Genomic DNA, 72089 nt, shown 5'->3' on the forward strand with positions numbered 1-72089 from the left:
TAAACAATTCAAACACCAACTCAACCATCACCTGAGAAACTTGAGAAACTAAATTAACCTGTCTAAAACTCAGGGAGTCATGCTTCCAAATTCATAAGTGATCAGTTAAACACAAGGGCTTAACAAATGGAACCAAATTAGAATAGGGAAAAAACTGAAAACCCAAGAACGATTTGGAGAAAAACTAGAAAATCTTCATCAGTCACAAAGCACACATAATAATCTTACCTATACCAAAATAATCTTGCCTCATCCCCACTCTAGACGTATTACTTCATTTCCTGTAGCCTTCATAATTTTTCAGATTCTGGAGACTCCAATAGATTACTACACTATAAACACTCGCCATTTGGGTTGCACTTTGGGCTAGGTCATTGAACAGCTACATTTTTAGTGCCCTCATCTCTCCCCAATGAATCAAGATGAAGCAAGCTAAGCGAGGTGCAGGAAGGGAAAATGGGGCAGTGGTCAGGCATTCAATCTCACAGAGGAAGCAGCTGGGACCTCTCATAGCAGTGGTCCCTTCTGAAAAGTCACTTGCTGAAAAAGTAATACCTCTCAGCTGACAGTCCTGATGTTTGTGCTTCTGCCTTCCAGTTCTCCACATGGGGCATACTGTCCCCACAAATTTAATTCAAGCATATTTATTAAGTTTTGGCACTCATCACCTCCCACCCTCACATCAGTTGTTTCGGGAAAATTTGTTTCATAGCCATCATATCACAAACCATTCACTTTTCAGGAACACATTCTGGGGAGATTGGTACTGCTACATGCCTTTTTTTCTTATCAGACACAGCATGTATTGCAGCACATTCCACAGCTGAAAGAAATTTGCTGTTCAGCTGACTGAAAGGATTTTGAGTTGAAAGAACTCTTATTCTCCCTGTTGTCTAGACTGCTATCTGAGGTCCAGAGTTAGTATTATAAACAGTATTTTGAGATTTTTAATTTAAATTAACTTACACACGCAAATGGATTTTTTTCATAATAAATACTGTCATCCAGCTTTGTTACAGCTCTTTCCTACAAGAAAGTAAAAAAAATCCCACCAAAAGAATTCCATCTCTTCAATACCAAGAAACTCATATTTAGACCAATGCATGTTTTGTATCGGGCCCTTTAGCATTTGCCCAATTGTTTTCTGGGGGGACTGCTTGAAAACTAATCAGGGAGATGCTTAGGAAAGACACTAGCTATATTGTCCCAAAGTCCTTGTTTACCACTCAAAAGGATACTATAACAGAGTGCTGAAGGGTCAGATAACACTGATTTCTGCTTCCCTCATTACAGCTTTGATTCCTTAATTCAAATCAAACATGCACCAAAATTTTATTTTGAAGCTGAGAAGTGCAAAAGGCATAGTCTATTATAATGCACTAATTATAGTGTACATAAACTAAAATATTTGACAACACATTCCTTTCACACCTCCAATGTCTTACTTTTTTCTCTTCCAATGAACAACTTAAAATCAGAGCTTCTTTTAAACTTTACCCAGCACATCAACTCTGAAGAACAGAACCTTCATGAAACATGGGTGGAATTGAGAGGTTAAGAATGAAGTCAAGAATGAAGTGCAAGCCCAAATAAAGAACTTCTGTCATATTGTTATTGTTTTACTGAAAAGCATTAAAATAGATTATTCTTGTGTGTAATCTAGCCCCAACACTAAAACGGGTTCGATCCAGATTCTCGCTCCAAAGACTCTAGATAATATAAATATAAAAGTAACGAGATTTTACATTCTTTTAAATAAATCTATTAACCTAAATGAGAGTTATAGGTGTCTTTTTCAGACATCTACCTCAGCGCAATTTATTAACTCAAATAACGAGATTTAGAAGGTAACTCAGACCAGAAAGAAGCACTGTTGTCTCACTTCTTGCAGGCACTCCAACACTTATTTTGCCCAATCACTGCAGTTCTCCCAAGGGCACTTAGGTACATTCTTTACAGCACATGCAATTTTTTTCTAAAGGTTGCAGCACAAAATGAATAGGGCATCAGGGCATTCACATATTACTCCCTGACTGCTGTCTGCAGCAATCAGCAAGCATTTTGAAAAGACTATCATTAGTCACTATCAACACGGAGCCACCAGAGCCTCTTTCAAGATCAGAGTAAATTAGTGGTGCTGCATCCATTTCCATTCTCACACTGGCAACCTCAGACTCCTGAAGCCTTGCAGATACACCTTTACAACCATGCTCCCCACTAGTGAAGGGCTAACAAGACTCAGGCAAGTCAAATGAATACTGGCCAGTACAGGCTTTATTTTCTATAACATTGAAGAACCATGGCACAGCTAAGTCCAGCACCACTTTGACCTTCTCTGTGAGTTTTAAGTAGCTCTTGAACACACCAAAGCTAAAAACAGCTTTTAAAGCAAGTTACCATTGCATATTTCCATTCTAAATGCCAGGAAAATTAATCCACAAGCACCAGAGGTTTATGTCCAAAAAGGAGACAGAGGAGTCCTGTTACTTTATTCGAATAAAGGGAGAGGCCATGGGCATGTCTCATGGGGTCTCTCAAGTTGTTGGAGGATGCAGCCTCCTTTTTATCCTAATTTCCCGGCCACATTTCCCTCTCCCTTTCCCCATTGTCTGAGGTACTTGAAAGACACATACCTCCCGAATTGCCTGTTCAAGACGCCTTTCTAATGGGTACCCCCCCTCCCCTTTTTTTTTTTCTTTTTCCTTGTGTGTCTGTACTTTTTCTCTAAGTTCAGGGATTTAACGCAGTCTTGAGTGAGTAACAGTCTGTGTCAATTAGTGGAATTCCTATGGAATTTATGGTTCCTCCCATTGCTTCTTTCACCTCTCAGTATCTGGCTTTATCTACAGCATGCCCATAGTCTGTTTGTGAAGACATCTCCTTCTCATTCCTTTCATAAAGAAACAATAAATTGCTCTTAGAAAATTCAGCTCAGTGATTATTAAATAGAGATCTACATATTCGCAAGAATCTGTAACCTTTTATCCAGCAAAGTGACTACATCTGTTAGTAGAAACAAAGTATTTTCAAACTCACAAGTTGATATGTTACAATTTTAAATTCACATTCAATTTATTATAGTTACTGGTATTTTAAACAAAGGGTGCTAGGTCGTTTTTGCAAGGACGCACTGGAAGATGGCACAAATTACACCACAAGTACTTAAAATCATGCAATTGGGAACTGCTGACATAGTGTCAGGACACGCAGAGTATATCCTACCATCAGCAGGCTATAAAACCTGCTTCCTTGTATTATTTATTCCTGTTCACACATTACTAAACTTCTGCAATACTCTTGATTCAAAAATGACTCTGCCCTTGAGTAACAGGTTATGGAGACATATACATATACCTCTCTATATACGTATTTATATATATACATGTATGTATCTCGAGCTAAAGCTCTGTTGCTAAAACAGAAACTTGAGGGAGCTTCTGAGGGCCACATTTAAAAACGAGCTCACAACTAATGATTTTATTATTCGAATATAGTGGTGAATACCTCAAATAAAACATTAAAACAAAGATTTGTATGAGTTAGTTATTCATGTTTAATACAAATGCAAGTGGGAAAACCAGTAACGTAGTACTGATGAAAGAACTGGATTTAGCTTAACCTTTGCATTCCAACTTCAGGCAATTGGAATAACTGCAATCTGTTTTGCAGGATTATCCTGCACCGTACAAAACTTTTATTTTGACTTTTCAAAACTACTCTTTTTTCTTTCTTTTTTTTTTTTTGTTTCCGTTTTTTTTTTTTTTTTTTTAGCACTCTAGGATAACAGTTCCATGTTCGCTTCTATAGGACTGGTATAGCCTCGATTTTCCAATGCTTTTCTTAGTGATAGGAAGGCTAATGTCTTTACGAACAATTTGATGGGTGAAGGTATGGGTGTTAACATCTTTGAAACGGGTGTCAACGCCTCTATTAACTTTGGGCAGCACGTTCGTTACAGAGCCCACACAGCTTGGCTCCTGAAACAGACAGGGGTCAGCACAAGCCTCAATTTCTGAATTTTAGGGTAAAACGACAGGTTCGGGGGGGGGGGGGGGGGGGGGAGGGCGGGACGCGGGCATGTGACAGGCGGTGCCGGAAGGCTGTATCCTCCTAGTACCTCAGCAGTGGGGAAAGGTAGAGGGCAACATGCGGCCGGGAGTTTAGGATAAAGGGGAGGCTGCGCCCTCCGAAACCTCGAGAGAGAAAACCCCACGGGTGCGTGCCCCGGTGGCCTCTCCCCCTTTATTCGAATAAAGTTGAAGGACTCCTCCGTCTCCTTTTTGAACATAAACCCCTGGTGTTTGTGGAATTCTCCTGACATTAGGCAGGACACGCTTCTGGCTCATAAATCATTCCGATTTCCCCGCTAGCTCTTCTCCCCTGCCACGTCGTGCCACTTGCTCCACCTTTCTCACAACTACTTCCGCATTCTGTTGCCACCGACGCTTGCCTTCTGCTAGCGCGGTGAAGCACTGCTGAAAACCAACCGGACAGCTTCCCCATAACCACGGAGATTCCTGCCTGGCCGACAGGCACGTTTGCCCTTTAACCTATTCAGCGCCCCGGCCCGGCCGGCAGCGGCGCTCAGGGGAGCAGCCGATGATTCCATCCCCGCAGACTCTCGGGCCCGGCCCCCGCCTCAGCAGCGAGGCGGGGCAATCGCGCTCGGCCCCGCTCGGCCTCTCTCGGGCTCGCGCCCGGGCGGTGCTTCCCCTGCAGCGCTACCGGGCGCGGCGGGAGCGCGCACGGGGCCTGGCGGCCCGCGGCGGCCGCGCACGGGGACGGGGCTTCGCTGTTGAGGCCGGATCGCGGCCCTGGGGCAGAGAACGGAGCGGGTGCTGAGGGAGTAGGAGCTGTCGCTGTTTGGCGCAGCGGTCCCAGCGGCAGTGTGTGTGTGTCTCTGCGTGTCTGTGTCTCTGTGTGTGCGTTCGGTCCTAGAAACCGCCACGTATTTTTCACACTCAGAAGAATCTTCATCTCCATAGTGAAATCTTTTGGTGCTTAAGCCTCTTTAAAACTGGATTTGATTGTTAAGGTAAAGTTTCACTGTGTTTGGAGATGGGTGGGACAAAGATTCGGTTTGGAATAACCAAATCACACCAATCACAAGAATTTGTTGTGTCGTATTTTCGGTGATAATATTGATTGTCTGTACAGCATTAAAGTTCGGTCTTTTACTGAAATCGTTTTAGTAGTGGTGGGTATGCCCTCAGGCATTTTTATTTTCTTTTTTTAAAACTTAGTTGGCACAATGACTGACTTCGAAAAGAACCTGCATCAGGACATGGTTTCTCAGCTGCATGACTTCGCTGCTGCTGGAGACGCAGCCGGGCTGAAGGTGCTGCTCAGGCGCTCCCCGTCACTGGTAAATGCGGCCGCACGGAATGGCTGGACAGCCCTCATGTACGGTGCCAGAAATGGACACCTCGAGGTTGTGCAGGTTCTTCTTCAAGAAGGGTAAGCTGTTTAGTAGACCCCATTCAAGAGTTTTATTTTGCACCCCCCTTTTTGCCCCTATCAGCTTTGTTTCAGAGAAGTAAATTTACCAGATAGTGGTAGAATTTTAAGGGCTAAAACTCAGGAAAATGTATTCTCTGTCAGTTTATAATTGGGTTCTGCTCTTGCATCCTGCTTTTCATATTTGCTAAGAAAGTCTAAGTTACGAGCGTCTCTAAAGTTACTCCTTTGATATTCAAGGATATGCTGTCACTCCTCACAGAGGCCAACAGAATAGACGTAAGTTTGCACCCCATTCCAACCACTGTATTGAATATAAATTTGGTGTATTTGATTGTTCCACTTAAAATTTTTTCTCTGAACTTGATTTGTAATCCACTTGAATCTTTTTTTAGTCTAGAATGTTTGTTGACTCTTCAGTAGGACATGACAGACTCTCCCCTTCCAAAGTTACTGATTGATACGTTTCAGTTGAATCTTAGGTTTTGGACAATACACTTCCTACTTCTTCCTTGACCATGTCAACATTATTTTCTTCAGTTGGCATGGCACCAAGTATGTTCATTGCTTGTCAAAAACCTCCTATTTTCAAGTCATCTGTGTTAGTTCTAGTGTTTCAAGACACTCAGAAATGCAAAGAATGCTGTTCTTCTTGAGACCCCAAAGAAGATGCATGTCAAGCCTGAATAAAGTCGAGATAGAAATACTTCAAATGGAAAATATTTCAAAACTAAGGTAGAATCAAATGTGGCTCAACTGAGTTTAATCAAGCTCAGGCTGTTCCTTTCTGCACTCCAAATTACAGAAACAAGCAAGTTTAGTTCATTCGGTAGTTAATGAGTAACTTCAGGCATAGCATTCTGCAGCTTCCAGTAATCATCCCACCCATTTTTGTTATTTTTTTCAGTTCTGCCCAAGTCTGGTGGCTTCTTCTGGGGCTCAGAATGGGGCATTAGATGAACCACTGGTTTGTACTATAAATCAGTACATTCTAGTATGTAGAGGAGTATGTCAGTGCCAGATTTTGTGTATTGAGGAATCCTTTGATTTATCAATTGGTAAATAGGATAACAGTTTTTGAAGTTTCGCTTTTCATTAAAAAAAAGTGAATATCACTTTTAAATGTCCTCTTCATGTTTGCTCTCTTAGGCAACTGAATCTTGAGATGTTGCTGTGGCCTCACTGGCCTCATTTTAGTTAATCCTTAGAATAATTATTTTGACAATTACAGTTGCTGGTTATATAAACATGAATGTCTATGAAGATAATATTTCATAATATTACAGAGAATAGTCCTGGAAATCTAGTCAGTTGTTTTTTTTATTACAGAATTATAGAATCATAGAATATCCTAAGTTGAAAGGGACCCACAAGGATCAAGTCCACCTCATAGTCCTGCACATCACAGCCCCAAGAGTCACACCATGTGCCTGAGAGTGTTGTTCAAATACTTCTTGGACTCTGTCACCCTTGGTGCTCTGAGCACTTCCCTGGGGAGCCTGTTCCAGTGCCCAACCACCCTCTCGGTAAAGAACATTTTCCTGATAGCCAACCTAAACCTCCTCTGAGAGAGCTTCATGCCATTCCCTTGAGTCCTGTGACTGGTCATGAAAGAAGTTTCTTTAGCACCAAAAACTTGTAATTAAGTTTTGAGTAGTTGTCTAAACTATACTCAAATTCCCTCAAAAACTACCGAGTTTAATATAAAATCTCAAAATGGTCTTGCTTGTGGTATAGCTACCTGTGTATCAGCAATATTAATATTTACTGGCATCTTCTTGTTTTAAAAACTGATGAGTCTAGTACATATTGCATAATTTGTAGCTTACAGTGACATTTCTGTTTTACCTACCAATTTAAGATTAGCAAAAAATGAAAGTGTGTTATTTTGAGCTCCCAATCAACCTCAATTTATTTCAGGTTTGGGTTTCTTTTTGTCTTTAGTATTTACAATACATATCATGAGGCAATGTTCCCTCATCTGTTTCACTTTACACACATGAGGCTGTATTCTTGATTCTAATTTTATGGTAAATCATCGAATATCCTGAGTTAGAAGGGACCCATGAGGATCAACTCCTGCAACTGTGCAGGACATCCCAAGAATCCCACTAAGTGCCCGCCTATGTGCCTGAGAGTGTGGTCTAAACACTCCTTGAACTCTGGCTTCATGTCCTCTCACTGGTCAGCAGAGTGAATTGATCGGTACCTGCCCCTCTACTTTCCCTCATGAAGGTGTTGGAGACCCCAGTGAGGTCTCTCCTCAGTCTTCTTTTCTCCAGACTGAACAAGCCAATTAACCTCAATAAAATATTTTATTGTGAATGTTTTGTTGCTGCTTCCAGTAGCTTGTAGAAAGTGATATTTGTTAGGCTGCCTTTTTTTTTTTTTTTTCCATTTTGATTACTGGTTATGAGGAACAGAACTGTAGCCTGACTTTCAAAGCTCTATTTTTGAGCCTTTTCTTAAATTATACAGTGTGTGGAATTTTAATTAATTCATTGCTTTTGGGCTACTGCATGAATTTTGGTGAATGATAATCTGGAAAGGATCAACAAAAATGTGAACTACAGCCTTAGCAAAAGAAGTACAATTGTATTTCATTACCACGGGGCCCAAAGATTACCCAGTTTAGACAGTGTCTAGAAGTTCTTGTACCTTAATAGTGTCAGATGTATATGCTGTAATTAAGAATAATACAGCATCAGGAGCTTTCCTAAACTTATTTACTCTGGTAACCTCAGCTCTTTCCTGTTTCTTTAGGTGTGACAGGTCCATTGTTAATAAATCAAGGCAGACAGCTCTGGACATCGCTAAATTTTGGGGGTACAAACACATAGCTAATTTGTTGGCTAATGTGAAAGGTGATCAGAAGCCTAGTTTTTTGTCAAATGATGTGAAAGAATATGAAAATTATTTCGGAATGACGCTTCTGGACAGAAGGAGTGATAAAAGAACAGATTCCAAGTGGCTAAGTAAAAAACAGTGCCATCCAGCTACAGTATACATCCTCTTCTCAAACCTAAGTCCCTTGGTTACTTTGGGTGGGGGAAGAGAGAGCTCGCAGCAACCAGAAGTAAAGCTTTGCAGGCTGTACTGGAAGGATGTGGAACAGTGTATGAACCAAACTGAAGAATGTACCTTGATTTTTCTTGGAGTTGAACTTCAATTTGACATGACCCTGATGGCTGCTTGCAATGGAAAAGTTCTGCAAGAAGATGAAGATGGGTTAGTTGCTTGGTTTGCTCTTAGCATAGATTCTGCTTCTGCTGAAAAATTTAAACAGAAGCATGAGGCCTATTACTTTCTTCACCCGCCAATGCCAGCACTACTGCAGCTACCTGAAAAAGAAGCTGGTAAGATGCATAAAATGCAGCAAGTACAAAATGTGTAATCAGAAAGATACACTTCGATATTCCTTGAGGTATAATTCAAAGAAAAGACAAACCACTGCAAAGAAATTGTGTATTTTCAGTGGCTTTAGAAATATTTTGATTTTTAAAAGCCTTTTAGTGGCTCCGTGAAGAATTTTGTATGTAAGAACATGTGCATTTGCAAAGGACTAATTTCTGCAATGACAATATTAGACTTTAAAATGTATTGGTCATCATGGGTTTTAAATAGTACTATTTAAATATTCATGCATGAACATTATTAACATGAAAAAAAGGAAAAAAATCTGTGATTACTGAGTTTTCATTACAATAAATGAGAACCTAAGTCCTTTATAACAGTGCGTTGAATACTTATTTGACACGGAAGTGTTGAAAAGTCAGGATCACAAAGTGAATTAGTGTTAGTATGGACAACAGATGTTGGTAATGACTGCTGTTGTAGCAGTTTTGCTTTTAGATAAGGATAAAAGGAAAGCTTGACTTGCACCTTAAGTTTAAATGGAACAGTGCATTATTATGTCAATACCTGCAGTAGCCCTAAAATGATTATCTGGTAAAGACTTGATAACATATAATTTCGGCACTTTGCCTAGACAAAGTGATTTTTGTGAGAAACAGGGTATACTGATCTGGATGAATTTGTTTCTGAATGTGTAAATTGCCCTGTAGCTATTTAATACCATGTTCTATTGCATTTGCTGTGCTGCAAAGAAAAAGGTATGCATAACTCATATTGCTCAACTTCTCTTGTAGCCATGATTATGATTCAAACCACACTCTTACTTTGATTTTTTTATGTTAAACTTCACTATTTGCTTTTTCTATGCTGTTAAAAACTTAACATTAATTAGTATTTGATTTTGTGCATTTTCAATGTATTGTTTTAAAGGAGTAATAGCCCAGGCGAGATCTGTTCTAGCATGGCACAACCACTACCGATTCTGCCCAACATGTGGGAGTGCAACCAAGATTGAAGAAGGAGGTTACAAGAAAACTTGCTTAAAAGAAGATTGTCCCAGTCTCCAAGGAGTTTACAACACATCATATCCAAGAGTTGGTGAGAATACTCACTCAAAACGGGCCTGTTTGTATTCTTATTATATGCATGTAAATCAATTTATTTTCTAGTTATTTCAGCTGCTTACTTCTGTCCTAGGTCTTACATATTTTTTTCTCCACAGACTATCTGTGTCTCAGCTCTGTTTAGCACTAAGTAGTTCAGGCTTTCAGGCTTCTCTTTCTTGCACTAGTCTGTGACACAGAATTGCTGCAAACCTTATTGCAACAAGTAATATCAGTTAGGAATTCCAACAGTATAAATGAGATATCAGCAGTACAAAGGGTCATATTTAAAACTAGATACATACTTAAAACTAGATGACAATAAAAAGGGGAAAAGATGTCAAGTTGACAGGGTTGATTAGACCAATAGGAGAAAATATTAAGTTAGAAAAAGATACAATGACCAGAAGTGAGGAAGTTTGTCAAGGTGCAACATCATATGAGAAACTGATAGCAAGGTGGAAAGTAGTCGGTATTTAGTCAGTATTTGCATTGTCACCAAAGTGTCTACTTTTTTGGTGTTTAGTCAAAAATACATTCTTCAGACCTCTGTGGTGAAGAGAAGGTGATAATAAATTAGTTTGCTGCAGAAACTATTATGCTGGATGCATAGCTAGGTTGGTGCTGCTGAGACTCTTAGCCGATTGTGTGCTTTGGTTACAGGTAATTTCTGTCCTGCATTCCAAGCCTTGGTTAGTAAACTGCTGTTGCTAAGCATGTGTGTTGCACAACAAGATAAAGAGATACCTTGCATGGAGAGTAACCGCAAAGTGAAAAGAAATAACAGCTTACTCTAGGCATGCACACAATTATGATTTCAATATCATTTTTGTCTTTATGTGCATTGGTATGGAATAGACTGGAAGTTTTTACTGTCCCTCAAATGTCAAAATATATTGTTTTCATGTCCTTTGCAGATCCTGTCGTGATAATGCAAGTCATCCATCCAGATGGGAACCACTGCCTTTTAGGAAGGCAGAAGAGGTTTCCCCCAGGAATGTTTACTTGCCTTGCTGGATTTGTAGAACCTGGTGAGTAATTTCATTTTTCTTTACCAAATGTATTTTCTCAATAACAGTATTGTACCTTTACCGAGACATATATTTTGTGTTATGTCGAATTAAATTTGCTTCCTGATAGATGAGTTGTTGTAATAAATATGCTTATTCTGTATTTTGCAGCTTCTGATTTATTACAAAAAATTACATAAAATATTTTTTTAATTAAAATATTTACAGGGTTTCCATATCATGTCTTAAATCACTACTTACAAGGAAAAAAAATTTAAATCTTGTCACCTTGGCTGGTGATACTTAGCAAAGGATTTTAGCATAGGAAAAGTAGATGTTAAAGTGTAACTTAAAGTTAACATAAAATTAAGGATATGCTTATTTGTTTAGGGCCTGATTGATTATATGGAAGATGAGTAGAAATATAGGAGAAAGGTTCACGAAGGCTGGCTGCACTTCAGGCGGCTCTCTGGAAAGCTGTTTCTTGCATAGGCGAAGTTACAGCATTTCAGGGAGTGGGTATGCAGAGCCAGCCCTACAGCTGCCAGCTCCAGCAGTGGGCATACCTGAAGCCGCTTTCTGTTCAAGTTACTAAGCATTTTATACTTTTCTTTGCAGAGTATCTTAACACATAACAACCAATAAGCACCATACACAATACCTTTACATTTGCCTATAGCCTATCATAGCTACTACCATCACCATATTATAGTCATTATTATCCAATCACAAGAGTAAGTAAGTTACAATTTAAGCTTACAGTGGAAAATTCTCAGACCTTTCTTCTTCTTGCTACATTGACATTTCTTGTTTGCCTGCCGTATCTTTCTTTTTGGTAAAGACATGTTTTCTATTGACTTATGCTCTTCTTGAGACTTATTTACTTGGTGAAAAACATGTCTTTGTTTGTAGTCACATACCTTTGTCCTACTCCTAAAAATCTCCTTCCAACTCATCTCCAACCTTTGCCTTCTCAGTTATTCAGTGATCACTGTTTCAGCAAAACATCTTTTATTCTATACCAAAACTTGCTTTCATTTCTACCTCATCCCCAGTTTCTACATTCAGAGATCTTTCTGCCAAGCCTACATACCTGTGAAACTTTCTTACCAAACTTTCATCCTCTCCAACATAGAAATTATGTCATTCTGAAGGAAAGGTAGAGATATTTCAATAGCTATGTCAAGCAATAATAGTTGAAATTAATTATAAGTACCTGCAGAACAACTTGTAAAACATTCTTATATTGGGAATACGTCTTAATCACCAGTGAAATTATAGTGTATAAATATATTCAGTAAATGTGTGCAGGTTGACATACAGTGACAGCACGAACAAGTTTATTCAGGTATCATTTGAAAGAAGTCAAGATGTTTTTTTCTGATGGATGGACTGTGTCCTTTAATGACCCTTTAATCAGTGGTTACAGCACAGTACATGTGTGCATCTGTAGACCTGTGACCATCAGCATTCCACACACATACATCCACAGTTTCCTGTGGATATGGAAGCAAAGCTTTCTATTGCAGTTTCAATTTACAGTATTGTCTGCATCTGTTAAGACAATGAAGGATGAGTTAGGCAAAGGGAAGAATACACTGCAGAAATGGGAGCAAGAATTCTAAATATCTGTTTTCTTACTATTTTAAATACTGATTTTTCAAGTTGTAGTACATGCTGTTACAATTATACTGAAAATCCAGAAATTAACATAGTTACAAATGAACAGATCAATGTTTCAAGAATAATTATAGGAATTATGTATTTTCTACCTAATTTTTGACATTTTAGGTATAGTAATAATGGTTTGTGTGTATGATGAATTATCAATTCAGGAAATAAATATTATTATGGAGAAATTACTACACTTTATTTTCAAAGTTCCATTTTGCTTTGGTGGCTGGTTTTACCTTATTAGACTTTTGTGTCGTGTGCTGAGGTCTTTGCTCTGATCTGTGAACTAGATCTTTATGGATAATTGCCTTGGGCAGCTTCAAATCTTTTGAGTTGGTTCAAAGCACAGGATGTGATCATTGCTTGGAGTATTTTCATCAGCTGCTTGTTCTTTGCCCTTTTTTTTTTCGATCAGGTGAAACCATAGAAGATGCTGTTCGAAGAGAAGTAGAGGAGGAGGCTGGAGTCAAAGTTGGCCATGTTCAGTACGTCTCTTGTCAGCCATGGCCAATGCCCTCCTCCTTAATGATTGGCTGCTTAGCTGTTGCAGTGTCCACAGAAATTAAAGTTGACAAGAATGAAATAGAGGATGCCCGCTGGTTCACTAGAGAACAGGTAAAGTTCAATTTCATTTTCTTCTTCTGTTAATTAGTCTGTGACTGTATTGGTTCTGGCATACAACAGACACTTGCTTTTCCAGCAAGTCGAATGAGCATGTATACTCTTCATTTTATCATACTAAGTTGCATTATATTGTGGTTGTAGGTTAGACACAACCAGAGAAAAACAGATACTCACGGTAATGTCTGAGTTACTTGCAAGCTCATTTTATGACATTTTTGCCAGTTTGCTTTTCACCTTTCCCTTTTGGGAGATAGCCAAGTTATTTTAACCCATTTCCTTAGCAAGGCTGTGGTTTTCATCCCGAAGTAGTATTTAATAGCATTATTCATCACAGTTTCTACAAACAAGCATGCTACCAGATTTGCTGTGAGGGTGGAAGTTAAGGTAAGGACTCTGGGAATTCATTTGTTTGAACATCTTTTTTCATGTACTGTTTTAATACTCTGGTATTAAATCCAGCTTACTGTGCATTAATAGGAAATCCTACACACAGTAGTTAAAATATAGTCAAATAAAAGAGAGGCAGGAAAGACTTTCACAGAAAGAAGTATTTCAGTTCATGAGTAGAAGGAAAGATTGTTTTCACAACTTAGTTTTCATAGGTTTTCCCACAGGCGGCTTAGGAGCTAAGCTCTTAATAACACTGAACTTCTGCCTAGCAGTTTCAAGTGTTTTGACTGTAAGTCAGCTTGAATGCAAAGTTAGTCACCTACAATCTCAGTGTGTTTCTGTTAACACTGGGAGCATTATTTTAAATAATAAGAGTTCTGAATGCAGCTAGTCACATGCAAGTTGGTGTAGAGCTGGAAATAATATACCTTGGAAATGTACTGAAAGTGTATTGCCATGCTACTTGCAACTGCTTCAGAAAACCAAGAAAACACATCTCCTTTGGCACTACATGTAAAAATAAAAGAATTATTTTTGTCACAGTATAGAGCACCATCTGGTGGTCCTTGCCATAAACAGGCTTCACAAAAACCCTAAATAGTATACTAGCCCTCTCCACAATTCTGTTAGCAACAAGGTATGCTTTGGGGCACATTAAGCTCAAAAATGTCATAATTCACACTGTGTAGGACTTTCTCTGCATCTACCTTGGAGAATTTCTTAGTAGCTCTTTATTAGCAATATTAGACTGATGGATCATTATAGGAAAATAAGTTCTGCATTAATACAATGTTAAATTCTATATAGTTTATAATACTATCTTCTAAAGATAAAAAAATCTGGTTTTATTGCAGGTCGTGGAAGTTCTTATTAAAGGAAACCAGCGTTCTTTCTTTGTACCACCAAGTCGAGCTATTGCACACCAGTTGATAAAACACTGGATTGGAATGAATGCTAATCTTTAATTCAAGTAATTGATTTCTTTAAGTTACTTCTTCTATTGAATGCTTAATTAGGAATAAATTAGAATTGTTTGTCTAGCAAATGTGTAACCATGTGACTTTCTGAGCCTTTACTTTGGTTCCAGAGCTAAACTATGCAAATCTTTTTAGGTGTTTTCAGACCTGAATTAGATTTGGACAAAACCCAGTAATTATCCCAAGCAAGCAAGCAACAAATTAGTAGAATTAGTATGTTGTTGTGCACAGGCTGGGATTTTGTTCTAGAATGAAATTACTGTGCCTTTTGCTCTTACAATTTTTATGTTTGATTTGGTCTTCCCCCACTGTAAGGAGTCACAGCATTACAAAGAGGGCTGTCTGACCCTGCCTGCTGTTTGAATTCTCTACTTACGTCCTCCTGTTTGGCCTTAATTATTTCTTTCTCATTTTTGCCTATCTCCATTCTTTAAATTTCACCTGTGATAAAAATCTACATTCATTTTAAAGTTAATAGCATATGTAAATAGTGAATATGTGGTACTTCATATCTTTTACATTAATAACCTAATTTCCATTAATGCTCTAAGAAGAGCATTTACTCATCCATTCTGATTTGGCCTGCACTTACCCAATGGTATGTCAGTCTGAATTTAAAGGTATAACACAACACTTTGTTTGTGAAAAAGATTTTGGAGAACCATCCCCAAAAGCCTAAGTATTAATGTTTTTATAAGATAATAATGTACTTACTGACACAAGGCAGTGAGTCATTTCATTCTCTGATAATTAGAAATGAAATTACGGAGTAATGGAGGAGGAAGAACAAGACATATCATCTCAAAATATGCACAAAGTTCTTTATGGAAATAGAGATACTAAGATTATTACTGCTATTAAGAATCTTACACTTGAAATAAGTATATTAACTGCAGCTGTAAGACTGGGAAAGCAATATGTTATTTATTTATGTGTATTTAATGCTACAGTTCAGATTTGTGCTTTAATTTATCAAGTTATTTAAGATAATGTTGATATTTTGAAAATAAAAGTCTACTGGTTTATTATTAATTTCATTATGTAATAGTTCATAGTCTGATACTCTGTAGTCATTGCAGTCATACCAAAAGAAATGCAAATGACCTGAGGAAAATGCAATTATAGTGATAAACTTACTATTATATGGCGATTTGTTTATTTGGAGTAATTTAAATTGTTTTTAACAGTGAATGATGTCATATTTTTTCCAAAATTCTCAGCAATCTGGAATCAATAAAACTGTTCTACAAATCCTGATTGTTCTTTTTTTTTCCCATCCATGTCACACTATGCTCAGCAGTTTTCATGGTTTTTTTGGTAAGGCAGTGCCTAATATACTTGAAAGCAAGAAGAATTCCTGACAGACTTGGAGTATTTGGCGTATCATGTTGCTTCATTCTCTCCCTTGTTTCAGCCATACCTACAAATAAAGAAAATCAGGTTATCTCTTGAGTTGTCTGGAAAGGAGAAGGAAACAATACACTTCCCTTAAAAATTGCTTTTACAGAGAAGGAGAGTTGTGGAAAGCTGTTGTGGGCCACACGTACCAGCAGGACTGCATGGTAACAGTGGCATTAATCTTTTTTTTTAAATTGTGGGACAGAACGAAGTCTAGTTGCAGGTTGCTCATGAAGTAGAGGAGAACATTGGAAAGTATGCGAACAGTGGAAGCTAAGCAATGAAAGGACATTTCAACTATTACTGGGGTGATTACATTTAGAGAGATGAACAAGAATGAGCAGATGGAAGAGGGAGGATAAAGCATAGAGCAAATATAGGTAGCATAAAAATAGATAGTTTATCACTTTGAGGTAACTAAATGTACATGACTAAAACCCATTGGAATACTAATTTTTTTTGTAGAAAATTATGAGGAGTTGCTATAGAGATGCACTTCTAACAGTGAAACTCCAAACACAGTATCCATAACCAATACTGATGTTAATAATCTGCCTAATTTTTTATTTGAGAACCTGTATAACAGTATATATCTTGCAATTACAATGCTAGTAAGTAAATTGAAAATTTTTACTTTCCTGCATGAAGAAAAACTGAAAAAGAATCATACGACAAAGGGAACAACACCTGAATAATCTCTGATTTTGAGAATAATATTTTAATGATCTTTCACATCTAGTAGCTTAAGAGTGTCAACAATTTTTAGTCCTTATACATTTTCAAAATCTAAGCCAGGCTTTTGAAAAAGCTTTTGAAGCTTTCATTTCATTTTTCCCTCACCAATAGATGAACCATTTGCAGGGAAGAAGACAAGTCTCTCCTGTTCAAGAAAACTACTTTGATAAATGCAATCTATTTAAGGGAAGATTTTTCCTGGCTTTTCATTGATTAATTTGCCCTGTTTGTAGGTCAAGGTTTGAATTTTAATTTGAATAGTGATACATTTTCTGAATGACAGTTACTGTTTGCAGTTTACATAGGAAATGTCAAATTCAAGAGCCAAATGCTGTGCTTATCTTGCAACTAGACTGGTTTAGGAAAGTGCCAAATTAAATTTAGAAGCAATCAAACAGAGTGTAGTGGTTCTGACTGGAGTATTGCATGGGCAACACCTCCCGAAGATCTCAGTAGTTCGACTTATCCAAAAGACAGCAGCAGCTTTGCAAGCAGGCTTCTTGCCACAAAGTTAATGCGGTACGCAAAGAGAATAGTGTTACTTACAACACTAAAAAGTGTGGTTTTTTCTGCACTGTGTAATAATGATCTCTCTCTTTTCTCTCTTGCTTCTACAATGGTATCAGACCAAAAAGAGTACTCATGACATTAGATGTACAAGGCAGAAAATTATGGAGATGCTTTTTATCCCAGTTTGCTGCTGTGCTAAAGAGAATTACCTTCTATTCAGTATGTAATTTGAAAATATTGCATATTTTATCTATTTTCATGATAATTTTCAAATAATAGAAATAGTAGCTTAATGAAGTAGGAAAAGATAATTAGGTCTTTGAACACAAACCAAAAATTGATACTTCTGATGAAGCTGTAATCTTATGCAATGTAATGACATTTTACGTAAATATAACACTGGTTATGATATTTTTACAAACTTTGCATTTGTCCCAATAAACATACTACTTTTAACTCATTTTTTGTGCTGGATATATGTAAATGTGTGAAAAATAGAACCATTCCAGTGTTGATTGTATAATATGAACATTAGGTTTTGTGTAGGAGCATTGTCAAGTCAATAAATGATTACCTTGAAGTCTACAACATGTGAGGGAAAAACGGGTGGATGTCAACAGGCTGATTAAAGGTAGACTAGTCATGATGCTTCATGGAATTAAATATACTAATCAGATTCTGAGCTTAGCAGACAGAAATAGAAAAAGAAGTGGAACAAGACTGTGAACATTGCTCCCTCTTTTATCTTTAATTTAATTAGGTAATCTGATTGATTAAGACTTTTCAGACAAAGCTGACATTTTGTAGCCACTGGGTAAGTTTAGTTGTTACTTTTATTATCTGCTTTAGCTGTAAAGAGTTAAATAACTGGTAGTCTTTTATTGCTTCAGTGATTTGAAGGATATGTATATACTGCATATCACTGCTGACTGGGTTTGACGGTACAGAAGGGGGTAAGTCTAAAGAAAAAAAATTTGAACTTGTTACCCTATTAAGCCTTAGCAAGACGGCCAACCCATCTTTCATGAGCTTAGAAAAGCAAACTGTTCACAGACAGTCCGTAAGAGCAGGCATCTGAGGAAAATCAATATTGGCTAGTAGCAATGGTAAGTATAAACTTTTTTTCTTAAAATTAGGTTCTTTTAGGTAGTATTCTGTAGGTACTAATTGTTACAATTTATCATAGCTGTTACTAAATATGGGAATTCTGCAGATTTTTTTCACAGTGAGAAAATATGACTGTTTTCCTAAATGATAGATTTTTAAGATGGATATTTGATTCCTTAGACTGTATTGGTTATCTTATTTTAGCATATAAGTACTTAAAATTTCATGGTATATAATTTTGGAAATTAAAGCCTCTCTCAATGAAATTGCATTTGTTAGAAGTACTGTCTTTCTGCAACCGGTATTTCACATTGGAATACGAGGAGTGCTGTGATAAGACTACAGCATTAGCAGTCAAGAAGGAATATTAAATGTTGAGTAGAGAAGCTTACATATTCATTTTTCAGCAATTAAATAATCCTGGATAGTAATTTTTCTTTTCTCCTACTATTTCATCATCCTGCAAACTGAGCTACCTTTGGTAAAGTATGTCCATATTTCTTTCTAAAGAGAGAAGCATTCCAGCATTCAGCTAAGAAATGTAGGTATTTTCTCAAGACCTCTGCCAAAGCTAAAAAAGAGTGAATGAAATAAGCATCTCAAATTCTTTTGTCATTCTAAATCTAAATTACTCCTTATTTATTCTGTGTAAATTGCTCATCTGGAGAAAGTGACTCTGGAAACTGCATGGTCAGGAAATATGGTGTCTTAGTTTCCCCATTTTGGACACCAGAAATCAAACGCTAGAAGTTAGGATAGGGTGGTGGATTTTGGCCTTATTTCCCCTGAAATGGAATATTTTTCATACATAATTGTAATTTGTATTTTATAGTCCCAGGCATTTTGAAAATAAACTACCTCGTTTTCAAAGAAAATTGTTATACTGTACGCCTACTGTGCAGGGTTTTTTTGGTGAGCTGATTTTCATGTATAATCAAATACTTCGAATTTACCTGGTTTCTGTTAAGATGGGTGAGCAATTCTGAAGCTCAAAAAAACCTGAAGTAATTCAGATACTGAGAAAGAATTATAGTATTACATTGACAGTAACATCTTTGACTATAGAAATTATGTTTCATTATTGAAAATGGTTGTGTGTTATAGTGAGATTTCTGCTAATTTCATGACCAATTACTGCATCACATTTGGAGGGTATTTCCCTTACTTGATGTCATTTTTGGTATTGACAAAGCACAAATTCCATAGCTAGCACTCTAAATATTGGAATGACAAACTCACTGACATGAACAGGCTAATCCCGCTAATACCCAATTTAGGAGGTTTCCTGTGGTCTCTAAAATAAGAATAGCAGAGGTCCAACAATGTAAACAGAAATGGCGGTTTATGTGATTTTTAAAATATGTTTTCAGAGCTTCTGATGAAGAAAAGTTATTTTATGCAGTAGAAAAGGGATGTAATGCACAATGCATCAATAGAGAACAAATTCTGTTCTCTATTTACAAATATGTTTTTACTTATATGATAATGAATATATGAACATCCATTGCAATAAAGTTGAAATATTCATTATTTGTGTTAAAATCATGATGGAATGTTTTATGGAGCTTTTACAGCACAGAGGCTACCTACTAGTTTGTTACCGCATAAGGCAGTGTACATTTTAAATGAAGGTAAAAATGAAAAATGTTGGCGCAGAAGTTAAATACCTCCAACATCTGAAATAAATGCATATCTTTATTAATACATTAATTCATCTTTTGTTAAAAAAGCTCAAAATAATTAGTCAAAAAGCAAGATTACTTAATAAGTAGGCAGCAGCTTTACAGGAAATGAGTTTTACATAAAATTTTGCAGAATTTAAGAGCTGAAACCTGTGACTTCACTTCTCCCTAAAAAGGCAGAAATGCCTGTGTATATACAGCCCATGATCGCTGATCTGTATTTCACTACAACTGTGCTGGCACTTGCATTCTCAGTACTGAGTTAAAATAATCTTGAAAACATTTGACTGACTGCTACTGTAGTAGCATTTTCTAAATCTAAAGTGAAGAGTACCCTGCCTGCAGGGAGACAGCTTTAACGTAATGGAGAGAATAGTATACCTATTATTTCTTTTCAAAAGATGTGTCAAAATCTATTCAACACTTTGTGTTCTGTCCGTTTCTGCTTGTAGAAAAGTCAAAAATAATGCAGAATCTAATTACGTGGAGTTTGGGTTTCCTAAATATGCCGATTTATGGCATAAGTGATATTCTTAGTTGTTTAGACAGTAACCTTCCTTCTGAATCAGAACTGAAGAAATACTGACTGGTGTTTGCAATCTTTTCATGATCTGAGAAAAGAGGATCCTGATTTGGTGTGTTCTATTAGAAGTACCACAGCACATTTCATGAAATAAAATGGTTGATCAATGGGTCCCAGTACAACACCTGGTGCAGATTGATTTCACTGACCCATGTTTTTATGTGTTTCATAAAACTGGATGCTCTGTTCTCAGAGCCAAGTGGACACTGCCATATATCTACTGAGTTCCATTTGATTGGAACCTGATTCTTTGCAGACATACAGTTCACATTTTTATTAATTTTGCAAAGTGCTATATGGTACTGTTACGGTCCCTGTAGATGGCTGCCTGCTTCCTTTTTCCTGGACATTTTGCAGACACCTTTTTAAAGACCAGTCTTTTCAGGAAAATATGTAGATGAAACTATAAGCAAGTGAAGATAAGATCCATTCCAGCTGAGGGAGAGAGTGAGAAACACTGCTAAGACAGGCATTTTTGATGACACAGTTTGTATGTGTTTGACATTAAAAAACGTTCTTTGACATAAAATATGTTCTACAGTACTTCAGAAATGTGTGTTAGAAATTATTCAAATAAAATACTAGTTGAAGCTTCATAAAGAGAAAAAGGCAAAACTAGAAGGTACGTCAATAAGATGTACTTCAATGAGATAAGTAAAAGGTAAATCAATGAGCCCTTTTTGCGAACTCTGTGTGGAACTCAAGATTCTCCTACACAACTTATTCTAATGACATTGTAAATTATCTGTGGGGCATTACCCCAGTGTATGAAAGCTAAAGTAAGGAGTATACAAACCACAATCAGTATGGAGAATAAAAAGAAGAAATCAAGTAGTAAACTTTAGCATTTGCCTAGAGATATTTGAGAATCTCAAATGGCTTTGGATAATTCTATTTAGAATTTCTATGATTTTAACTGTCAGTTACTTCACTGTGAGGCACTGAAATAGGTCACCCAGAGAAGTTAGGGATGCCCCATCTGTGGAGTTGTTCAAGGCCAAGGGGGATGGAGCTTTGAGCAACCTGGTCTAGTGGAAGGTGTCCCTGTCCATGGCAGAGGTGTTGCAATGAGATGATCTTTAAGCTCCCTTCCAGCCTAAGCCATTTTATGATTGTATAATTCACAAGAAAATTCAGACTTTCGTAATTAGAGGAGTGGAGCTAAGCAGTGAGAGACTGGGCCACACATAGCTGGTAACTTGAGAAGCAAAGTCAAAGCAATGATTAGTATGGAATAGAAGAATATTGTGAAATACAAAGAGACATAATGGAAATAAATGAGAATGAAATTCAGTGTCATTTAGGTCATCTAGGGAAACAGGGACAAAAAGTAGGATTCTGTATCCAAAGGGAGGAAACAGATGAGAAGGGTTTAATGTTGTTGAAACACAGAAGGAAAGAGAAGTAAAATATTCTTGTTTCAGAAAGGCTTGTTTTGGTATGCTGTGACATCATTCTAAAGTCTGTGAGCACGGTAGAATTCAGTAGAGAAATACTCAGTGAGGTGCCACTGAAAATATTCATAGCAAAACCTTCTACAACATAGGATACTGAATTATAAGAAAGAGACTTACATTCTAAAATGATAATTTATATTATCCTGAAAGAACTTTAAATATTTTACAAATATATTGTGTCATCACACCATTCCAATTCAGCATTAGCAAATATATTCTCTACATTTTCCTTTCTTTTTTTCCTTCATGTTTTCTGAGCCTCATCTTTATAAGTTCACTGAACGTTTGTTTAGAAAACTAAAGAACACACATATTTTCACGTAAGATCTCCACAATATAAATATATAAACAAAAAGTAAAACAACTCCTGTGTTTTCAAATATACTTCCAGTTAGTGTTCTGAGGCAACTTTTCCTGCATAACAAGATGAACTCAAAGGCATTATTACAGATTTTTTTTCTTTTGCTTTTATTATCACAGAGCTTGTCATCATCTGCATTAACCTGAAGGAAACAGCATTACAGATGTTATCAACAATGAAAACAAACACATTCTAGACAGAGCTTTATCTGTATTTATAGTGTGATATAAATATAAATACAAACATTTCTAGAGTGATCTTTTACTCAAAATTAGGATGTTTTTATTCTGAGCTAACCCAAGCACTAATCTTTGTAGTAAGAATAACCTATCATGTAAAAAACGATGTCAATGGACATTGGCTTCCATCCAGGCAAGTGCTGAATGCCTCTATTCCCAGCTAAGCTAATTTGGCTAGTGTTCAGCTAGTCTCCAGCAGTGGAAAAAATAGTCCTTAAGGCAAGGTCTTATCCTGCAATCCTGATGCATTCAACTAATCCTTGCTCAAGTCAATAGGTCTCGTGAGTACGATTGAAGGTGATAAGATTCCTAGTTCTGTGAGCACATCTCAGCCCCAGGACCAATGAAAGAAGAATAGACAAAGACAATGCATGGGTAAAATAAATGAAAAGCGAAGAACTGACTCCTCTTCTGATGTGGTAGACCTTAGAGAAGAAAGGATAAATTAACATATGGAAATGTAGTATGGGCAGCAAAACTATTCGCATAAAAAAATTCTTTACAAAGTTTTTGAAATTTAAGGTATCAACAATTTAACACACTGCAGGTACAGTAAAAATAGTATGTAAATACTATAATTAATATCCAAGAGCTGATAGACTTAATCATAAAATCATTAGAGCTGTTGAAATTAATCATAAGTGAACAGTGCAAATAATTATTTTAATTTTGATCTACTTACTACCAATTACAGAAATTACTAAAAAAATACAGACTAATCATCCTGTTAACTTAGATCATAAATATCATCTTTGAAATTAAAGCAAAATCTGTAATCCTACCTCTGTAAACAGCTGTGACCTGTGGCTATTTCTACTGATGATTTCACCTGCCTGCTCAGACTTTTAAATTTTAGGAGGTATTAGATCATTTCCCAAAACCCTGTCATGCAGACAACCAACGCTATCTACCTTCAGTACTTTCTGAGTATCTCACGACACCAAATACACATAAATTTGAGTAGTAGTAGAACTACTGATCATCTCGGATACAGAATTCCTTCTGTGAAGTTGAAATATATTCTACCATTACAAAACCTGGCAAAACAGACACTTCAACTATGAGGAGAAATTGAAATCAGTACGGTTTTCTTTATAACTGATCCACAGTGCTTTCTATCTCCTTCATATTCAAGCTTCTTGCAGTGATTCTTTCTGGTATTTTAGGGTTTTTTTATTTTTCAATCTTACCTTCAACCATGTGAACCTTATCCTCAAAGCCATCATAATTCAAATCCACTGCTAACTGATTACAGACATGCCTATTAATTCTTCACTAAAAGTAAGACCTTAAACACTTCATGTATTAATTGTGTCTCTGGCTTAATGTTGCATTCAGCATTCAGTAAAATTCAGAATTTGTTTAAAGAGTAATCTGTGGTACATACAACTGTGAAAGTAACCATCAAATGTAAAGAGAAACTAAAGTAAAACAGCTGGTTTTGATCTGCAGATAGTTTTTACCAGCATTTTAGCAGTGACAATTAGAAATCACATTTCCTATATTGAGATTAACCATTGCATTACTGACTATAGGGGGTCAAAAACATGAAAATTGAATTCCTAGGGAACAATTAAAAGTAGTATAACAAATGCAAGTATTTTGGAAATACAACCATGAAGGTCAAGAAGGTGAAGGGAAAGGATAAAGAGAAGGGGAAGGAATTGAGTGTGTGGCATCTTCCTTAAGCTGAATGAGGGAATTCCTAGAAGTAAAAACATTTTCTCAGTTGCACCTTAATGAAATACAACTGAAACCTCAACCATAACCATCACATTAAGGATCTGTGTTACACTGTTGTTCTTAAAGTCATAAATATATGCATCAATCTGCAGATCTTACATATGCCATCTTAAATATGAGGCTGCCACTCACAGCATACTTGCATATGTAACTCTTTAAGATAATACTGATTTTTATCTGGAACTGATGGGCACTTGCTCATACCCTACACTACAAATAGTTCTTGCCTCTGTGTCCTTTAAAGCCTTGTATTTGATTTTAAGCTCATTCTTCCTACTGAGAACAGAGCTCAGTTGGCAAGTTTGGCTGTCCGTCAAGCTTTGACTAAAGACTCCTGGAAAAAGGAGAGGTATAGCTTCCTACTGAAAACTGAGTATGTAAACATTCCAAAGTGCCTGCTGTGAAATAAATACAAGACTTTCACAGCCTACCTGCAGTGTCTTCCAAAGAGAAGAGGAGAATGCCTGTATTTTGCAACCAGCTAATGAATGTACCCTGGCATATTCAGTCATTTGGGCCTCACACAAACTTAAAATTTTTCAGAAGTAGCAATGACTGCGTCTTGAAAAAATTTCTTCCCAGTTGTTTAGCTAGCTATGTATCACTGCATACAGTGACATGTGACGTGTCTTCAAGCATCAATGTAATTATTTAAAATGCTTTATCCTAATAACAAGATTCATATATCCTCATTATACCACGTAAGTTTGTAGCCTTAAAAATTCACTTGCACTCCTTCCACAATGATGTATTGCATGTTCTGATAAACAAACATATAAAAGATGATTATGACTAATAACACTTGTAGTCATTTGATTTTTCCCAACATAACTCTTACTGATTTTCAAGACCACGCTTATGATGTATTAGGTGTTCACATATTTCTCACTTCAAAGAATCCCTTCTCATGAGAGGAAAACAATTATTACTAAGTATTTCATTACATGTATAAATAAGATTGAATTTAAAATGAATGCTTAAATCAAAGTATTAATCTCTAAAACTCAGAATCAGATAAAATCATAGACTGTAAAAGGTCACCCACTGCTCCACAGACTTTAAATGAGTATCGGTTCAGGCCCTATAACTGAGACCATGCGACCTCGATTTTAAGCTGTTACTTGAAAATCTTCAAAAGTTGTTCCTAAATAACCAGAAGAAGAAATAAATGCATTAGTACGTGCTCTAGAACTTCTCTATTTTTTATTATAACAAGTTAGAAAATCTCAGAGGGCAAAATTATTCCAGAAAAGCTTTCTCATTATCCAATGTTTTCCCTCTCACACAGAAAAGTAGAACACAGATGCCATTGGTTCTTAGAAATGAGTAGAAAGAGAAGAAAAAGCTGCAAGAGCAGAAAGAGCTCTGATTCCAGAGAATGTAAGTTTACAGAAATATTTAATACAAAGTAATATCAACAGAAACATATGTGGCTATTCTTAGTTTACTCATCAAGACAGAAATTCACCTTTGTGCCCAAAGCTGTTTGTCAGATTGGAAATATTTACACTTAAGTGTGGGTACATACAGGTAAGGTCTTAGTGAGGGTAGTTTTTTTTTTATTTTAGTTAAGCTGCTATCCTGGCTATTTCTGGCAAAGGCTTTCCAAAGGTATTGTTGTTCAATTGCCTCAAAATGTCATCATTCTTGGTGTAAATCTCAGTGTTGTCTTAGTTTCATAGCTTGTTCTAGTCCTGTTTAGGTAGATGTCGCTATTAAACTGTTACCCTCTAATGCACATCACCTGTTCTAAAAAAAGCCCAAGCAAGACATAATTTTATGTCATTGTGTGAATGCCATGAAATCTTGCCTAGTACAGCCAAGAAACATCATTTTATTCTACTTAGAATGGGTAGCCGTGACTCACATCTCCTGGCAATGTGCCACGGACCTCCTGTATGATTGTGATAATCAATCCCTTTGTTTGCTCATCTGTAAAAGGATTATAAAAGCAAACTTCCATAGAATTTACCCCAAACTGCAGCCAGGCAGGCAGTGGCATGTTGATTGACCCAGTGTGCTCACAGGAACAAAGTAAATACTTGGAAGGGTAATAAAATTTAAAATGTAGCTCTTATTATAAGCAAATGGAATTCCTTATCCCCTAACAAAAGCAAAACTTTATTTTAAAAAAGTGCAAATACATTGATTTTCTCAAATTAGAGTGAATTAATGTGGCCCACCCTGTTTATCTGATTTCACTTATCAGGTAATTATGACAAAACAAGTTAATATTGAAAATTTAAAAATAATGTGAAAAATACACTATATCTTAAAGATAATATAGGCATTTTCTATGAAAAGTGTCTCAAAGCTAATCAAACATTTATGATACTGCTTAACAAATCATGGGAAAATGTTTTTTTTCTTTTTTTTTACCTTAAATTAGATGAACAGTTGTCACCCATTTGTAAATGTCAGCAAAGTGTAAGAAGCCTTGAAAATAAAGCACATGAGGCCCTGTCTCACTTCACAGAGCCACTGGATGTAAAGGGTGCTGAAGAAGATGGAAAAGATCATGAAAACAAGAATCAGAGTAGCTCAGATGCTTCTGAAGATAGAGACCTTGAAAATGTATCAGACAGTGAAAAAGAAGGGAAGAAGGAAAAGAACTGCCCTCCTAAAATGTTGTCACCTCAGCAAGATGAAATCCTAGCTACAGTAACTTTTGGTGAGTTAGAGGGCTCATTCAAAGGAAAAATTACACTGTGTGGCAAGCCAGACTTTTCAGAGTCCATTAGCTTGACCACTGGAAAAATTTCTGCAGAAGTAAAATACGGCTCTTTTAATATGAGAGTAGAAGTTAGGAATATTTCTTTCTTTGATTCTGAAACAAAAGTTGTGGATGAAAAAAGGAAAGGTTCAAAGAACAAAAAACACTGTCATGAAGGACAGTGCCAGAAAAGTCAGTGTTCAAAATGTTCAAAGTACCAGTGTCCTTCAAGTGACCACTCAGCAGAACACAAGGGGAAATATAAAGGATCCTCTAAACGAAAAGTTCAAACTGCCATCAATGAAAGTGCCTCCCTGGAAATTGAAGCAAAAGACATTCAAGTGGAATGTATCAGCAGAAAGAAGACTCTAAAGGTTAACATCAAAGCTGTTGAGCAGGCACAGAGCAAACCATGTAACAGGGAACATGAAGATACATATTGGAGTGAAACAGATTATTCTGTAACAGAGGCACTGTGTAACACAGATTGCGAGTCATCATTTAGCTTTCATGAAAAAGCAGATTATACGTTCCCAGATGGATATACACTTCTCCCTCCACCTAAAGAATTTGCTGACTGTGACGAAATGCACCTGGATACAATTGCAGAAGGCATATCTTCGTACCCTGTTAATAGCAAAAAGGAATCTGACAGCCTCACTACAGCCTTGAGTATTTGGGGGGAAGAGAATTATTTCTGTAAACTTAACACAGAGGACTATGAAGACCACACCAATGAAAAGGAAGATTTTTCAAAGGATAAAGTATTTTTCTCAAAAATAAATAATACTAATTGTCTTGTAGCTATTAATACCTTGCATAACCCAAACAATGGGAAGGAATGTATTAGTAAAAGCAGTGTAATAGGTGCAGAAAGAAATAACTGTGACATACACAGAGACACAGGGCCAAAGACAGCAAGAAGAAAATCTTTCCCAGATACTACCCTGGATGTACTATCACCAGTTCACCCTAGAAGGGATTCTGGCTTTTATTCACTGCCATCCTTAAAAGTATTGCTTAAGGAGACCAAAGCAGGAGATGTCTGTAACAGGAACTCGCATATTCCTACCGAATGTAAGGAACTTTGTAAGTGTCCTGACTTGACCTCCTCTCTGACAGAGCTTTGCAAGTATCCCGACTTGACCTCCTCACTGAGAAATTTGAGAAGTCTTAAGTCTTCATATCAGTATGCTTTCACATCATTTGATCATAATATTACCATTTATCCATCTGAAGATGTCTGTCTAGATGGCACTTGTTTACTGAATGACTGTGCAGACTTTGTGGGGCAAGGTGAAGAAACAGAAGAAACATTAATGGAGAATCTTCATTCCAGTGGTGCTGTACATGACAAAACAGACAACAGCCACAAAGAGCCTCTTGGAAACCTAGCCATGTGGGAAGAAGACTCTGAGTCTACTGAAGCTTTAGATAAAGAGAAATCAGAGTACAACCCTATAGAAAAGCATGTTGAATGGCAGAAAAAAGCTCACCTGGTACAAGTGTCTCCACTTTCTACAAGCCCTTCAGGTGAATTCATTAATGACAAAGAAAGTACTAATTATGCATCTACAGAAAGCATCCCAAAACGATGTTCAGTTTTACAGTTAAATGTTCACCCACCTTATGCAGAGTCTGAGGCAACACATAAAAGAAGACGGTCAGTACTGACTGACTCTCCAGTGATAACTGGAGAAGTAGAAGAAAGACTTGTCCAAGGTGACCCTACATTGATGCCTGAATGTTTTGGCTCTGCATTAAGGAAAGAACCTAACCTTACCAGCAGTATACAAGAAAAATCCTTGCTGTCATCCTTGCTGTTAGATCCCAAGGAGCATCACATGAATAAAGAATTGGAAAGCCTTTCTGAGGTACAGGACTTACCTGGGGATGTCCTTGTTAAATCTGATTGCCATAATAATTCAGCCCAGGCTTCCAAATTATCTACCCCTTCAGTTTGCACAGAAAAGAAAGAGAATTTCACAGAACATTCAAACATCAAGCAAAGACTGGAGAACTTTTGCAGTAAACAGTCAACTGATGACAGTTTAAGGAGAGAGCCTGGAGCAAATCAACTACCTCTGTTAGTCAAGTCCAACTTTGAAGAAATTGAGTCAAATTTTGAAATAAAAGAAGATTATTATGAGAATGCAGATGTCTCCTCATCATCAGTAAAACAGATTAATCAGAAAGGTAGGTGCTACAAGACTTTTCAAGTTAGTATCACTTACACACCTTTTGTGTAGGCGCTTTTGTGACATCTGTTTTCTTAGAAAATAAATGTGTATTAAAAGTTTACAATGATATTGTTATGGTATGGTATGTTTGGCCATGGGGTTAAAAAATGCAGTTATTCTACTGAAGATTCTAGTAACCATCTTAAAAAGACAAGAAACCTAAATTTAAAAAAAAAAAAATGCAGCTTTGATCAAGAAGCAGTTTTCTACACTAAATCACCCACCCATCCTGTACATCTAGTGAGAGAAGTAAATACCATTGCAGGAAATAATAGTAAAAGCAGTTGCCATGTGATATGAACTCAGAGCACAAGTCAATGTTTAAAACCACAGAAACCTGGCTTTCAAATCCATGTGACTTATATGAATATTGTAGTCTAAGTACATCTCAGTCTTAATTCTGGCTGAACATTTTCATGGAATGACCATAAGAGATCCTTTAACCTGCTTTTCTCCTCTCTTTTACATATTTGAGAGAACTGCATATGAAAAAGGCTTACTTTTACTAGCTAATATTTTACAAAATTTCTTGTCTTCCTTTATATAATCCATCTACCTATATTCATAACTGGTCATTTAAAATGCATGTTTTGAACTATAAAAATGTTAAGCCATCCTGGGACATTGCACGCTACAATGTGAGCCTTTTACATATGAGTATCTACACGCAATATGTGTGTGTGTGTGTGGTGTTGAAGTATCACTCCAAACACTAAGTTTATTTTTTTTAACATTAATCAGGCTATATGCAAATATATCTCAGATTTATCTCTCCAGAAGACAATGTTTCCAGCAGATTTGGAGGTTAAGAGGTTTATACTGTTGAAAAATATACATTTTCCTATGGAAAATGTCTTATATAATCCTAGTTAAAAGCATCTGAAAGTTTTTTAAAAATCTTTTAATTCACCATACCTGCAAAAAAGACTGGTATGACCTCCATGGCTGTCTTGTTTGGCATTGATAATGGAAATTTAAAAAATACCTAAAGTCTACATCACTATATAGATATACTACATAGATACATATTGCTATATAGATCAATATCGCAATACCATTATCTCAGTATCAATATATAAAATAAATAGAGAATGTATGAAATGGAAATCTCGATGGAACAAGGTATAGAATTAAGATACTAAAGGAAAACTGCATGCCAAAATCCTTGACTTCTCAGACATTAGACCTAAGTGGTTAAGGACCCAGCACAGAAGTGAGGTGTAGCTATTTCTTTCATTTTTTTTTTATTTTCTCTTCTTTTATTCTCTCTTCCCTTTTGCCCTTTGCTAAGAATTATCTACTTGTGTTTTTTCTCATACCTATCATCTCACTTTGGCCCTCTTTTGGTCCAGGGTCATATTTTGACTTTGCTTTACTCCGCAATGCTGTGGAGGTCCTACCTTAAATGAATAAATGTGTACGTCTAGGAAGCAGTAAAAGAGTTTGAAGTTTTACAACTCATTAACATGAATCAAAATCCACTTTTAGTTCAAGAATACCAACCTACTTTGCCAAGACATTAGGCAATGTGGGACTTTCTGAGCTTAGTAATCCAGTGACACTGGAAAGCAAATGTGGCATTTTTCAGCGAAGAGTGAGAACATCTAGAACAGAGGAGAAGAAGAGATGCCACTGTGATATGGGGGGAAGGCAATCTAGAAGTCTCTTGGTGTTCTGAGGACTTCATGATTATCAAAGAGGAAAAGACCCATGCAAAGAGCAGTACAAGGGCACTGCAAGAGATAGGTTTCGTAACTCTCAGCAATGGTCTGGAATAGTGTCCTGGAATGGCCTGGCTCAGTTACATATGTCAGTGATGAAGATCTGGCTGAAGCCAGAAAGAGACTGTACAGCCATAAGTGCACCTACACAGTCCTCCAGGGAGTCTGTGGAGGCTGGACTTTCTCCCTATGTGCCCTTGCCAGTGGCTACAGTCACATTTTTCAGAACAGAATGTAACACAAAATCTGTTTTCCAATTGTTGTTTTACATGAAATAATAATACAACAAGTTTATTCTGTTTTAACTAGAAAGAAATCTAAACCAGAAAAATCTTCATGCATGTCTTGCAAGATTATTAGTATTCAAATAGGAGTTTTTTATATCTACCTATACTGACCACTTCGAAAATGTATGAGCATGTTAAATAAGATCCATGAGCAATTTACAAGTTTCTGCATTAAAATAGTGATGTACAAATGGCTATGTAGGTATTTAACTAAAGGCACTTGTACTTCCCTCTGCATAAAGGCCTCAATTAGTCTAAAACATATACGTTCTGAATATTTTCATTATTATTTGGTATTTTCATTTATATGTTGGTTAGATTATTCTTGTATTTAGAATGTGGAAATATTAAACAGCAAAAATACTTACATAAGTTGTGTCACATATTACTCACAAAAAACATCTGGTTATAACTTAGACTTGAAATCAGAAATGAATAAAACCAGAAAGTTACCTTTGAAGAAAGACACCAGAGCGAGCGACAGCTCCCAGGAAGATGCAATAGACCAGTGGGCCAGAAAACGGAAACAGTTCAAAGATAGCAAAAAATGCAGTTCTACTGGAGGAAGCTCCATAAACAGCACAATCACTGAGGGTTCAAGTGAGTACATTAGTCTTACACTTGTGATCTTTCCCCTTTGTGTGATTGACATTACGACAGGGTTTTCAGCTAAGGAAATTGATCTCCAGTTCATTGAGTGTCTGTGTTAGTCATTATCATGACTAATATGATTCATCCTCTCTCCTTGGTTAAGCAATCAATCTGACTAAAAAAAAGTTTATTCTACCTTGCATGTTCATGGTAGAACATGTTCAAATAATATGTTTAAATATTAAGACAAACTCTAGGCACAAACATGTAATCATGTGGCAACAGGTTTGAGGTTATAACAAAAATCATAATCCTGATATCTACTTATGTCAAAGCCATGCTGAGCTGGGAGTCTTTCTCTACTCACAAAGGTGCTCCAACTTTAATCCAGGCTTGTTGCCTAGAATGTCGTTCACTGTGACCCGTAACTGTCTCTTTAAGAAATTTGTCACCTTGCCACATGCAAATTCATCAGCTTAACTGCATGGGAAGGAATTTTTAAGATGAACTACTTAGTGAATTTACATTTCATGCAGATGGAGCCACCAAGCAAGGATTGCACAGTCTAGGGGGAACATACATGGTACTTCTTACTTGACACTACCTCGCCTCCTGTTTTGCTACTTTAGTAATAAAAGAAATCCTTTGTAGAGATGAAGAAATGTGCACTTCCCTGTGGAAATATTTTGTGCTACAATGACTACTTTTGGTACAGGAAGTTTAATTTGTAGATACATAACCTCCTCTTTGAAGAAGGGAAAATACAAACCTGTAGAAGACTCTGAACTCTAGGATTTCAGCACAGGTCCAACAGATGATAAACTAATATGTTCCATGCCTGTACCAAAGAGGTAAATCCTACATCAAACAGAGCCTCAATTCACTGCCTAAACACAGATTTCAGTTGCCAGCTGGGATACCAAGAGGGACCTGAGATATGTGAACCAGCAGGGAACCCAAGCCTTCTTGAAGTAGTAATTGAACAGCAAGCAGGATATCATAAGGCATCTAATATGGTACAGGGCACCTATATTCAGGTAGGTGAGCCAATCCCTAAGGTTTTAATACCTGTTAACAAAGGAGCAGGAATGACTGACATTTCACATGGAAATAAAAAAGCTGTTTATTGGTAGCAGTCTTCATTGTTCACCCCTAAAACAAATTCTAGGTCACGGTAATAAGATTAGAAAGTTATCTTGTCAAACCACCTGAGCTCAAAAAAACCTACCAGAAGTTACACACATCAGAGTAAACTGTTCCTTGATTTCAACAGTAATGTCTCTTGAATATAAAGCTGGACCATAGATTTTACTAAGTCAGGCATATGTTGGTTTCATAGAGAAGGCATATATATATTTTTAAGAAAACAAGTCAAAAAAGAACAAGTTGCAAGAGCTAGAATTGCTTTCCTTGAGACAAAGCTTTGGGTAGCACGTGGCATAAACCCAAAGTGGTCTCCAGAACAGGTGACTGCGCAGACAATTCTGTCACAGATTTTCACATCTAGTAATTTTAGATAGTATGCCACAGGCCTGAGACTTCTGTCCCTTTTTGTTTGGTAGCTAGACTGTTCCCTCTTGTTCACAGACTTGAGACAACTCTGATTGACATATGGAAGCAGCAGCTCCTAACATTCTTACGTCCAGCATCTGGGAAGAATTTCAGTGCACTTGTTTGTGACATGCCTGTTTGACATCTGTTCCAAAAACTCAAGGAGAGAAGAAATGTTTTGGCATAATTCCATACTGTCAGCATGGCAGCATCTATAGTTTTGCCTATTTGTTACATTTTAACCTACTCTAACTCTACTACAATTATAAAAATACAGCATTAAACTGGCAAAATACTGTACTGTACTGAGTTGTTTGGTGCTAGTCTAGGTTTTCTTAATTTACGCATTCATGGTAGCAAGGTAAAAGGAGCTTTAAACATATCAGCATAGTAATATTTATTTATTTGTCTATTTACTAGTAGCTTTTTATGTAATTAAGTATGTCATTTCATACTTTCTGCATAGTAAGGGAGAAGACAGTGGATGTGGAATATTTGTCTAGACAGACACAATTGACCACATTTTCTAAGTGACAAAGAGCTGCCACTTAGACATATTCAGGAAGTGACTTCCCAAACAAATATAACCTTAAATAAAGGTCAATTTTTATCTTCTCTGTTTTTAAACTGGGAATTGTTTTACATCAAACACAGGATAAACAATGCAAACAGATCCTTCCTCCAGCGGCATTAAATCTAGCTGCATTACCAGGCATTTCATACTGAAAGGAACATGATGGTTTTTTCCTCTCAAAAAATTTATATTTCCGGTCTATCTGTTAGCACAACATCTGATGATATATATTTATATATGACTTTCACCATCCAGTCTTAGCTTTGAAGTTGCAGCTCCTGGTCTACTTGGGATGTTGTCAGACTATTACACAGGCTTTTCCTTTACATTCAACTTGCTGTTTATAACCTGCCAGCTGCCTGACATCCTATTGCCTTAAGCGTCTCAACGTTAGCAGAGAACTACAGTTCTCCATCTCCATGTGAACTCATTGCAAGACATTGTGAATGTAAATTATTATAAAAGATGAATCTGAAAATCCTCAGGATAACACATCATACAAATATTCAACAGCCTATGAGGGAACTAGCCAGAAGTTCTATGTTAAAAGGAAAAAAACACCTTATTTACAACAAACTTACTTCCTTACCTCCTTTTTAACAAAACTCCACATGTCTGGAAGAGATAAGACTAAGCAAACAGCAAATACGGTCATCAATGCCCCTGTCATAGAAGATGCTTTTCGTCTTCTCTTTTGTCTTCTGATACGCACTGAACTCATACCAAATTTCTAGAAGATTTGTTTGATTTCCTAATCAGATGGGTCATATAAGATAGCTTAAGAGCTAGGTACAGCCAGATGTATCTTAAAGAGGTGCAGCTCCTGTTTTGACCATTTGCATTAAGACTTCACTTCTTACTCAAGCCGAACGTGCATTAGCCTCCAGTATTGTGATCTTATATTTGGAAATCCTTGCAGACTTCTCCTTTAACAGCAACAAAATTGAGAACTCAGTACAAACATTACAAAGAGTTCATTAAGAAGCTTGTGGTGATTCTTCCATGCTGACTGGATGAGGTCTCTTATTCTTCATGCATTTTCCCTATTGACATAACTTTTACTTGCTTTATCGTCATGACAGTAAATTCAGAGGATGCTCGATCAGTAGATCTGGGACTATATTCTGAAAATGAGGACAGAGGTTTTTATACAGAAAACTTTCATTCTGCTTCCTGGGTTTTCAGAGGAGATGATGTCTCTCCAGATAACAGCCCTAGATGTCTCAGCAAAAGACCTAGACCAGTGGCAAGTAAGTTGGCTAGAGCAACAGGTAATAAATGTCATAAAAATTTATTAATTTTGGGCACTCTGAGGATTTCAAGGGATTGACATTTTGGAGAAGGTGCTGGTCCCTTATGCTTAAGACAGGAAAAGGAGCAACCCAAGAATCAAAAAGATTATTTAAAAAATACATAAGTAGTTCTTATTTAGCTATTGTCTTGCAAAATATCATCATTACTTGATAAAATTTTAACTGGTAAAAGGTTGTAACTAAACCTCATGAGATAATGGTAGAGGAAATGTAATTCTATGACTTCTTCAAGCATGGCAAAATCACACTGAGATATTTATAAAGTATTACAATGGACATAAAATCTGTTTTACAACAAACTTTCAGACATAGTCAATCCAGAAAGAAAACAGTCATTTGCTATGAGTATGAAGGATTATTCTATTTGTAGTTTAAATCTGTGCAAACAGATATAGTGAACAACTTTTTCTGGGGGATGGGAGGTTTTCCTCCACTTCGCAGTTCAAAGAAACACATGAAAGTTCAAAGAACTAAGACAGGCCAAAACACCCCTGTGTTTTATTTATTTATATATTTATTTATTACTTTCCAGTAAATTGTTCTTTGTTGGAGCTCATAAATCATTCAGAATATGAGAGAAGACAAATGTGCTCTGTAAGTCTTGTGATACGAAAAATTTCCCTTAACATACATGAGAATATTCTGGAAAACCATTTTGGTTGCTTGTTCTCCCAGGGGAGAGCTCAGAACTTCCGCAAGATAGTTAGTCAGTATTGAAGTATCTGTTTTGTACAGAAAACATCAATTGGCCTGCTGGTAAAGTAACCTTTAAAGCAATTTCTGTCTTCCAAATAATACACAATTTGAAAAAAAACCAGTTGTCATAAATTGCTGTTAAATTGGCATCCATTAAGAAAAAACACAGTAAGACAGTCAAATGATGAAAAACAGACACTCCAAGAAATCCAATTTACACTGAAATCCTTCATACACATAAGATTTGCTAAAGAACCAGGCTCTTTAAGTCACAATAATAATACCTATTAGACCCTGAGAAAAAGATGGAAGTTTACAATTAGACCCTGATATTCCTTTTTACTGAGGCTTATCCCGTTAAGTGTTAAATTCTGCTGAGTTGAAAGGGTTTTCAGCCCCCCTTGGCAGAAGATACCACTGTGGTTGGGGAGGTTGGACTACAGGATTGGAAGGCAATGTGAGTGTGGAGTGGAAGGAAAAGCAAAAGGAGAAGAAACAACTATCCAAAAGATAGATACCTTATGAAATATAAAAAGAATGAAACAGATTTACAAGAAACAGATTTAAACCCATTTGGTAAATTAGAGTGTATTTTGTATTTGCAGCATAGAGGTCTGACACAGAGAGCATGAGTGTTTTTCTCTCCCAGAACACAATCAGTAGAGTGGAATACCTGAATATTTCAGCTCTTCATTACAAAGTCCAGGCACTTAATTCAAAATGCTGTTTGCCTGTGCCCTAACATGAATGATACTTGGTCGGTCACAGTGTGAGTGGTGTCACCGTCTGAGGCAGCAGTAAACAGCCAGGAGTGATACTGAAAGCACCCCAATCACTAGCAGAATAAGTAACATTCACTGCCTACAAAAAGTTTTAAAAACAGGCTGCTGCTTATTAAATTGAATGTGTAGAGAAAAAGGGTATCTTTCTTCCTATTTCCAGTTCGAGAAAGAACTGTGAAGATCGCTAAAGGAACTGGCAATTACCCTTGGGGTTTCAGGATCCAGTTCTCAAAGCCTATCCTTGTGACTGAAGTTGATACAAGTAAGTTGTGTTTCTACTAGTTAATTTCTCCTGTGAAAATATATTAAAAAAAATATTATCCGATATAATGATATTATATGTATCTACATGATATGAGCTACGTAGTATAGAACATCTGCTTTATATTAATTTATAATATACATGTACACAATAATTTCCATACTTAGTGGGTGCACAGTGTTTAATAGCTCATGAACTGCTCATGAACAACTGTCTTAGAGCCCCACTATCCCTAGGGGTAAATCAGACTCCACTGCCTTCTTGCATGTTACTTCATACCGTGTGCACATGCCTGCATTCAGCCTCACTCCAGATGTAAAGTCTAAAACTTTTGTGGGCTGCCATCCATGAGTGACAATAGGCCTTTAAAAATGAAAAGGAAGATGCAGTGATCCTTCTAATATTTCCATAAATCTTATTGACTGGGTACACTTCTGCCTGGATCCCTTGAGGCATCTGTCAGTCTTGACAGGTGGGCTGTTAACTTCCTCAGGGATTTATGATGATTGTAAGGAGCCCCAAAAAAACTCCAAAATGCAAGTGAGTGAGCAAAAAAATGGCAGATGATGTTCAACAAAGATGAAATGTAAGATACTGCTTCCAGGGAAGAATGAGCTTCTTACTGTGCCTTAAATAATAGCGTTGGCACTTTCGGTCAGGAATGAGATCTTGCAAGTCACCACTTAAAGCTCTCTGAATTCGTTGGCTCTGTGCATAATGTCAAGCTTAGAAATCTGGCTAAAAGCTGACTCAGTCATTAATTGCAGAGAGAATGAGACGCAGGCAGTCAGTGTCATTTTACTGCTGCCTAAGACCTTGGCTCATCCAAATCTAGAGCATTGCTTGCTGTACTGCTCTGCATCTCAGGGCAGGAACAGCAGAATTAGAGAAGGAGCAGAAGGTACTGGAGACTGTGATAGATTCTTACTAAAAAAGCAGATACTATGCAAAACATCCCATAGAAAGAAGGCTAGAGCATGCCTTCTGGCAAGGCATCTGAGAATAGCTGTCACCATTACAAGCCTTATGTATGAGGTTGTCTATCATCCTGACAACACTGGGAAAGCTTGTGAATTCAGAGGCCTTTGAGTTCATAAGTTCTTTACTTAAGTACAAATAAAATCATTGGTCATGCATACAGCAGTAACTCTAACACTTACCGATTTATCCCTACTAGTTAAAATGAAATACAGCTACTCACATTTTATATTACTCTTTTATTTGTATCCTGTTTTCAAAATGCAGTTGGCTTTAGAACAGTGACAACATATAAGAAAATAGTTTTTTTCAGACAAACTTGTAGAATTATGTTTTCTCAAAATGTAACTCATTTCATTAGGAAGAAATTCTTCCCTGTGAGGGTGGTGAGGTATTGGCACAGGTTGCCCAGAGAGGCTGTGGATGCCCCATCCCTTCAAAAGTTCAAGGCAGGATTAGATGGGACTTTGAGAAACCTAGTCGAGTGGAAGGGGATTGAACTAGATGATCTTTATGGTCCCTTTCAGCTGAAACCATTCTATGATTCTTTAATGAATATTTTAATAGTATTTTACAGACCACTTATGGTCATAAAGTCTTGAGCATTCATATGGAATGCTCAAGGCCAGCACAACCCAAAACATTCTGACATTTGCAAATTTCCAAATAATTTTTAATACACGTAAGAGTGGACCAGCGTTTTATTTTGCTTGTTTGTTGTTAAGCTTTTACTAATCTTATCCCTACAATTTCTAAACATTATCAGAAATACACTGAAGGGTCACACTTACTGCATCATGGGGTACAAAATCTTTAAAAGCATACATTAATGAGGGCACGCTGAGCCAGGGGGAAGCCCTGGAGGTCGGGCTGCACCCTCACCGATAGCGATTCTGCAGGTACCAAGAGCTCCTCACCCGAGGGAGCTAGTGCCAAACTAGGCTGTAAAGGCATGCAGGCAGAGGCAAAGAAGAAGGAGGCACTTCCATATGGTTTCCATGAGCACATCTATTCCAGGTGAAGGATCAAGGACAAAGAGCAGGTTTAACCAAAGGGTCCAGGGATTTTATAGTAGAAGAGAACGGGGTGGAGAAAGGGGAGATAGCCAATAGGGAAGGGAGAGAGGGGAGGAGTTCACAGGGAATTAACCAATGGGGAATGGTTGTAGGAGGGGTAACAGGGAACAACCAATGGGACATCAAGTAACGCAGAACTTTCCAGAACTAATACATAATCAACTAAGGGAATAAGTATTTATGAGCTTATACATAAAACTAGGAGGGGAGACTAGAAAGCAATCAACTTGCAACAAGCAAATCAGAGAAACAAAGGATTGTGGGGACACGCCCTCACCATAGAGGTTGTCCTTAAACATCAGTGCCTGACTACCAAACTCAAATTCTGTTGTTCCCTCTGGGGTCATTGTGGCCACAGCCACTTGCACCGCAACACATTAAATGTTAAGAACATGGAATAATATTTTCCAAAAACATTCTTTCACAGTACATTAGGAATGCTTATTTATAAACAAGAAGATAAATACTGTATCTGAGAAATTTGTAGCTGAGATTTAAGTAACTGTGTATTGGTGTCCATGAATAGAACATATTTATCATCTCACTAGTTTGCTTCCATTCCTGGCTGGCATGTGTCTGAGCACTGTTTTATTAGGAATTAATGTGCTATAAACAAAAGGTGATGCATTAAAAATCTGATTCAGTTCTTCCTTCACTGGGACCTTTTTTACTTACCATGTAATTTCTTCCTAAAGCCAAAAATCCTCAAAATGCTATCTCCAAATTCTATTAACCAGCAAAGAAAAATATCAGTACAGAAGGTACTCTTTTGGGGTTAAATTCAAAGTTTATCAGAATAATAAATTATTTTTTTCTATTGACTCGACTGAGCTTTGCGTCAGATTTTTGTCTGCACTTCAGGCCAAAATTCTCAGATACTGAAATGTCTATTTGTATCTAAAAGCATTTAAATCCTAATGGCATTTTAAATGAAATTTCTCCACTGCCAGTGATTTTCTAGGGCTGCATCAGTATCCAAACACTGAAGCTTCATTTACAGATGAGTTATAGGTTGCTCAATAAAGCTTGTTCCACCTCCAAGCCAACATCATGAAGGCCTTAAAACATAATCCTTGATTGGTTGAACAGATACTTGTTTTCCTAGAAAAGCATGATCATATAGACACGCTTGATATCCTAGTTCTAAATAAATTTTTGGGGGGGTTTTGTTGTTGGTGGTGGTGGTTTGGGTTTTTGTTTGCTTCTTTTTTTCTTTTTCTTTTTCTTTTTCTCTTTCTTTTTTTCTTTTTTTAAAATTCCAGATAGTGCAGCTGAAGAAGCAGGGCTACAAGTTGGGGATATTCTGATAGCAGTCAATGGAACTGATGTCACCAGCATGCCACATTCAGAAGCTGCCAATCTGGCAAGGAAAGGTAATTCCGAGATCACAATAAATTAAATGAATGGGTCAGATTTCCTGTTTAATGCTCCAGATACGTTCAGACAAATTGGGTGATGTATGCAACAAAATCTTAATTAATAGTTTAATGCATTAGTATTTAATACAGTAGTATTGCTGAGGCCACTTTTTTATCTAGACCTTGTTTTCTGGACACATAAGAAAAACATTCCCCTAAGAGCATGTGACAGTAATCGTTTTGGCTCTCCTGTTATAAAGAAAGTGACTACGAAAGTCCTGAAAGTGATTGTAGAGGCACAAATGCCTTATTTATGCCTTATACTTCCTCGGGGAGAGACTTCACATCTTCCTTCCAGTTCTCTGTCGCCAAGACTTGAAGTCTAGTCAGGAGATCAGAGAGTTTATTTCATGAGGCATCCTTTTGCACCACCACAGAAACAGAGTCAACGATATTTGTCATGTATATTCTTCCTAGAATTGTAATGATTAAAACCCAAAGATAGCCACATTTGCATGCCAAAAATTAATTTACTGCCATTCCCTTATTTATGCCAGATAAAGTTTTGACAAAGGCTTATGGGAAATTCAATAAATTAAAATACTTTTAGAAGACAGTGACAAATTTAACTTGGCACGTATCATGTTCTTTAATTATACAGGTGCCATTCATACTGTTATATTTAAGAGAATGTTTAGTGTTTTAGCAGAGAAATCTCTGATTACTGGTATTTTTAACTCCTCAGAGAACACCCTGTGGATTACATCTTGGGACACCAACAGCATTCCCGAAGTCAGGTGCCCCCAAAAAAGAAATCCAGCAAATGTTTTGCAGATAACATAGTCATAATCATAGTCACATTTCTCAATATGCCTTCAGGCATTACCACCTGCTGTTTAGCATTGATATAATCAGAATTTTAGGCCTTTAGGGTCAAAATCATAGATATATTGATACTGTCAGCAAATATTGTGATGTTGCATCTCATTGATGATGAAGATAACGTATTTTTTAAAATCTAGCAATCCATCATCTCTTCTGAGTGCTTGCCTTTTGCAAATAATAAGTAGATTCTTTAGCCCATCTTAGGCTCCAACAGCCACCCTCCTCAGTGAGGGGCACAGAAAAGGTTAGAATATTCCAAGACATGGAAAATAAAGAATTCTCAAGTGCATGTGTAAGATGACTGAGACTGAAGGTGCCCGTAAGAGCATTCTTAGCAATTTTTGGTTAAACCTCAATTTATGTACACCCGTTTGAGGAAGGAAATTGAATTACTTTTCCTAGCTGATAAAACACACAAGTAGCAAAGATGCTTCTCACAAAGATAGGTCACAAAAAATTATTTTAGAGGTGTCTTCAGATAGCTGGCTCCAGTACTAGTCCTCAACACAAAATCAGTTTTATTCCTGAATTTGGGTTAAAAAAAGGCCAAATATCATTTGATTTAATTTGGTTCCTTGCTGCTCTGCTCCTTGTTGCTTCTAGAAGCTATATTGGGAGGATATGGGCATGAGATAGAATACCACCTTCCTGCTCCCTTACCCTCCATGGGTATTCAGAAATATTGACACGGTTATAGTTTTGACTTATGTTTTCACATATAATATTTTATATGTTTAGGTCCTGATATCCTGACTATGATAGTGGGGTCAGACATCAGCCGTTACCCCAACACCCCCCGACCTACCTGCCGAGGATATCTGCACAAACGAACACAATCAGCAATACTGAAGGGCTGGAGAAAGAGGTGGTTTGTGCTGAAGCATAATGGTTACCTACACTATTACAAACACAAGAAGGTAAGGAGAGTGTCTGGTGAGGAATCAAACTGTGCCCAGAATTATGAAGTGCAGCAGTTTTGTACTCAAATTTAGAGATCATTGTCTTATGGTATTTACAGCATAACATCAGCGCTACAGGGTTTCGCATGAGGTGTATAAAGGAGTCTTGTTGAGTGCTCTTCTACAGTTCTCTATCCACCTGACATTTCCAGCAGAATAGCTGGTAGTCTTGTTTCTCTGCATCTGTCATTGTACACACATGAGCCATCTAAACAGGAATATGCTGCAGAACCACTGGGTATGCAACAAAACAGTCTGGCCAGTGCTTTATTTCAGCACTAGATATTCTGGTGTCAAAACAAAACCAAGTGAAAAACTTACACTAAAAAACATTCTTTTGGAGAGAAGATTTTATTTTATCATAACCTAATCTATTATCAAACTCCTGAAACATAAAAATGGATATCTAGTTATACTTTTTAAACACTTTTCAGTTTTTGATCAATTAAATATCACAGAGTGTTAGATAAATTGGAGTGAGGATTAGAAGGTGCCCCATAATCTTACATTCACTAAGATTTAATTACATTTTCACTTCTTTCTTTTACCTAGTAGGTTTCTTTTAATTCATTTGTTCCTCAACTAGCTTATTTATTGCACTGAGAAAATAAATATTTCAATCATGCAAACTATATGCATTTCCTTTTTCTTAAAAAGAGTAAATAAATTTAAAGAACTGCATAAATACTTTATAGCAGCAGCTAACTACTGCTTATTTTCTTCCATTATCCAAGACTAGTGCCATTCAAATACTTTTTTAAATTATTTCATACCATTTTTTTGCTCTGTCTCTGGACTCCAAAGAATACACTGAAATATTGAGGCGCTATTTCAGGAGATGAAAACACAAGGATTTTCTTCACTGCCTTATGTGCTTACGAGTACTCTGAAGAGTCATTTAGTAAGAGAGAGAGAAAGATGCTTAAATACAAATACAGTTCTTCACTACTGAGAGATCCAATGCCCAAATGAAATAAGAGGGATCTCAAGTGTACTCATTGGTACTTCGTTCTTTTGGTATGATTTCTCTCAGGACATAAAAAGAAGACTGCTCATCCCACTTTTTTTTCTAAGGGAATTACAAGTAATGTTTGTAGTTTAACACAGCTTTTATGTTATATGTCAGCTGCATGATTAAATTGGCAATGTTATGTTCCAGGCCTTTCTCATTCTGGACGAAAAATTTCTCCACTTACTGTATCTAAGATGTTCTTTGAAACAGTTAATTGAAGGCAAGAATAATTCAGGGGGAACAAAAATTCAGGATAAGCTGTCTGTCACTATCCAGCAAACTAGCCAGAGTAATCAATTTACTCATCTTCATTCTGTTGTTAAGAACATCAACTTACATTGGTGTATTTCCAGTGACTCCAGCAAGGGCATGCCTGATTTCCAATTGTGTAAGAAGACAACTAGGCTTTTATTTAAGCCTGAAATGTAGCATATAATCTTTTTTTAGTGAAGAAGGAAAGGGTGATTCATATCTGCTTTAGTCCATATCAACAAACACAGAGAGCTAGATTTCCACATCATTGCAATCTACAACCAGAAATTATCCATCTTGAATTTTCCTCTTCCTGCCTACCTCAAAAAGAAGATCTCTAGAGCTTTTTACATTGGCTCTCCCATGTAATTGCTGCTCTTCTAGAGTCATCTCTAACCAATCACACAGTGGTGACGTGATAGCTGTTGCAAGATATTCAGTCACTTCACATGCAAGGTTACTTTCTTTTCCCTCAAACAGATGCTGCCACTGTCCTTGACTCTACAATCCATAGAAGTAGTTAAAACATATTTTTCACCTCAGTGGTTGTAGCTGTGTTTGCCGCCTCAGAGCAGAGATATTTTTGTGTTAGAACCTTGTTTTTAGTAAATTACTGAGATCAGCAGAGATAAATGATTTCTAATTCTTTTGCCTACATGTGGCAACCATGGAGTTCCACTATATATTCTACAGGGCTGATTCCCTGTTGTCCAGAACACTGGATCTTCTCAAACATGCTATTTCCTTATTTTTCAACATGCCCAGTTTTTCTCTTAAAGGAAAGATATGTGGAAATTATGAGGAGACAAACATGAATGTACACTTAAATCCTTCCCTAAGGTAAGTATAAGCAGACAAGTTTCTTGTGCTTGAACTTAACACATTTTTTCAGGGAAAGCTGAAAGCACATCAATATAGCCAAGCACTGATCCTTTCTTTACAGATAGCAAATTTGCTCCTCTAAAAGTACCGTTTGCTGCTCAGCACAGTAAAGGGGCTGTGAAGTGACCACAAAATGTCTGTGATGAAGACTTCTGTATAGGACAAATAAGTCTTGATCAGCTTTACATGAGACCAGTAAGATAGAAAAAGCAATCTACCTCACAGCAGCAGAGCATCACTTCAACAAGTTAAATCTCTGAGCTGTCATCAGCAAGTCACTTTTAGAACATGACAGCTAACTTGAAAACCTTAAAATATGTTGCAGCCTTCAGGATAAAAAAATACCAGTCTTGTGATTTCATCAAAGAGAAGGAATATAAATTCTGGGACCCAGGAACAAATGGGCCATTGAGTGTTTTAAAGACTGTGGAGCATGCATTCATTTATCATTGGGACATGCTTGCTAGAGTGCTAACAGTGTTCAAGGCTTAGTAGGAAAACACAAGGATTAAGAAGGCATTATAGCCAAAAACTTGTTTCCCAAAATTCATCATTACAAATATCCATCATGTAAGGAGTTCAGCAAATTTAATACTGGCTTTTACAAAACCACTAAAAGTTCCACTGAAAGCCAGAACTTCCTAGTTTCAGTTCATCATTGCTGTCTTGCTAAGTAAGACTGGATAAATAAAAAAACTGTGTATAACAAGCTCCTCTCTGATTTTTATCCTGCAGTGTTTCTAGGACTTATATCCAGCCTCTTTGGCATAAGTAGACCCTGGTAAAGAGGGTAGCAAGGCAGATAACTAATCTAGCACCTGAACGGAAATGAAGAAATAAATATCATTGTAGTTGTCATCTAGGAGAAACTCTAAAGAGGCCTGTCTCCAACAGAAATAGTTAACACAGTTAACAGGAATAGTTAACACAGGAAAGTGTTATCAATTTATCTCCATTGCAGACTTCCTTTCCAGAAGTCAGAGACTGATGAATTCTAGTCAAACCAGCTCTATCAGGTCCTCGTATTACATTTGTCATTTATTCCATTTCACTCTCCAATTCTCTCAGCTAAGAATGATGTAGAAATATAGTAGTTAGGAAAAGAGATCTAAAGAGTATGAGTTTGCTGCCAGCACTTTTTATGGACTCCAAGTAGGAAAGTCAAAAGAAAAAGCTGTAATAAGAAGGAAGTAGGAGCAATTAAATTGGAAGGGATAGTTAAACTGGAAACTATTGTCCTGACAGTAGAAAAGAGCATGTTTTAGTGATTCAGCTGTAGTGAGAGCTTGAACTGTGAATAAAGAGCAAATTGACTTTTATGTGTAGTCCCAAGTCTCAGAGAAATGGCCTTCATGATAATTCATGTTTGTAATGTTCTGAAACATGTTATAAGAAAACTGCAATACTTACTCTTGAGAAGCACTCTTATTGTGGCAGCAGTGAAGGACAGGAATGTGCTTTTTGTCAGTCTTCATTGTAAGCATATGTAATAATGTCACTTTTAAAGAGAATTATGATTTTCATTTCTTAAGATCACGAGTTTAATTCCTTTAGGAAGCCCTTAGGCATAGTGTGAGTGACTAAGACAAAGTGTCCCAAAGCTGAGGGGAGGGCAGCGAGAACAAAGATGTGCATTTCTTATCATCCAAAACAATTAGACCCCAACCTGGTAAACAGCTATTACATCACCTAAATCATCAGATGTTAGGTCATATCCCTGTTTCCATTAGAGTAGAAGAGAGAAGGAAAAAAAAAGCTTTTAGATTATTTTCATTTCTGTGGTATATAGAGTCCAATTATTACACCGAGAAAGAAATCCCCTGCCTGCCAAGAGCAGAGCCTTCACAGCATTTCAACCTATGACAAATATTCAGTCCTTTGTTCTCTTGAAAAAGCCTGTGTGTTCATTGCTAAGCCTAAGCACTTTACATAAAAGGTTTAGCTAGAAATAGATTTAGGTCTGAGCCATTGCTCATAAGGATATCACTTCTATTTGTTCTTCATTCTTGCTTGGAGCTGTATCATCATAGTCTGGAAGCTGCCACTTTATATAGAGCCTGTGTATAATCTGATTTCTTTATGTTTTCTGTGGCTCCCACAGCTCCAGAATATATTTTTCAATTAACATTTAAGAACCTGCTGAATCCACTGTCTCCAATACATCCTCTGTATTATTCTATTGAGAAATGATAAATAATGCTAGCTGATGATACGCATGTTAATTTTGGCCTAAAATATTGCATACCCTGACCCCCAGAAAGTCATACACAGATATATTATTTGATCTGATTCAGGTTGTTCAAGATTTTAACTCAATCAATAGTTCTTCCTGTGAGACTTGGTCCTGCAAACTGTTCATTACTTTTTGTGCAGCAAATCACTCAACCTCAAGAAAAGAACCAACTGGAATGTGAATATTAATCATTCCACAAGACTGTTTGATTGTACTTCGTCTGACAGCCAGTACTGTTTGGTGTAGGATAATTAGGTTCTTCAAATCAGGAAGCTTTTAAATCTTTCTCCCATATTGTTTTGTTCTTCAGTATGTTTCTACTCTCTCTAGTTTAGATGTAAATTATTGAAAACAAAACAAAATTAAAAACTACATAAATTCATCTTTACTGGCAAAAAAATGCCATACAAACAGTTCTGGAGTCTAGAGCTCCCTGTTCACTGACATATGCAAGCCCTTTCCTCAAGGGAAAAGGAAATAGATGTAAGGAAAAAAGACATAAAAAGCCTTAGTCTCTCCTCTGCCCAGCTCAAAGAAGGAGTAAATGTAAACAGGCTTTAGCTGTAATACCCTTAAATAACCAAAAAATGAGCCTACCACAAAATACAGTGATTAGAAAAAAAGACATAGGGAGAAGATGATTTTAGTGATATACTAAGCAAGCAGCACCAGACCTCAAGGAGAAGCTGGTCAGAGAAAACCAGAAAATAATAGATGGTGAAAATGCTGAGTGCCAGGGAAGATTGTGGACACATCAGCTATGATGGAGAAAGCTAGGCAAATGAGAAATAAGCAAAAAAAAAAAAAAAAGTTCCATTTCCTGTCTCATTTAAGGGATGTGTATTTTAAGAACACTGGGGCACATCCAGGAAGATATTTTTGAAAGACAGTCAAAAATTTGGTCATGCCACTAATGACCTGAAACCTCTATTTAGATTAATTCTAGATGCCACAGAAAATGTTTACAAAATAAGTTTATAGGGATGGGCAGTAATTGTGGTCAGTCATTTCAGTATCTAAAGTGACCATTGCCTTCAGGACTATGGACAGGATCCTCCTGAATAATACCTCCTTGGCACAGCACTGGCCATGCTTTGCTCTAGGAATGGGACTTTGATCTGAATACATATTTTGGTTATGCTGTCTTTGCAATGTTAAAGAAATGTATTCATGAATTTTTATTTATACTTTTGTCATTATTAGGTAGTATTTTGTTCCTACAGAAGAATTATATATGACAGAGATAATTACTTGTGCCAGTGAGAATACAATCAAGTATTTAACTATTTAATTCCCAAAGGTGCATTTTTTTTCATTGAAGGCTCTATATGTTTATTTTTAGGCTAAGAAAAAATTACATGGGCTAATTACAGTTCAGCTCCTGCTGACAAAATTTATTAACTCTCAATGATCAGCCAATTTTATTCTATCAGACTCCACCATCTGTGTATTTTGCAAACTGCACTAATGTTCTCCATAGGCTCCAGCATTAGCACCCTTTTTTCATTTTATTCTTGCCAAATTTGATGCAATTGTTAGAGCTCCAGTCAAAGATCTTCAAAGGAAAGGGGCCAAGAATATTTTTTAAAACGCAGCTAGAGTTCACTGTCCAGATGTGTGCACCTTTAAGATGTGTATTTAAGGGGAGCTGGGCTGAGAAAGTGTGGGGATAAACTGCTTCACCTACCCATGTGCATTAAGGAGCTTAATGGCTCTTTATTACTAACCACAGGGAAAGATAATGGCAGTGCCCTTCAGTCTCAAAGAGCTTTGACACAATCAGGAACAAGCAAAAGGGTTTTGAATTGCTCTGTACTGAAGGTTGTCTGAATTGTGTGGGAAGGTTAACGAACACATTGATATTTACAACAACTTTGCAAAGGAACTGAAATCCAGGCTGTAAATTATGCTCACTATTTTCAATTTTAAGTCTTTTTTGCCTGTATCTATACATATAAGGTGACGGCTTCAGCATAAACCAAAATGCAAACATTGCCATTGATTAGCAGAGACCCATGATCCTAAATTCTTCAGTGCACTTTGAAAATCCTGGTATCACTCAGCTGCACTCTCAATGTTTGGAATACCTACACATATCTACAAAGTTTTTTGCATGCAGATACGGCTTCTGATGAACTAGAAACAATTAAGAGAGCAAAAACAGCGATGCAAGTTTAGAGGATGTCATAGGTTAGCAAGCATAGTCCCGGAAGGGATGTCCTTGCTAAGGGGTGCTTACAGTTTCCTCTGGGACCTGATAGAACCTATCAGCTGGCCAGTTTGAATATGGACAATTCTTTAAGCCACTTAAAGTTGTGATCACCTCTGTGATCCACATTTAAGAATAGACAAACTCCCCCTCCAAGCTCTCTCTCATTTCCGTGCTGGCACAGGTGGCTGCGGGCCCCGAGTGGGGGCCAGCGGGCCCAGCCAGGCCCTGCTTGGGCCAGGCCGGGCCGGGCCACGGCCATCCTGGAGCCGATGGACCTGTTCCAGCCGTGGAACCCCCCCCACTGCCTTGCCGTGGGCAGCCGGAGCGGCTCGGCTCTCCCCCCTCTCCACTGCGATAAGAAAGATTCAACATTCCAGCTGCAAAGCTGCAAGGCCAAGGTGAGATTAACCCTTTTAGTGCTGTGAAGAGCTGAAAACCTGAGGGAAGAGAGAGAGGAGATGCTTAAAGCTGGAATTCTGTTGTGAAGCTATGATATATCAGAGTATCCCGTTGTAATTTCATGAAGATATGGGGGGGTGGAGTGTTCAACTCGTAAGCAAAAGCACCTGCGCTGAGATAGGCAGATGCTGACACAGCTGTAATTTCATGAGACGTTTGGACAGGGAGAGATGGACCAGATGAGGACTTTTGCTCCAAATGGGAAAGGAGAAACCTCAGTTCCTAGAGATGCTCCCAGAGATAGTCTTAATGATGAAGATGAGGAGGACCCTTTGCTCCCAGGGAAGGAGAAGGGCCTCTGTTTTTGTTTCTGAACGGCTCAACCTTAAAATTGTACCCCAAAAAACTTCAAGAGTGGACCCCCGAAAGCAGTTGCGGGAAAAGCTGCAAGTTGGGGGAAGGGACTCACAAGCAGGGAGAGAGACTCCTCTTCCTAAATGGACTGAACAATATTTGGAAGTGGGCGGCTGTCTCGTTGTGATAATGTTTTCATAGCATGAGCAAGAAGAGACTTCTCTTTCTAAATGGACTGAACAAGGTTATTATGGAAGTGGTAAACAGACTGAACATCTTAAGGGTTGTCTTTTTACATTGTCAGTGGGAGAAGGGAAGAAGGTGGGGGGAGGAGGAGAGTTCTGAAGGTGGTATAATATTTTTATTTTTTTTCTTCTTTTAGGTCTGTTAATAAAGTTCTTTATATTCTTTCAAGTTTGGTGCCTGCTTTGCATTTCTCCTAATTCTTATCTCACAGCAGATAAACAGTAATGAGTATTTTGGACCAAACCACTACACTAAATTGGTGTTTCCGCCCAGTTCAAACCGAACCCGCGACAGAGGGTGTTTGATTAGTTTGTCTTTTCTGATTGCACTGCTGGTCATTAAACTATATGATGATTCAAAAGCTTAAGAGCTTTAGAACTTTGACTATTCCCTGAGTTTATTCCCATCTCACAGGGATCAGTTTCATATTAGTTGTGAACTTTGGGCACTTCTTCTTTCTAATTGCAGGATGAAGGGAAATGCAGACCCCTGGAAGTAACAAAGCTGGAAGGAGCAGAAATTGGTGTCGACACCAGTCTGGGTAAACCATTTGTTTTTAAATGTATACCTCAAGCTGGAAATAGGATTTTCTACTTCTGTGCAACTTCCAACCAAGAAATGAAGAGGTAAGTGATCTTTTTTTTGACAGCACCTGTTTTGTTATTCCAGTGTGGGGAGAAAGAGTTTGAATCTTTGGAGGATGTCCACAATACCTACCTTGACCCTTAGGGAAAAAAAATGAAAAATCTATCAGCAGCAGTGAAGATAGTGTTTCTAACTCTCAATTGCAGAAGCCTCAAAAATTATTTTTCAGTTTCATAGCTTTTTTTTTTAAATAAAATCTTTAACATTCATGTTTTGTTACCCCCCTGAATTCTTGATTTCTCTTGAGAACAAAAACTTCGCCCCTGTTTTCATGCCTTCTCTCCCACTGTTAAATCAAACAGAAGTGTAAATTTTCCTGTGGATGTAAACTTGCTTATCAGTCTATCTTCTGCCCAGCAAGGACAGTGCTAGTAATAAATACAATCCTATCTTGATCTCCTTTTCTGTTGCTCTGTCACATTTTCATTTTAAATTACATTTTAAAATGCAAATGTGCCACAGAAGCATGTTGGTTCTGATAAGAAGCAATGTCTTTAGGTTTGACACAGAGTTAGACTTTAAAGGCACTGTTTTTCATTTCCCAAAGACAACAGCTGACAAAACGACAACACTAAAATCACCCGTAATATGAGCAAAGGAGTAATAACTTTGAAAAAGTACTAAAATCTAATCTTATTTTCCTCTTTGTTTTATTGTGAATTGTCAACAAAATAAAGCTGTGAATTAAGTTGACATTATGGTGTTCATACACCCATTTTTTTATATCATCTCACTACTTAACATAAACCACCATTGTAATAGCAGAGCATTTTCCATTTCCAAATTTTATGTCATTCATAGCACAACAGAATATAACTTTGCAAATAAATAGCTTGCTTTATTCTGTAGTTTCCAGTTTCAGGGGTTTTTACATTTCCCATAGATTTGTTATCTGCATTATGACGAAGACAAGAAGAGTGATCATTAACCTGACCTATTGAACTATATTTTGAGCTATATATTTTGATATATAGATTCCCTTGTCTGGAATATTGCCTATATTTATTGCGATCTGTTGCACAGCAAGCTTTGAGACATATTTTTGAGAGTCAGCATTGTTTATTTAGATTTAATCCACTACTTTTCTGACTTAAAGCCTTGAATATGTCCTGAAAATTGTGCATTCCTTTAGATGCTGCACATGTCAGCAAGAATTAGAAGAGGCAGTGAAGCATATCTGTTCTGCTCTACCAAACTAAGCTATTCTTTTTGTTGTATTATAGGTGGCTGGAGGCTATGGATAAAGCAGTGCATCCCATCCATCAGGTAATGTTGTATTTAGGTGAGAAGCATGTGTACAGCAGATTGTGAAGAAGGCTGAGAGAGAGTAGTTGTATTTGTACATGGTATGTGCAGACAGCAACATGGAAGCTGCACACTTTGATTCTATTGGGCTGTGAATCACCCCCAATCTAAGAGCCATATACAGAATTATGACACAGCTTATATGCTTTGCTGCCATATGGTGGAATTAATCAAAATACTCCCTCTCCAGATACCAGCACCTTTAAGCTGGTTTGGAAACATAACATGAAATCAGTGTAGCAGGCAGAAAGCAAGGGTAGAGATGACTCTCACAAGAACATATAATACTGTTTGGGGTAAAAGAAGAGAAGGGCCATATCTTCCTAAGTATTCCCCACAATTCTGCCTTGATTGCAAGCAATCCACTTTTTCCAGCAGAATACTGGGTGGGGGTGAGGCATGATTGCTGAGTTCTTATTTTCAGTGTTTTCAGAGATAAAGAAAGGTAAGTATGCTGATAAAAATTTACTTAGCCATCTCTTTACACTGTTACGCTCTCTGCTGGCTCCTGTGGCTAGGAAAAATACAGCCATAATTGATCTTGAGCTGGTGCTGGGAGACCTTACTTAGGCCAGCACAATTCAATATCAATAGTTTCTGGCTGACCCCTGAACTAGAAATAGAAAAGCTAATTTTAGTATTTCCAGACTTGGAACTATAGAGGTCAAAGACATTTTAGTCTGCCCTTTCCTGGCCCCATGAGTCTTACTCTTTCCTGCTACAGACAGACCACCTTTATAAAAATAGGCTGTTGATCTGTAAATTTTTTTAAAGAGGTTTAGCTGATGAGCCAACTTGTTTTTAATGGGAGGCTGAAATTAAGAATAAGTATCAAGATCTACCTTTTTTTTTTGCAAATGAAACCAAATCATCAATTAAAAACTATGAAAATTGCAAGGTACAAATTAAAACCTTCATTATTGAGTGGGGAAAAAAAGTGGCATGGGTGATTCCTTCAGCAGTGTTTAGTGATGGGTTTCAAAACAGTGAAAGGTGTTTCTTGTTGCTTTAATACCTTTTGCACTGAAGTAAAATTGATCAAACGTATATTTCTTTTGGCTTTAGCTTCCAGATGAGGCTGTAAGTGCAAAACCAAACTTGTTTCCAAGTATATTCTTCCTGAGCATTTCTCAAAAGAATATGAAGGAATCCACACACTTGAAAAACAGCAAAAATAAATCAAACAATTGAAAGTGTATACCTAAAGAACCAATAAAACCTGAGCCAAAAAGGATAATAAAGGCTCACACAGACAAAAGACATCAAAAGAGTGTAGCATGCATAAATAACCTGCTGTATAAAATTTCCAACATTAGACATGCATAGAAAGATCATTCATGCATTCATCCATTACAACACAGTAAATTGGCTCCTTTCTGTGCTACTGTATCTTATTTTTGATGTTTTATCTTTCTTAATTTTTTCTTTGAGCAACCAATGCCCTTTTTTGAAATAAATGTTTAATTTAGTAAGTGACTTTCACTTCCTAACCTTCCTTCTAACCAGACCTTCCATTCAGTTGAGCAGAAAAAGCTTGTATTTTCCTTCTTTTTTGTTTGCTGTACTTTTTGTGACCGACATTTTGCAATAGCTTGTGTGTTACAGTAGAGCTCGCAACACAGTGATTTAGTAGACCATCATACTGACACCAGTGCCCTCTTAATGAATCTACAAGGATAACTGCTTTAAGAATACATCTAGTGGTACCGGAGTCCTCTTCTGCTCTTTGCTGCAATAGCTATATTGTGCCAGGAATCTTCTGTCATTGCCTTGCCAAGGATATTAAAGAAATATCATAAATAAATGCAAAAGAAAGCCCCTACAGTAACAAACAAGAAGATGTTGCTATAGCACATATTGCCCCTGTGGATTTCAAATGACAATGACACTGGTAAATGGGGAATTTTAAAGGTGCATTGCAGATGGCAAAACATACTAGAAGAGGCTGAGATTTTAACACCTCTCAGATTTAAAGAAGCAATGCTTTAATCTCACATTATATAACTTGGTTTTATAAAACAACAGATTATTTTTTCCTAAATTTCTTTTTGGATATTTTATCATACAAATACCCCATATGATGGCAATGTTTCATGGGTTGAGCTTTTTCTTCACAAGTCAATGACAATAAGGTAACTTGGTTAATGGAAGAGACTCTGCTTTCTATGCAGGGAAGGGAAGGCATCTGCAAACATTTTGTGTGTGGTAGTGCTTCCATCCAAGTCTGAATGCAGTATCCTCCTGACAGACACCACGACATTTTCTCTGAAACCCAGAGAGCAGATGATGAATTTTGTGTTGCCATATTATATACAGTAAAGACTACTGAAGTCAAGCAATCCACAAGGCGATTTTTAAAATAACTTCACACAGCTGTGAAGTAATCCTGTTTGTACCTGCAAAACATGAACTGAAAAATAAAATAGATGCAGAAAAGACAAATCATTATTTTAAGAAGAGAGTAGACACTTGGATATTTGCCATCACATATTTGTAGTTTCATTTTCAGCATTGAATTTTGTTGTGACCTAACCCCAGTAGCAGCTCAGCCCCACACAGCTGCCCACTCACTAGCTTCCAGTGTGAGGGGGGAGAGAATCAGAAGACTAAAAGTGAGAAAACTAATGGGTTGAAACAAAGACATTTTAATAGGTAAAGCAAAACCCCATATACAGAAGAAGAGCAAAACGAAGGATCATTCACCCCTTCCCATGGCTGGGCAGGTGTTCAGCCATCCCCAGGAGAGCAGGGCCCCATCATACGTAATGGGTACTCGTGAAGAGAAACACCATCACTCCAAACTTTGCCCCATTTCCTTCTTCTTCCCCAGGCTTCATATGCTGAGCATGTTGTATGGTTTGAGATATCCTTGTGGTCAGGTAGGGTCACCTGTCCTGGCTGAGTTCCCTCCCAACTCCATGTGCATCCCCAGCTTCCTCACTGGTGGGGTGAAGGGCAGAAAGGCCTTGGCTCAGTTCAAGCCCTGCATAGGAATAACTAAAACATCCCTGTGTTGTCAACACTGTTTTCAGCACAAAACCCAAACACAGCTCCGTACTAGCTACTGTGAAGAAAATTAACCCTATTCCAGCCAAAGCCAGCACAACTTTTCAAAATATTTTCACAGTGAAAGCTACTTTCTTGGCAGAAGACTAAAGCTTGTGTCTTTTCATGCCAGCATCCTTAGTTTTTCTACCAGAACATTTCATTACATGCTTACTTTACAGAACCATGTGTGGGTAGATGTCACACTGCATAACACTACACTCCCACCATTGGCTATCAAGAACCCAGAGTGCCTGGGCCTTCTGCACCAGCTGGACAGGAGCAAAGATGTCTGGATTCAGCACTACTGCATTCTGAAGGATGGCTGTTTGTACTTTTATGCCACTCTCCGGTCTACACCTGCCCAAGGTAGGGATGGCTGCTAGATTTTAATTGATTATTGAAGTAGAAATGTTTCACTGCAGTTTCCAAGGAGAACTTTTACCATTAATGACAGTTTCTTGTCAGGAAATTCCTGCTGTTCCATGAAGGTGAATGAAGGACAACCAGACTCAGTCTCTATTTATCTACTAGCCACCTCATTCCTGACCCTAGTCTTTTTCCCTTTTCCTCCCACAGTCTGATTTTTTCTCTCTGTATTGAGTTATTCTGTGCACCAGGAGCAGGTATCACAAACAAGATCCACCCTTCTAAAGCACTTTATGGTGGCTTGAGGCAGGCCCACTGATGGCAATCTGCTGAAAGCTGTCAAATCCTGCATGTTAGGAAGCATCCTCAGATACCATGAACTCAGACTGGTTTTCCTGAAACTACCAGGTTTACACATGGCCTTGTTAAAGCTATTCCACCCTCAATATGCAGAACTTCCCTACTGCAGGAGAGTCTGGTGGTCCAGGATGTGACCACAGTCATTTGCAGCTAAAGCTGTCATCTAGGAGCCCTCCCCACAGCAGGAGAGGGTAGCTGCCCACTCTCAAAGCAGCAACATGATGCTACTGGCGTCAATTGTAAGCAGAGCTCACTTCACACACAGAGAGGGGATGGGCGAGGACCTGCAAATGCTTTCTCCCTGTGCTAAGGAAGCTGGCAGTCAGAAGAAACAGAAAGAAAATGCTTTTTGTTTGCTAGTCTTTGGATTGAAAGGGAAAAACTTTTCTTAGGGCTTATGCTATTATGATCAGGCAAAAGGTGCTCCCCTTTTTATCATTCGCATAACACTCTTCATTGCCAAAGGCCATACTTATGAAATGACATGGGATTTCCTGTCCACATGAAAACAAAGCTAAGGTTTTCCCAGAGAAAAGTAGTGAATTAACAGAAAGGCAGAAATTAAGTTTTATGCATTTATGACCCTGAAGCATGTGCTCCTCCCACATATTTTCTTTTGCTGTTTAAATATCCTACTACATAAAAATTCTTCTATATGCTAGTGGTTTTTTCTTGTTACTGCAGTTTTTTTTCATTTTTACCACATATCCTCATTCTCTCATATAATTCTCAATGCTAAAACATTGTTTTGGGGCTGTTTGCCTAAATGTGAGACCCCCCCAAAAAATACAGACCCTGTTTGCAGATCTTTCTGACTATTCATCATGTATGTATAAAGTGAACTTATACTTTAAGTTGCACTGAAGTAAATTCTGGATGAAAAAAATAAATAAAAAGAACAAAACAAAACCAGCTAAAATGAAAATGTCCAGAAGATCAAATTCTGTCTAATGCCTCTTCTTCACAGCTGGCTAGTATGGCCTGCAATGGCATTTCAGTTACTAATGGCAGCAGGAGTAACCAAACCTGCTTTTAGGAAATTTTTTTCATGTTGAAATTCATATCCCTTTAGTTTTTAAAGGAAAGAAAAAGAAAATATCAGCAACAAGAGCCCCCCTTGCAAAGAACTTTACAGCGGCTTGAGGCAGCCTCATTAAAGGCAGTCAACAGCTAGGAAAAATATTTTACCATGCCTTATTTGATGAAAAGCTAAATAAATCTCTATTGCTCATCATTTGATAGACAGGAAGCCTGTTTTACACTGTTTGAAATCAATTTTCATAAAGGAAAAAGAAACTGAACTTTCACATTTTTAAATCTAAATTCTGTAAAACTCTGTGAATACACCGATCCGAAATTCCAATTTGCCAGTTTTGTTAGTATACTTGTAATTGGCAGTAATTCTATAAATGGTATCTGCAATGTACATGATGCATGCCATTTTATTCTGTCCAGGTGGCCTTTACCTGCAAGGCTATATTGTGAGTGAACAGTCCCTGGGCTCCAAGAGATCTGTAATTGAACTCAAACCTCCATCTGAAGAATTTAAAACATTTTACTTATGTGCAGAGAATGTAAATGAAAACAAAAGGTAAACCAAACATTTTCTGTTTGTCTTTTTTTTCCAGTTTATTTACCAGACTTTAGGAGAGAGGAACTCTGTAGTTTGGGAAGATCTAGTGACAACTTTGCAGTCTTTTCTCAGTTTTCCCTCTAGATTTCCCTTTAGCAGTAGCCTTAGTCAAACTGTGGTAAAACATATACTGGAACCTGTGAGTCATCAGTTCTCTTCTTGTCAATGCTGGAACAACTGCAGGGCTGGCTTGCAGATGTTTGGAAATAAACCTGGATAAGGTGCCTTTCACAATTATATGTGGGTGATTATACTGAACACAAAATAGAGTGTATATCCTCCTCATTCCCAAGAATTATTTACTCCTGCCAATGGCCACTAGAATTTAATTAATTTAAGTAAATTGGCCAATGAAAACACGTTCTGAAAGTAAATTCCCTCACCATAATCCAGTCAAATTCCACATCTGTCAGTGGGACTTTTTACCTAAAGCCTACTAATTACACTACCTGGGTTTTAATTTAATGAAGAAAATACAAAGGTTTTCAGTGTGTTGGAAAATTTGTGTTAAGCTATAATGTTTTTGTAGCCAACTCCTCCACCTTTTGCATCTCTCCAATCCACTGATTATCAGCACACATGGTAACAGAGTTGAACAAACCCCACTTATTAAAGTCATGTTTCAAAGGACAGAGAAATGTATACATAATACTTGGTCATGGAAAATTGTTGGTCTTCCATTTCTTCTAGGTGGATTACAGCTTTGAAAGCTTCAATTAATAAATGGTTACCCCTACATCAGGCAATCCAAGATTTCATGAACAGACCGCTGGAGGAGACAAGGATGTGAGAAGAAAGCTCAGTTTTTCCCATTTCTGTTTTGCATTTAAAATTCCATGCTATATCTTGTGAGTCATCTCAAGAGATGCTCTAGCAGCAGCTAATCTTTAGCACTGCTATACATTCACAACTTTTGTAAGCATTAGTAAATAAATGCAAAGCAATGTTGCCTTCTTTGTCACTGTATTTTGTGTTTCTACTTCAACTCAGACCACACATAGAGTCTACTTTACAGCTGTGGCCTGCCATGTATTCCACATACATTTTGTACTCCCTGCAGGGGTTTTTTTTGTGGGTTTGTGGGGTTTTTGGGTCTTGGGGGATTTTGTGCAAATGCACTCTTTGCAAAGTGTTCTGCTTTTTCATCCAAATGGTTCATATGTGGGTTTGCCTGTAAGTTTCTAGGTGTTGTCGTGCTTAAGGTTGGGACAAGCTGGGTTTACTGAAGGGTTAGCAGCTACATACTATTACATGGAATAAATCTGTACATTTTGGATGTGCTATTGTACATTCTATCTTAAGTTTTAATTTTATGCTGATTTTGATTTGGTCACCTGCCATCATATCACAGCACATTTGTGAAGAGAAATCAATTCAAGAATCAAAGGATGCTGTTTCCTCCAAAGTTAGCAGTAAGAGACAGCAGCAAAAAACTTCATCAGGGATATCAGGATTAGACATTTGTGGTAATTACAGCTGGTCATATACACAGTATTTCACAAAATTGTCTAACATTTAAATAACTCCTCCTATGAATAAATCTGGATATTCAGTTTCCAAGCTTCTCAAAACACTATTTCAAGTAAAATTACAAAGTTTAGTTCAAAGATACACTCAATACAAACAAAAAAAAAAAAAAAATTGCCAGTCTGTGAGATTTTAATTACAGAGGCTGTGATACTTGCTTTTCTTATGATCTTTAGACCTTAAGATTGTTGGAACACCCCGGAAACTCAGCTACTCACTTGCTGTTACCATTAGCCTGGAAAATACCAGTTGCAGTGCAGAAAAAAGCTAAAAAGCAAGTGGTGCTCCCCTAGCCACCACAAATGTATTGTTTAGGAAACAGATTCATTAGCTTTACATGCTTGAAGCAATAGTACTTCAAAGAATGCTGCTAAACTGTTCAAATTATTTGCTACAGTGACTTGAGTGATTTATTGCAAAAATAAGGATGGCTAGTTAAACACGTAAGCTATTTATTGAAAACAGGCACCCAACCTAACCATATGTTACTATGCTTGCTTTGTATAAATCTGTGCACTGAGGTAAAATGCACAAGTGTATGTGAAAAAAGACAGATCACAGCCATATTCTACATTCTACAGTATTTTAAAATTTTTGTGTTCAGAACTGAAATTTGCATATCTGCTACAACTCTGAGAATAAATAATGAAATAGCTATGAATTACTTCCTTTTCTTACTCTTTTTCACAATGAAGACAGTAACACTTAGAGGTCAAGTGCAAATGCTGTTTACATGAGACTAATAACTCTTCCTGCAGAATAGTTATCCAATTAAGAGTGACAGCTCAGACCTAGGAAGCAGAAAGCAAACAAAAACCCGAACAACAATATATAAAACAAATTCAAGCAAAATTAAACACAAAAAAAATTGTTTTCCATTAGAAACAGTAGTGAGTCCTGTGAAGGGTAATGTAACTGTAGAAGGGTCTGGAATACAAATCCTATAAGAAGCAGCTGAAGGAGCTGGGGGTGTTTAGCCTGGAGAAAAGGAGGCTCAGGAGGGCCTTAATGATTCTGATTCAAAAATTCTAGGGTGTAGTAAACTTAGGATTTCTCAAATGACTATAAACTTTGAAAAATTATGAAAAATATCAATCCTTTAAAGAAAAAGAAAACTATCAAACTTTGGAATTATCTAGTTTTTGACCCAGGGAATTTGAGGAGGAGCCCAAGGTAAGCTTGCTACATTTCTCTGAGTCAAGGCTTGTTCCTTTCTGTCCTACTGACAAGAGATCAGAGTAGCCTATGGCTGTTGCTGTGTTCCTGGGAAGTAGCTACAGACTCCAAGGAGGTGGGCCTGCCATCCATTCCTTCTTGTACCACTTCATCTCCTTTTTTTGGTAGAAGAACCAAAAGCATTCTGAAAAATATACTGAGATTTTTCTCAACATGTATCAATAACATGAAAATTGTCACCAGGGAAATTTGCAAATTTTCAAGCCTAATCATTGCTGATTTTACTGTGATTTTCACCAGGTATTCACACCCCTTTTTGACAATATTTCTAGCATGAATTATAGCTCACTTTACTTGGCTTACTTATGACTACAGGACAAATGTTAGTCATACCCATCAAGTCAGATATGCCTTTTAAAAAAAACTGAAGTGGGAGGTTAGTTCTACATCTTTTCCATAACATAACCAGATGGTATTTATTATAATGAAACACCGATGCATGCATCTCTTGTTGCTAGTTAATGGCCCTTCCCAAGAATGTCTCTTTGAGGTAGGAAAGAGAGTAGCAAAACAATACCCAGACTGCTCACTTTACTCTTCACAAGCCTGAACATTTAATCCAAATACATTTAATACCAGAGGATATGTTATTACCATGCTCCAAAAGCAATGAGAAATTATGAAGGAGTTATGGGTAAGTTGAAGAAATTTAAAAAAAACTCCTGGATCTCTTAGGCAGGGAAAGGCGAAGGGACTGGATGAGGTGATTTGATGGAGAAGTTGCAGCTGTTCAGTAGCAAAAAAGACCCTGCCACTTATCCAAGGGCAAATGTGGCACCTATAACCAGAACTAAAGTTACTGAGGGTGCACTGAGGTTAAATAAATATTCATAGTCAACATTATACATGCACATGTACACAGACACTCTGGAAGGATTGTACTGCTGTCACTGCCTTTACTTTTAACCCTGTCCAGGTCACCCTAGACCCTGTGGTACTGCACTGTTGTTTATTGTCCAGAAGCTTAGACACGATTTTCTCTGGAGATAACTTCCTAAAAAGAGCCTTTTGACAGAATGGAAACTTTCTACCAAGAAGCCCTTAAGGGAACAGTTTAAAGATCTCCATACTGCTGCGGATAAAAATTGAGAATACAAAACCAGACCTCTCCTAATTAAAAGCTCGAAATTTTTTTTGTTTCAGGTTTTTTTTCCCCTCATTTATCTGCTTAGAGTGCCAAACTGGCATTCTTACAAAAACATTGAACCCTAGAAATTTTGGTTCAGAGAGGGGCAGCTGGGAAGATGGATTTTTCTTTTCTTGTCTGTTTGCAACTTCAGTCTAGTTGCTATATCAGTGGAAAAATAAAGACTCAGCAGAAATATCTATACATATCCAGTGTGCAGCTGCTTGCCTTAAAATCTGCAAGTGGCACTGTGATGAAAAATAAAGTTCTTGCATAGTAGGAGGTAAAATAAGGGGGGCCAACTGAGGTTTGTCACAGAAGGAGTATTCAGTAGTGACAAGAGATGGACTGCAATTAATCAAGATCACACAAAGAGAAGTTCTAAAGCATTTCACATAAGGAATGATGTGTTGGAGGTGTTGCAACCTCAACAAAGTATAAAAGGTGTCCTAAAACATTAAAGGGGCTCTCAAACTACATTACAGGCTAACAGGAGGAGCAATTTCTTTCCCAAACTGATTCATTGATGCTATTCGTAACCAACAGAATTTTGATAATTTCATCATTTATTTAAGATTGTAATGCTTGCAAAAGTCTTTCACGCTAGGGAAGTGTGATTTTACTTACAAGCTGCGAAACAATCTCATGCCTCCAGGGCTTTTTTTCTCAGACTCATTATTCACAATATGGTCATACAGTTTCCGATCCCATGATATTCACCAAAACCACACTTTTTTTCTGCACTACCCTCTGGGATAGGTTTTTTTGTTGTTGTTTTAACTGTGCAAAGAGACACACTACTTTTACTGATTCCTTCTCCTCCACAAAACCTTTCTTCCTATTACTTTTTCTCCCGCAAGGGAAAACTAGAAAGCATTAAGCACTAAATCACACTGTAAAATTATTTATTCCTAAACAAATAAAGCACCTCTGTTGGACTTTTTTTTTGCAGAAATTCTAAGCAGCAGCCTCTAACATTCTTCTCTTAAGCATTCAGGAAAAGGATTCACTTCAGAGGTGAAAAAGCCGTCAAGTCAAATATAGTGCCTATACAATATATGCCAGAGAGCAAGCAGTTCAAGAAAATGCGTATGTGTTACTAACGTAAATGCATTGAGACTGTAAGACAGGAACAAATAACCTCACACAGCAAAAGCAGCTAAACTCAGCTACACACTAAAACTAAAATTCCTGATGGTATACACAGTGAACAGTTCTGGAGAACCAGTCTCAAAGGGTTTATACACTGTCTGAACACATACTGTGTACATAGAACCTCACACTCAGGCTTGAGAGTTAAACTGCAACACAGGCTTTATAACCATTAAAACAAACAACAGTCTTTCAGCTTCAAAGAGCACAGAGGATTTGCTAGGGGTTATGCAAAGAAGCGAAGGTATCTTTCAGATGCAGTAAAATGTCTTTCAGCAAGTCAGCTTCAAGTTTTCAGTCTTCTGACCCCAGCGGTATCTCCACCACGTCTGTGTCTCAGTAAGGGAACAACAAACAGCTCTGGCCCTGTGAGCAATTAGAGCAAGCAAGAAAGTGTGAGGAGGAAGCAATCATTTGTGGACTCCATGTATCAACTTCATTAGAGCCAGGTTTAGACCAGTACATTCCTCCCTGATCTCTTTTTAATCAAACAGCCACTGGTGACATTGAAAAGAGTGCTGCAAATATGTGTTTCACAGCTGCTGTGTTGTCCAGATGATGGAACTGTCAGAACTGAAATCATGAAAGAAGAACTGGAGTTTTTACTGCTTTGTATCTTTGCTACCAAGGGTAAAAAAGGCAGTGTGACACAGCTACAGCCTTCAGTAGTGCACAACCGATTCACAAACCCAGATTAATGTCCTTTCTGTGCCTCTTGTTGCCCCAGCACATAAGACCCAATAGAAAAGTGAGAGGAAGGATACCCAAATAAACTGAGGAACAAACTGAGACTACAGGCAAAGCAAATAAACCAGAACAGCTCCTTGAAGAAAATTAATTTTAAGGGCTTCAGTGATGATTAGGATTTGACAGATACAGGCAGCTATCCAGGCCAAAAGGACTGCAAAAGAAAAAGCACCAGCCAGAGTCTGTAGGGAGACAAAGAGAGGAGATAAAAACGAAGCAGCATCAGGAGCAGAAGCAGACCAGGAAGGAGAAGGAAAAGAGTAGTAAATGGGGCACTTTGGAGTACAGCAAAACATAGTACTAGTGAAGTATGATGCCAGGGAAGACATACAAGATGGTGGTGGTGTAGGCTAAACTACAAGTGTCTAAGTCCTTCAGCAAAGCTGCTACTTCATGTGGACTGAGGGAGTGAGGCTGGCAGAAATGCACAGTAAACAAATAACATTATAACTCATTATAACTGTATGCGCACACCACAGACATCTTGAAATGTTTTGGCAGCAATGGGGGAGAGGAACATTGTGTTTTGACAAATTCTCCTTGCTTGAGGCAAACTGTCATGTTTGTGTAATAGTGGGTACCACTAAAACCTGAAAAACTGGTAACCTAGAAAGTCTCTTCAAATCCTCCTCTGTACAGCAAGTCTGGAAAAATAGCCATTAAAACTGTAACCTATTTAACCTAAATAGGTTAGCTTACTTAAAAAGTGCCTCAGTCAACAAACACGTGAATTCTTCTTTCATCTTCCATATGACCTTGGAGTGTCAGCGTGAATACATGAAGATGACGGCAGGTTACATGCTACAGAACAAACCATTTGTTGCAGAAACCTGTTGTCAACAAGCCTGGTAAAAGCATCTGACCTGCTCTGCATAGCAGCATTATTCCCAGTCATTCATATCTTTAAATCATGTCTGTGTACACTCAACGTGTTAGCCCACAGCAATCATCAACAAACACTTAACTGTGATACCTCAGCTCTACAGATTATCTGTGGTGCTACCTCAATGCCCTGAGGTCTCTCTCACAACAAAGAGTTTGTACTGTGTTTTTTGTGGTGCCTGTCTCTCTCTTTGAGGGTTAAACACAAGATTAACTGCCTTTAAAGAAGTAAACAGAAAGAGGAGTGAGAAGGATTTCTACATCTGTCATGTGACCAGAAAGCTTTTCTTGCCCTCTGTAAACTTTTATACCAAATGCATTTCACCAGAGCCAATGCAGTTGCTGTACCTATTCAGCTATTTATATACCTTTATGGGTATTTGTGTAGATAGATACCTTTCCTTAAAAGTGGCAGAAAACAGTAGATCTGAACTTCACCTTGAAGACAAAACCAAGTTAGTGAACTTCAAGAAAGCCACGCTATGCACTCTGGTGATAGGCAACGTGTTACTTTCTGTCTTGCAACCAGAAAAACTAGACTGCAGGTAGGGAATACTTCTTAGTCAGCCTTCTGCAAAATAAATCATCTCTAAAATCCCAAATGTCAAAGCACAGACACTTTGTTGGCATCCTGCAGGAGAAATGTCAAGAGTCAGGAGAAGGTGAAAGTGAAACTAGGCCAAAAGCACCTATCCTTTGTGCGCAGTTCAAAATGCACACAGCATTTACTAGCTACTGAATGTTTCTTGAGATTCATTATCTATGCATCTGACCTCATACTACAGGGCTATGATGTTCCTGTATACTTTCCAGTGGAAAGCTTGACTCCAGACTTCATTACCATTCTAGCAGCCACATAAGTAATTATGGGAAACGTGGAAAAAAATTTCTGTAATCATAATCCAAACATGCAAGGCAATGAGCGTCTTCCACAGTGTATTGAAATCAGGCCTCTGTTACATGTCCTTTTTAAATGTCACCCTCCTTACCTGCAAATGTAATAAGTTCTGCCTTAATAAGTTCTGCCTAGCTTAGTTGGTGCCTCACCTTAGATTTGGATTTGTAGCCAATTCTATAGATACGAGACACTAGAGGTTTTCCCCTGTCAATATTGTGATAGCAAATCTAATATTTCCTTCCCACTGAAGCAAGGATATATATATATATATACATAACCTAGTTCAAGGCAGTATATCTTGTATACATGGCCCAGAAATATATAATAGATTTTTTTAGCCTTCAAATCAGACACAATATATACTTTAATTTACATACTTTTAATACATTCTGATTAAAAGTTTCAGACAGTATTTCCTTTACAACTTTGCTTTACATGCAATGCACGCATAATTTAAGTAAGTTTATCTTTTTTTTTTTTTTTTATGTGTGAGGCAAGCAGCATGTACAAAAACAAAACTGAGACTGGGAAACACTAAACACCTCCTGTTTCAAAAAAGATCTTCAATTTACATATCCCCTTTGTCATAGGTTAGCAAGCATAGTCCCAGAAGGGATGTCCTTGCTAAGGCGTGCTTACAGTTTCCTCTGGGACCTGATAGAACCTATCAGCTGGCCAGTTTGAATATGGACAATTCTTTAAGCCACTTAAAGTTGTGATCACCTCTGTTATCCACATTTAAGAACAGGCAAACTCCCCCTCCAAGCTCTCTCTCGTTTCCGGCGCTGGGACAGGTGGCTGCGGGCCCCGAGTGGGGGCCAGCGGGCCCAGCCAGGCCCTGCTTGGGCCAGGCCGGGCCGGGCCACGGCCATCCTGGAGCCGATGGACCTGTTCCAGCCGTGGAACCCCCCCCCCCACTGCCTTGCCGTGGGCAGCCGGAGCAGCTTGGCTCTCCCCCCCTCTCCACTTCGATAAGAAGAATTCCAGCTGCAAGGCTGAGGTGAGATTAACCCTTTTAGTGCTGTGAAGAGCTGAAAACCTGAGGGAAGAGAGAGAGGAGATGCTTAAAGCTGAAATTCTGTTGTGAAGCTGTGATATATCAGAGTATCCCGTTGTAATTTCATGAAGATATGGGGGGTGGAGTGTTCAACACGTGAGCAAAAGCACCTGCGCTGAGATAGGCAGATGCTGACGCAGCTGTAATTTCATGAGAAGTTTGGACAGGGAGAGATGGACCAGATGAGGACTTTTGCTCCAAACGGGAAAGGAGAAAACCTCAGTTCCTAGAGATGCTCCCAGAGATAGTCCTAAAGATGAAGATGAGGAGGACCCTTTGCTCCCAGGGAAGGAGAAGGGCCTCTGTTTTTGTTTCTGAACAGCTCAACCTTAAAATTGTACCCCAAAAACTTCCAAGAGTGGACCCCCGAAAGCAGTTGCGGGAAAAGCTGCAAGTTGGGGGAAGGGACTCACATTGTGAGCAGAGAGACTCCTCTTCCTAAATGGATTGAACAATATTTGGAAGTGGGCGGCTGTCTCGTTGTGATAATGTTTTCATAGCATGAGCAAGAAGAGACTTCTCTTTCTAAATGGACTGAACAAGGTTATTATGGAAGTGGTAAACAGACTGAACACCTCAAGGGTTGTCTTTTCACATTGTCAGTGGGAGAAGGGAGAAAGGTGGGGGGAGGAGGAGAGTTCTGAAGGTGGTGTATTTTTTTTTTCTTTTCCTTCTTTTAGGTCTGTTAATAAACTTCTTTATATTCTTTCAAGTTTGGTGCCTGCTGTGCGTTTCTCCTAATTCTTATCTCACAGCAGATAAACAGTAATGAGTATTTTGGACCAAACCACTACACTAAATTGGTGTTTCTGCCCGGTTACAAACCCAACCCGCTACACCCTTATCACACCAGAACATAATTGTGCAACAGCATCATCAGTGATAACAGCAGAGGTTTGGAAGGGGAAGTGTTTGTTTATTAATAGCTCGTGGAGAATCACAGGAGCACAGTACATAACAGATTGTTTTTCTTCTGGAATATACTGAGCTGATGACCAGTACTTTTCTCATATTCATGTTCTTGCCAAATAAGCAATGATTATTTTAAAGATATCTGTGGCAAACACTGAGTCAGATTTACAGGAGTGGTGAATATCCACCCCAGCAGGAATCAAGAGGACCTGCAGGCATTTGGCCTCTCTAACAAGCAGATATATAAATTTCAGTAATTTTCTCATAGTACTACTATAACAAGCTAAAATAGGTCACAATTTCTACCTACATTGTCAGTGACCTTTTATTATTGTGTGTTATTTTCTGTCTTGGCAGGATATATTTGTTTTCAGAGAAGCTGAATTTGCTGTAGTTAATATAAAGAATATAAATGCATAGAGTATGTATATATATATTTTTTTATATATGCACAAAATAATGAAAAAGGACCATAAACATTAGCAACTGTGCTGTAGTAGAAATGTGCCTCATGAAAAGCTTAATAATCATATACCCAAAGCTTTATTTATTCTCAGGAAATATAGGAAACTGAAATAAATTAAACATAGATCCTGACCAAAGCTAAACTAGCAGTATTCAGAATACAGTGCTTACCCCTGTAGGTATGAATTCTGAAAAGAGATACGCTACTGTTACTCAGTACAGCCTGGTTGACAGACCACTCGCAATTGTGAAATGTTGCTCTGTATGGAAAGATAGCAGTAAAAATGTTGCAAAGAAATCTATCCATGCCTGAGGGATCAGAGATACTAAAATGCAATGTGAGTTTCTCATTGCAGTGGATGGGTATCAGCTACTTGTGCAGACAATAAGGAGCAGCATTGAAGCCAAGCCTCTAAAGGAGGAACAAAATGTTAAATCCATTGCTTAATATTTTTTCTGGTTTTGACCAACAGAGAAAAGATTTCAATTATGAAGACCACAAGTACACATCTAGCAGCCCTGACATTTACCTACCACTCAGGTACTATGAGACTAGAGTTATGTACTGCAGATTTCATAAAGCCTTCCATTCCTCTCTGCAGAAATTTTATTTCATCCTTCTTTTTCTGTTTGTTGTTACAACTGAAGGAGATGTACAAGACCATACGTTTGCATGAAATCTATCTTACTAATTGCTCGAATAGCCGTAAGCAGAATCAATTAGCACAAGCTGAATAGATAGGAATTAAATCCAGGGGTGAAGGGATTATGTCTATGGATATATCCTTGGGCTTTGTAGCTATTATTTTAGGAATGCATTTAAAATAGATCCTTCACAGTGTATTCACGTTTAACTCTCAAATACTTCATGAAAACATTCCACTCAGGAGTCTAGACAGGTTGGAATTGTCCTTCCCAGGAAGGCTACTGTCACGTATTACACCCAGACAGAATGAACTTTGCCAAATCCTTTCCCACTGCTATCTCTTCTGAGATCCAGGAGATGTCAGTTTGAGCCAATAAAAAGATGATACAAATATCTGTGGACTCCACACTCTTCAAGTCTCATATAGATTTATCATACAGATTTATATAGTCATTTCAACTGTGTTTAAAGTGGTTTAAGTACACACCTGTATCAACAGGAAAAGAAAAATTATGTAAGTCCAAAGCAAACATTTATTTGACTGTTTTTGCTTTTCATTATTTTTTATCAAATTTTAATGTATATAACAGAAAGAACACAGGAAACAGTAATAATCTGAACACAGAAAGGGATATGGCTTGATCACAGATCAGTTTATTAACAGATTAGTGAAGAGATTCCTACTGTATAGGATTTTTCGCAGCTGACCTGCTGGAAGATTTTTCAAACAAACTTCTAAATTTCAAGGTTTGTGAATTTAACTTCAAAAGAACTTCAAAAATTCATTGCCATTTCAGTTGTTTTGATTCAAAAGTGAAACTGGAAAAAAGCCTTATATTTTTTATTTTTCAGTTTGAAAATTCAGTATTTAATTCAGTATTTACATGTTAATAAAAACATTTAAGAAACATTATCAAAGGTTAAAATTTAATTCAAGACTTTATTTTTGTCTGGGCTGTGAATGGCAAATAAAGATCAGCCCTCTAACTGGATGCTACAGGAAGCAATTTATATCCAGAGTACTCAGTACTCTATGAATCTCACACTCAGCTTTCTGTTCAAAATCTTAGAACATGCCCCTAAGATTATATTTCAATTCTTCATCTCATTCGATGCTCCATTGGACTTTGCTTTAAATCAGATAGGAAAACCTCTGTTCTTAGAATCCTAATGGAAGCAGACGAGCCCTACCGAAATCTTTACAAGCATTAAGGAGTGCCTATTAAAAAGCTTTGTGTTGGTTTAACACCTTACCCCAAATCATAGTAAATATCCAAGATTTTTTGATACAAACACATAAAATTTCTGAAGATATGATTTTAAGCACTTCCTGGCTTTCCACCCAAAGCCACTGCATGTCTGAACCTAGCTATTCAGATGGCATTCACTACTATTTATCTTGCTGTGGTTCTGCCTGCGGCCCACACCCATGTCTCACTTGTCCAGCAGTGATGTGAACAAGGGACCTGTGTGCTCTGTGCACATCTCAAACTCAGGTTCACTGAGTATCTCCAGAAGGCCTTTGTTTTTCCCTTTCTTTCCTCTCCCATATTTTCTAAAAATTCTTCAAACACTTCCTTCTGTTTTTAGAAATCCTCTGCAGTGACCAAATGGTGAGCCCCCTGCCAGGGCTCAAAGTTGGGACTCAGCTTGCTCTGTTGTCCAGCTTTCAAAACTACTGTCCTCCACTTGGTACTCATTCACAAACCATGAACTCTGTATGCTTCCTGCTATTAGGCATTACTCACTTCTGCCCTCCTCCCCTTCCTAACATCCCTTATGTTGTTCACATGTATGTTCTAGATGTGCTTGCATTATATACTTGGTTCCCTCCCAAAAGTGCCATCTTCTCCCACACCTCTGCTCTCAGTGTTGCCATTGTTTTGGCTCCTGCCTAAGTGAGGACTCCCTGGTCCCAGGAAAATAGACTTCCTTCTCTCTGGCAGATTTCCTGCTTCCTATTTTACATTTTATTTTCCTACCTGGATGAAATCAAAACCCGTGGTGGTGCCAGCTTTCCAGCACACTATCAACACTCCCCTGCACCACAGAGAACAACTGGAATGGAGCATGTCGGCTAATCAGGCACAGTGCAACACTCATTCTGTTTTCTGATTCCTGCTGAAATCTGCAGGCTCATCCAGTCTCCTGCCCCGTGGCACACTCACAGCCAGAAGACATTAGACTGACTGTGCTGTAGGACCTCAGCTTTTGACCACAAACCAGAATGTGGCAGCTGATATTTCATGCATTAGCAGATAGTAGGGGGACTAATTCAAAAATCGCCACTGAATAATAATAAAGTGTTTTCTTCTTTTGACAGGAGGCCCACAGCAAACCAATTTTTCAATGTGACCTTTTTCCCAGTTATCAAGAACAACTACATCCTGATTAAAAAAACCCCAACTTTCATACTTAATCCTGACGTGTTTATTATCCAGGAAAGATGAAATTATTTGTTATTGAGCAGGAAATGCAAGTTATAATTATACAGAGAAGTCTAGCTTTGGAGATATAATTGGCCTAAATATAATGGTGATATTTAGGCTGGAATAAAGGCTAAATTGAAGCAGCCAAATTAGCAATGGTCTTGCAGATGATTAGTTGTGAAAGAAGGATTGAGTATGCCATTTTATGCAATGTACCCATAAAGGCACTATAACACTGTGAGCAGATAATTACGCAACAGTCTTAAATAATAATTGATCAGGGAAATAATCTAAAAACTCAGCATGATATTGGAGAGTGGCATGTATATAAGACGAAATCATTCCTTTTGGCAATTTTTATTTTAAATCAATTCTTACCATATGAGGATTTTAATTCTGTTTGTGCATATAAATTCTGCTTGTTTAAAAAAAGAAATAAAAAGAGAAATGCTACAACTGAGATGAGAAGACATTATTATTAAAAAAATAAAAATTCTTATTTCTTATATGCAGCCCAAAATAATTTAGGCACCACTACAGAAACAACTTTTCTTCACATCTTATCAATCAAAATAAAATTTACCTTACTCATATGTTTCTCAAATGTTCCTGCTTTCTAGATTGAACAGGTGAAAGAGAAGGTTGAGTATTCACCTCTGATAGTGAGATATCATGATAGTTGACTTCCTACTGCCCAGCTAGGCCATGGCATTTGGGTTCCCCATCCATCTCTCCATTATTTTGAGAAAAGAAAAATATTTGAATCAGGAACTGTTAAGCCTTCACTACACTGTATTCAGTCCCAGAAAAAACATTTCTGCTCATGTCTAACAATGCCTTCACATTTCATTACTCCCAAGCTCTCACTGAATTTTCCCTGTATTTTAAATATTCTAAAGCAATGTGATTTTAAACTGTCTCATCTTAGCTGTAGCAACGTTTAAAGGAAGGAGACAAATAACTGCTTTCTGTCATGAGATTCCTGCTGTGGTAGCACAGGCAGAAACCACTAGAATAACAAATAATCAACTTCATCTGCCGTGGGCTGGATTTCAAAGCAACTACACATGTTAGGGGCATGGAGCTGTTCAGCTGTGCACACACACACAGAAACCATGCACCTAAAACAATACCAGCATGGTTTCATACTGTGCAATGTTACAGTGGGGATACTGCAACACGTGTATCAGACAACGAGGTCCATGGAAAAGAAATATATATGAACGGATTCTTGATAGATGTTTCAGAGAGATGTTTATTTCTCCAGCCGCATGGCCGGGGCTCTGCCGAGGAACTGAGGCAATCACGGGACCCGAGGGTGCTTGGCCGCGCAGGGGAACACAAAACAACCACTGGGGAATGAAGCTGACCAGGGGCTAAAGAAACGCCGTGTCTCCCCCCCCGGGGCCCCTCTCCCAGGACTACATGGCAGTGGGGAGGAAGACTCCAACAGTGCAACACCTCCAGAAGGTGTGTTTAGGTTCTGAAAGTGAAGATGGAAAGCATGAGACTGGAATGTTTGAACTCATTTCCTGAGAAGGCCTGAAAACTGCTACTCTGTAAAAATGTATTTCAGCTTCTGGTCTCAAACACAGTCAAGAAAACCTCCAAACAATACAGAAGTGCTGATCTTTTACTGCCCTTGTTTATTCCAGTTTAAAAGATACTTCTTAGA

The 72089-nt window shown here is 37.7% G+C and overlaps 2 protein-coding genes across 6 annotated transcripts; both read left to right on the top strand.

Moving 5' to 3' along the window:
- Positions 1-4730: 4730 nt before the first annotated feature.
- On the top strand, positions 4731-15840 carry NUDT12 (nudix hydrolase 12). Its single transcript, XM_032097382.1, has 7 exons — positions 4731-5035; positions 5244-5457; positions 8221-8813; positions 9742-9909; positions 10832-10945; positions 13014-13213; positions 14467-15840. Exons 2-7 carry the CDS (start codon positions 5252-5254, stop codon positions 14575-14577), a joined length of 1392 nt encoding a protein of 463 aa, XP_031953273.1. The 5' UTR covers positions 4731-5035; positions 5244-5251; the 3' UTR covers positions 14578-15840.
- Positions 15841-15934: 94 nt separating this feature from the next.
- LOC116438438 lies at positions 15935-58298 on the top strand. 5 transcript variants are annotated; one of them, XM_032097377.1, is made up of 13 exons: positions 15935-17241; positions 25693-25784; positions 26794-29313; positions 31783-31965; positions 35164-35331; positions 37033-37134; positions 40451-40561; positions 42170-42348; positions 50449-50606; positions 51849-51891; positions 55158-55344; positions 57160-57295; positions 58028-58288. In XM_032097377.1, exons 1-13 carry the CDS (start codon positions 17237-17239, stop codon positions 58125-58127), a joined length of 3984 nt encoding a protein of 1327 aa, XP_031953268.1. In that variant the 5' UTR covers positions 15935-17236; the 3' UTR covers positions 58128-58288. The 5 variants fall into 5 exon arrangements, with proteins under 5 accessions (XP_031953268.1, XP_031953272.1, XP_031953270.1 ...); XM_032097379.1 differs by lacking the exon at positions 15935-17241 and adding an exon at positions 17248-18046 and having other exon boundaries at positions 58028-58298; XM_032097378.1 differs by lacking the exon at positions 15935-17241 and adding an exon at positions 18053-18338 and having other exon boundaries at positions 58028-58298.
- The last annotated feature ends 13791 nt before the right edge of the window (positions 58299-72089 follow it).

The sequence above is a fragment of the Corvus moneduloides genome, chromosome Z, assembly GCF_009650955.1.
Source record: "Corvus moneduloides isolate bCorMon1 chromosome Z, bCorMon1.pri, whole genome shotgun sequence".
NCBI lineage: Eukaryota > Metazoa > Chordata > Aves > Passeriformes > Corvidae > Corvus > Corvus moneduloides.

What these genes read in the sequence shown, in the direction of transcription:
- NUDT12 (XM_032097382.1), top strand. Translation starts at nt 5,252, where the DNA reads ATGACTGACTTCGAAAAGAACCTGCATCAGGACATGGTTTCTCAGCTG. An exon ending in CACATCATATCCAAGAGTTG is followed by an intron (nt 9,910 to 10,831) that starts GTGAGAATACTC and finishes TGTCCTTTGCAG; the next exon opens with ATCCTGTCGTGATAATGCAA. An exon ending in TGCTGGATTTGTAGAACCTG is followed by an intron (nt 10,946 to 13,013) that starts GTGAGTAATTTC and finishes TTTTTCGATCAG; the next exon opens with GTGAAACCATAGAAGATGCT.
- LOC116438438 (XM_032097377.1), top strand. An exon ending in TCCAACCAAGAAATGAAGAG is followed by an intron (nt 50,607 to 51,848) that starts GTAAGTGATCTT and finishes GTTGTATTATAG; the next exon opens with GTGGCTGGAGGCTATGGATA. An exon ending in CAGTGCATCCCATCCATCAG is followed by an intron (nt 51,892 to 55,157) that starts GTAATGTTGTAT and finishes CTTACTTTACAG; the next exon opens with AACCATGTGTGGGTAGATGT.